This window comes from Azolla caroliniana, unplaced genomic scaffold, assembly GCF_043228905.1.
Source record: "Azolla caroliniana isolate FFs.n. ecotype wild unplaced genomic scaffold, voAzoCaro1.0.p SCAF_2, whole genome shotgun sequence".
NCBI classification, from domain to species: Eukaryota; Viridiplantae; Streptophyta; class Polypodiopsida; order Salviniales; family Salviniaceae; genus Azolla; species Azolla caroliniana.
Genome location: NW_028230437.1, coordinates 18,790,919 through 18,863,007, shown reverse-complemented (window position 1 = coordinate 18,863,007; position 72,089 = coordinate 18,790,919). Strand labels below are relative to the sequence as shown.

Genomic DNA, 72,089 nt, shown 5'->3' with positions numbered 1-72,089 from the left:
TGGGAATGTAAGAAACGTCTCATAATAGAATTCTATCTTCTCTGATTCTCTGTGTATAGCTACAACTAATCCACTGTGTGTGTCTTGAAAACCTAAGCGTGTAAGAACAAAAGTGTAACCTTTGCTAAGGATTCGGTTGTAGCTGTCTCCCTTATACGCTGATAGGTTACAGGGAAGATTCCCCTACGCATTACGCTTAGACGCCTATTCGTTGTTCCACACCCACTTGGAGGTTTAGGCCGAAGGACTGACCGCGGACCGTGTTCCTAATCGGCAACACCAGCACCAGGAATGAGTTCAATTTGATGGTCCACATTACGTTTTGGTGGTAAAGTAAGTGGCAATTCGTTAGGAAACACGTCTTGAAAATCGTCTAAAATAGATTCAAGTAATCGTTGTTCATAATGTGGTAATTGTGTTGTGTTAATATTAAAATAATAAAATTGAAGCGCAAGATCAATTACACACGAATAAATTAATGAACTTGAATACTCACTTAAAGATTTAGAAGACACAAGTGAACGAGAAGGAAGTTTGGAACATTGAATAAAATGTTTACAATTATTAAGTTCAAATGTGATTGAGTGATTAATCCAATCAATGGACAAAGAAGGGTTTTTATTAAAAAACCAAGGGTATCCTAAAATGACATCTATGGATTGTAGTTTCATTAACCTGAAAGTCAAGCTTCTCCAAATAGGTATCTATTTGAATTGGCAGTTGACAAACAATGCCACTAATGTATTGAGCTTGATAGATATGATCACTTGCGTTTATGTGGAGTTCCATTTGCTGCACAAAGTGATCATTAAGAAAATTGTGAGAACCACCGGAATCAAACAAGAAATGTGTTTGTGTTCCATTGATATACCCGACTACTTGGAGTATATCAATAGGTCCAAGTAAATGTGAAGGAAAAGTGCATTCACATGAACTTAAGTGGTTGGTATGAACTTTAACAACATCAAAAGACTCACCTGTGTGACTCGTAGATTTGTCTTGAGGAGGGGTGTTCATTGACTTCCTCTCAAGACAACGGCAGGTATCCTTTGTGTGGCCCCATTTCTTGCAATATGCATAGAAGAGGTTAGGTTTCTTGGAGTCGTGGTCAAGAGTGTCATTGGATTGCTTACATTTCCCAATGAACTTGACAATCGGAGTTTTGGTGAACTCGGGTTTATTGTGGTCTTTCTTGGATATCTTATGGTACCGAAGTACAATGTTGACGGCTTCCTCAAAAGTTGTGGGGTCCTTGTCATGGACAATCCAATGATAATACCCATTAGGAATATCATTCAAAAAGCATGCAAATAAACCATTTCTCACCCGTAAGTTCCGATTTTTGGATCTAGGTCCGAGCATGATGCACATAATCCTCAAGAGAGGTAAATGGTTTACTCGACAACGTGAGCAAGTGTTGCGCTTGTTCAGTTTGAGAAGGTGGCTGCAAAAACTATTTCTTAAAAACATCCATGAAACCTTCCCAAGTTGTGGGTAAGTTCTTTGTAGTCCTTAGGCCGCGCCACCAAGCAGCAGCTCGGCCACCTAACTCACGACTGACGTAACCAATTTTTACAGCATCAGGCTTGGGGTGGAGCTCAAAGTGAGACTCCCAACGACCAAGCCAAGTGCTAATGGCCTCCTCGGTTCTTTCTTTCTTATCTCCCTTGAATGGCGTTACTATGAAAGAAGGCTCACCTTCTTTCTTAGACTCAATTGTCAATTCTTGGAATTTCTTTTCCAATGCCATATTGGCCTACCTCATTTCGGCCAATTGATTCAAGGTAGTAGTGAGTAATTGCTCAATAGTGATCTCAGCTTGTGTGCGAGATGCGGATTGGAGTTGAGAGGTCTCGGTCGAAGAGATTGCTCCAACAACGTTCAAAACTTGTTCCATGATGCAAGCTGTAAGTATGCAATATAAATAAGGAGGTTCAGAAAATACACAAGCAAAATGAATGCTTGAAATTTTGATTGTAAGAACTTTACCAAGAAAGCATCTCACGTCTTTACCCCTCTAGACATATGAGATGTGATTCGAGATCCGATAACTATGGTAACACTATGGTGTTTTAAAAACCATTGGGGGAAAACATAGCTAAGATGTCTTTCTCGGATCTCTATCTTGAATAATCATGGCGGCTCCCCGAGGCTCAACCATGGTTCTAACATCAACGTAGTTTCCTAGTTATCCTTATATTAGAGTGCCAACCCAACATGTATTGATATGGTCGAGAAAGTGTATTACGTGAAAAAACAAGTGCACTCGCAAGTAATATTCTAGTCTTGTGAGTAGCAAGCAAATGTTATGACAAAAACGATAAAATAAGGCACTACCCATAAGAATCAAGCAGTGACAAAAACAAGGGTCAAAAAACCCATGTGCTACCTACTAAAAAAAATGTTACAAATAAATGGATGGTGCGAGGTATGCACATATACATCCCAATATGGTGGTTGTAATTTGCACAATTGTGACATATTAAGCCACAAATTGATACAAGTGGCGGTGGTGTTGTGTGCAAAGATGTAGAATTCAAATCTATGAGTAAAACATCAATAGGGGAACTCATGTGATTTTACTCGAGTTCTAAGGCTCAATAATATGAGTTCAACCTAGATGAGCCGTTTAAAAAAATCGTTCAAAAAACGACATGATGCCCACTCAATATTAAAAAATGGTCTACATGAATCGTTACACCATTAAACATACATAAATAGTATAGATGAACTTAAAATAAGGGCAAGAAAGAGAGGTAATTGTGGGTGGGTAAATGACAATTACTAGAAAATCATACAAAAGTGAAACGAAAATTTGTGTAATTAGAAATTAATTCGAATAATAATCAATTAGGTGTATGAATCATTAAGCATGCCTTAAGGTATGAAACCCTAAGGTAGTCGACATGGACCTCCTCAAGACCACCACATCTCCTTAGAATCGACCAATTGATGGCTCAATAAAGAGTAAAGTGGCATAGGTAAGCGACATATACCTCGTTAAGGCCACAACATCCCATAGAATCGGCCAAGTGATGGCTCAATAGAGAGTAGAGTGGCATAGGTAGGCGACATACACCTCTTCAAGACCACAACATCCCATAGAATCAGCCCAGTGATGGCTCAATAAAGGGAAGAGTGGCATACTCAACATCATATGCAAAAGGGCCATGAGGTGAGCATGTGCGATTAGGACAAACACGCTCGACCCGATGCACAAGAATAATTATTATCGTAAGAGATGGCTCAAGAGAGGGGAGAGTGGGAGATACATCACAATATGCGAAAGGGCCATGAGTTGAGCATGTGCGATTAGTGCAAACATGCTCGACCCGATGCATAAGTAGATTAACATCGTATGATGGTAGAAAGAAGAAAGAAACGAAAAGAAAACGTAATACCCTTTTAATATGACCAAGAAGAAAGCATCATAGAAAAGAAAAGAGAGATCGAGAAAGAAGAATATCAGGTTAAGAATGTTGTTTTGATCCTGTGAAGATCACGACGAGCCTTGTTAGATCCCCATCGTTCACACGCAAAAAATATCAAAACAAAAAAAAAGATTGTTAGTAAATGCTCTGATACCACTGTTAAGAGTCTATTACTAATCAATAGACCAAAGTAAAGTAAAAGAAGGAAAATAGAATGGATAGAAGAACCCGACCACCCCCGAGCTATGATCTAAACATAGCCAACCTACCACCGACGTCCCATACCGCCAGATATTAGGATGACTAATACTTTGGAAGAGATAAACACGATTGTCGAGACGAAAGCCTAGCCCGCACCACCGGTGTCTAAGACAGTAGCCTTCTGACGTAATGTGATTATGAGGGTAGCTAAGCCTCATATTTATACCTTTTCCTAGGCCCCTTGAATAGATGTGCCTTTCTAAAAGGCTCTCCATTCATTGGTTATCCAAATCATGATAGTTCATGCACTTATCATTCCTTCTATCCAATCATTGGTCCCCTTTTTAACATTAGTGAACATACCCTTCACTAATGTAAATATTGGTGACCTACCCTCACCAACATTATGTGTACATAACGGTCTTTGCATTTGTTTCATTCACAATATGATTCAAGACATTGTCTCCTACCCATCGACGAATGAAACCACATACCTGTTTGTTCTCAAAAGATCACTCATCATCACTTTTCTTTTCACGTTTATTCGATGCAAACACACGTAAATGCAATTATTTTTACAAAAGTAAATTTCTCATTTTACCTCTCTATTTTTTATAGTTTGTGCCATTTAAAACGACCATTGTTGATGTGTTTGCCTCTATTTATAATTGAGCAAGAAACACAACCTTCGCTCTGATACCACTTGATATGAATGGAAGTGAGAGTGTAAAAAGCATCGTGTTTAAGCTCAAATATTAAGAAGCAATGATCAAATACAAACACAAAATACACAAAGTGATACAAGATTGATGACACAAGATTTTAAGGTGGAAAACCCTCAATGAGGGAAACAACCACAGGACAAACTGTCCAAAACAATGTCGTTCTCAGCTCTACACACATGCCCCTCTCTTCTTCTCGTTTTCTTCTCCTCCTCAAAAAAATGGTCATCTCTATGTTTTGAGTTTTTCTTTTTCTTTTTCTTTTTCTTTTTCTTTTCACACACAAAAAAAAGCGTTTACATAGACCCTTTTTAAAAATAACTAAAAGGGTAACTAAAGAAGGGTGTTCCTTGCCCTTTCACGCACACTAATAATAAAAGTAATAATAATAATAGTAATATAAGTGATCGGACATGTCAACAAATACAATGAAGAGAGGCCCTAGGGAAGAAACATGATATACTTTATAGAAGTTTTGGAATATAAACCTTTCAGCACTGTGATGTACAAAATCGTAGATAAGTTTCCATTCAAATTGTGATTTTGCTACAAAAAAATTTAACGATATTAGAATGCAAACCATATGTTTTCATGCATCGAGATAGGCAACATTCCTTTATCGGGTAGATCCGCCTCCCCAATGTGGACATGTTGAAACCCCTTCCTATGGCACTTAATACTCACAAAAGATAAGATAGAGATAAGATGTTTGGAATAACAAAACACCAATTTTTATCCACCTCTTTAAAAACATGCACAACGATAGAAAAGGCACATTTGTTATTCTAGACATCTTATCTCTATCTTATCTTTTCTGAGTATTGAGTGCCATAGGAAGGGGTTTCAACATGTCCACATTGGGCAAGCCGCTCTACCTTATAAAGGAATGTTGTCTCTCTCGATGCATGAAAACTTATCTACGATTTTGTACATCACAATGCCAAAATATATATATATACATACATATACATATATATATCTTCTTCTTCTTCTCTCCCAACGGTAATAAAGCATGTTGTTTTGGAGGACGTGGGCTGATTGGCCGAACCTCAGTAACAAATAAGATGTTGTTTTGGAATTCTGGTGTTGGTTTATCTTTTCTTCTTACTCTATATAATAAATTTACTTCTTGTTATATATATTATTATCCTCGGTAATTTTGGTGTTGTTTTATCTTTTCTTTCTTACTCTATATAATAGCTTTACTTCTGGTTATATGTTGTTATTTTCACACTTCCACAACGAACATATACATATGTATATATAGATATATCTTCTTCTTCTTCTTCTTCTTCTTCTTCTTCTTCTTCCTCTTGTATTGTGAATTGTGTTATGGACACTGTTTCTCCTCTTCTTCCACCTTCTTCTTCTGATCCTTCTAACTCTCATTCTGCTCAGTCGTCCTTCTTGCATGCCCTCTTCAATTGCTTTAGTCTCCTTCTGGGTATACATCAATTCAACATTACCTTCCTCCCTCTCTGCTTATGGTTATGTTCAAATTAATCTAAGTTAATTAATTGATTTGACACTATATAATATATATTGTGCAGGCCTTGGAATGCTGGCATCCCCTTATGCTGTCCAAACTGCTGGCTGGTGCATAATCTTCCTGTCCCTCCTCCCCGTGCCTCTTGTCTACTTCTACACTGCAATCCTACTCAAGCGCTGCCTAGACAAGTTCTCCGATCTCCAGTCCTATGATGACATTGCCGAAAAAGCATTCGGGAAGAAGGGATTGATCATTTTCTTCGTTCTCTTCTACCTCGAAATCTATTCGTGCCTAGTAAGCTACGCAGTGTCTATAGCGGACAATCTAGTTCAAATTGTATCGTACCAAATCAGAGAGACTGGCATGATTCTCAGCAATCGCTGGTTTCTCACATCCTTGGCAATGCTTGTGGTTCTTCCGATGACATGGCTACGGGATCTTCGAGCACTGTCATTTACATCGATGGGCTCTACCATTACCATAGTGGCAGTAATTCTGTGTGTCATTTGGGTTGCGATTGTGGGGGGCGAAGATATCGCCATCTCAAGCTCAAATCTCGATTTCATTCACCTTGCTCAGGTTCCTGTCTCCACCTCCATCTTCTTGTTTTGCTACAGTGGCCACATCGTCCTTCCCAGCATTTACCTCTCCATGAAAGATCGAACCAAGTTCACCAAGGTTATATATAGCTTTCCAGATTCTTTACATCACGAACATTATTTTGAAAGTTAGTTACATATGAATGAATAGTGACAAACTACATAATAGTTGTTAATGTCAACTGAATAGGAAATGATATTTACCAATCAATCATGTATATACACATCTCAAGTCAAAATATGAATGATATTTATGAACCTTCCTTCCATCATAAGTTACTGGGAATCCCTCATTATTTTTCACAAACCAAACATGATCACGGCCCCAACTTTATGAGGGAGGCATGAAAACGCTAGCATATGGGGTCACAAAGCCTCCTAAACTTTGACCACTACACTATCACACCCAACTATCAAATTTTTTTATATATTATTTTACTTCTTGATATCATGATTTTTAATGGATGTATAAACACATTGTATAGTATCATTATGTACGTCTTGTAAATGTTGTCTTGACGTTGTTGTGATTTGAAGGATTTGTTGCATTTGCAGGCCATCACAACTAGCTTTAGCATGGCAACAATATGCTATGGTGGGTTAGGTTTACTAGGGGCATTTATGTTTGGTGATGATGTGAATTCTCAAGTCACCCTCAACCTACCATCTAAATATATAGCTTCAATGGTGGCATCATGGCTAATATTAATAGTACCAATCACAAAGTTTGCTCTGTTGCTTTCACCGGTGTCGTCTGCAGTGGATAGACTGATCCCATTGTCACCGTCAAGTAGGACCTTCCTCGCTACATCCATTATGGCTCGCACAACCATTACATTTTCTGTCTTTTTAGTTGCTTTGTTATTCCCATTCTTTAGCTACATTCTTGCACTCATTGGATCAACCTTTAGTGTTAGCATATGCATCATATTTCCTTGCTTGCTCTACCTTCGACTCATGAGAGGGTGTCTACCACGCCTCGAGGTATTTTTTTGTATCAGTTTGATTCTCGTATCTTTTGTTGTTGGGGTCATATGTACGGCATTCTCCATTAGAAGTTTTGTTGAAGAAAGGATAAATGCACAATTGTAAACGTTTTTTTTCACTAACTAATGCAATCCAAAGTTCAAAGACCTCTCAAGTAGGGGTACTCCAATGTATCCATTTGCTTCTAATGGAAACACAATTCAAATTATGTTGCGAGTATTAATATATATAGATATAAATACATATATTGATGTTGGCTCAATGAAAGAATCGTACAAAGTCATCCTTTACTATGATATCATTTTTAGCAACACCTTTCATTTGATAGCATATACAAGTTGAAGGACAAGATAAAAGATAATGTACACATTATTCATCAACCATTTATCAAGTTGAATGGCCAATGGCAGCCATTTTTCCCCTCAAATGCGTTATGTTCCTCTTCGATCTACAATGCATTCTTCCCACGAAGATTCAACCCTACCAACAAGATATTTGAATGCAACAATTCACTTCAAAGGAATAATTCGTAAGGCCACATAGAACCTAGTTACTATAAGCCGTATAAAATTACCATGGCAATCTTTCGATAACATCCAACTGCAATTTGAGAGTTTAACCTTCATTACTTATGCTTTAAGGTAGCAACCGGCAACCACCACAGCCACCACCACGCGACCGTTATCGGCCACTGTCCAGCCAATTGCCACCACTCAGCTGCTATTCGGCCAATCACTGTTCTTCGGTCACTACTTGGCCACTGTTCGTCCGTTGTCTGGTCGCTGTTCGGCCGATCGCCGTTGTTCAGCCACCACTTGGCCACTGTTTAGCCGTTGTCCGTCCGCTGTCTGGCCACCACTCAGCCAATGTTGGCTACAGTCCGGCCAATCACCACCGCCACTCGGCCGCTGTCTGGTCAATTGCTGCTGTCCGGCCATTAGCCGCTGCTATCCGGGCTCCACCTGGCTGCTGTTCGGCTGTTCCTATCCGGCCTTTGCTTGGCTGCCGTTCAGTCAATCGCCGCCGCCACTTGGCCGCTCAGTTAGTGTTTAGATTTGCAGAGAAGAAGATGACGATGATAAATAAAAAGGTGGGGATGAAGTAGAGGTCAGCAGCTTCAGGATTTTGGGACTGAAGAAGCCATGAAAGCTTGAAATGGGGAGCTTCCTGGAGTCAGTGGAAAGTGGGTAGATGATCTGGAAAGAAGAAAGCATACGGGCATGGTTGGAGTGGAAGGATTGGGGAAAGAAGAGTATTTCTGACAGGGGGAAAGAAGAAGAAACGGTCACCTATGGTGAAGCATAGCAGAAGAAGATGTTGGATGGTTGAGGGTAAGTAGGTACAACCATGAATCTAAGGATTCTTCTCTCTTCTTATGTAGAAAACTGACAAACGTCTTTCTTCCTTCTTTCTCATAGATTTTACTCGGATGTAAACCACAAATATATTGAGACACAAACCAAACGAAAAACAAGGAGCACACGATTTACGTGGAGAACCCTGATTTCATGGAAAAACCACGGGGAACAGAAATTCCCACTATGAGACAAGAAGAAATATAAAGCATGGAATGATAGAACCTGATTTGGTATCGATGTACTCTGAAACCACAGTTTCAGTTGAGTGCACCAAACCCTAACTCGTAGGTATCTATTTGTTTCGACACCTTCACGGCTTCTTGATTTGTCTTTTCTTTTCTTTGTGTTACACTCTTCTTCCTTTGTTTCCTCTCACGCTCAGCTTCTGAGCTATGGCACTCGCACAGCCACTACTGTGTTCGCGCTCTGTCGTTCTCTATGTGACTCTTCTCTTGCAACACCTTCTATATATCTCACACACGCTCACTTACTCACTTCTGTATACTTTAGTGCTGCTCTCACTCTTTTTACTCTCAGTGAGTTATCCCACATGCACACGCAACCAATACAACTCTTCCTATATATACTAACTCATCTCCTACACATATATATGAATACATTCGTTCGGAGTTCCATTTGATCGAATCCTATTTCGGCCAACCAACTTCCCACAAGGAGGGACAATCTGACATAACACTTTCGTCTTCCTTATTCCTTTTGTCTGTGAGCCTTCTCTTATGTTTCTGTTGTTTATGCTAGTGTTGTCTTCCTTGTCCTTCCTTACTCATCATATCATTGGGAGTAAAAGATAACCCAATACCTCGTCGACCAAGGGTATTGGAGCTACATCAACGGCACCCAAGAAAATCGACCCGACTCGAAAAATGCCGACTATGCAACATGGGAGCAAGCGGAGAGTCGAATCATGTATTGTTTGGCAACATGTGTCCACGACCACATGCTTAGCCACATTCGAGACGCCAATACGCCCAAAGAGGCGTGGGAGAACTTAAAGAAAATGTTCGCCACCAACACAACCGCTCGAAAGCTTCAACTCCGACAAGAGTTGAACAACATTCGGCAAAAAGACATGTCCGTGTCGAACTACACCGCCAAGATCAAGAGCATTTGCGACTCGCTTGGTTCCATCAAAATAAACGTCGACGAAGACGAAATGGTTCAAGTATGCTTGGGTGGCCTCTCACAACGATTCGACTCGTTGATGACGGCAATCTTGGCGAGGGAAAACCCTCCCTCATTCTTCGAACTTCAATCAATGCTAATGGTTGAAGAGAACCACGTCCAAACCAAAACCAAGACATCGGAATGACAAATGTTCTTCTCGAATTCGGATGGTGGCCGAGGAAGAGGTTACAGTGGTAAAAGAGGTCAATTCAACCCATCACACAAAGGGAAATCAAACCTTCACGGAAGCCATCGAGGAACCTTCAAAAGAGGGGGGAGCTTCCACGCCAAGCATGGTCGGCAAATGAGGCCCACAACTTGCAACTATTGCGGCAATATCGGCCACCGCGAGGAGGAATGTCGAAAAAGAATAAGTGAGTCGGCTTCCACAAGTCGACAACACACGAATTACACTATCAACTCCGAATACGATGATTACGGCAAACTATTCGTGTAAAGAATCGATGGTGATTCTTGTGAAGCGGAAGAGATGTGAGTTATGTGTGTATGTGTGAGAGAAGAGAGGAGATGAGAGAAACACAAGATAGATAAGAGACAATATGAAGTACTCAAGAAGAAGAAGGAGATGTATATTAACAAGTAGAATATGAGATACAAAATAGCGTTACAAGGAGTCACAACCGACTTAATATGGAGTAGGAGGGTGCTTTATATAGAGTCACCCTCTCTCTTCATTTACTCACTACAACATTCACTCTCTTACTAGAGCCTTGAGGAATGTGAAGTCTTACGGTCATGGGGAATATGGAACCATTAGTTATGTGTCATAGAATATGAATCTATGACACATAGTTTAATGTGTAGAGAGTGGTGGTGTGACTCTTGACCTTTGAGTAATCATAGATTCTCAAAAGGTGTGTTCACACGTTGCTCTATGTTGAGCTTGATTCTCAACACTCCCCCTCAAGCTCAACTCGGGTCGGTTCCTTTCGGTTGATGTCCGTTTCGGCTGGTATCCAGTTCAGATGATCTCTGTTGTCCGTTTCGGCTCATATCCAATTCGGTCAGTATCCGATTCTCGCTTGTACTCCACCTCAAGCTTGGCAAGTCAGGGATCATCAGTCCAAGGTGTGACATGAATTGCCGAAGCTTTTTGAAGATTTGTGTTGATGTATAAAAGGTCGACATCTCCGGCCTGAACACGTTCTCGAATGAAGTGATAGTGCACTTCGATATGGAACACCGGGTTCCGAGCCAAACAAATACTCCTCATGTTGTCACAGTAAAGGGGAGTCGGATCCTTGATGGGAATGCCTAGATCCTTCAAAATCCTCTTAAGCTATACGGCTTCACATGCAGCTACGGTTGTGCCCCTATATTCCACCTCCGTACTCGAAAGAGCAACGGTAGGTTGCTTCTTGCTACTCCACGAAATCGATCCATTACCGAGGGAGAAGAAAAATCCGGAGGCCGATCGTCGATCAACTTTGTAGCCAACCCAATCCGTGTCCGTGTATCCTTCGAGTCGTATTGGTGTGGCCGATTTGTAGAGAATGTCATAATCCATTGCTCCGCTCACATATCGTAATACTTGCTTAGCGCAATCGAAATGGATATCTCGCTGAGTTTGCATGAATTGGCTAAGGAGTCCGATCGGATAGCTAAGGTCGGGTCGTGTGATCGTAAGATAGATGAGACTCCCAATCAGTTGTCGATATTGAGTTGGATCGCACTCGTTCGTGTCGGAGTTGGCATCTAGTTTGAGGTTTCTATCGAGAGGCGTAGCAATCGATTTGCACTCCATCATCCCGAACTTGTATAACAAGTTGAGAATGTAGTGCCATTGAGAGATCATAATGCCGGCCGAATTCCGAATCACCTCGATGCCTAGGAAGTAGTGTAGCTCCTTCATGTCCGTCATCTCGAATTTGTTGGAGACGAGGGACTTCACCTTGTTGATGTCAACTAAATGCTCACCTCCAATAACGAGATCATCCACGTATAGAATGATGAAAATTGGGCTTTTAGACTCGTTTCGTACATAGAGGGAGTTGTCGAATTTCGACATTTGATTTAGCCGATTTGATGAAGATATTGCGTAATCTAAAAATGCCAAGCACGGTGGTGCTTGCTTAAGGCCGTAGAGAGGCTTCTTGAGTCGACATACAGCTTTCAGATGGATGTTGGATTCGAAGCCGGGTGGTTGGACCATGTACACCTCCTCTTCCAATTCACCTTGAAGAAAGGCGTTCTTTACATCCATTTGGGGAAGTGTCACCCTTTTGCCGCTACAAGTGCGATCATGGTCCGCACAGTCATCATCTTTGCCACCGGGGCAAAGGTCTCTTTGTAGTCAACTCCATGTGTTTGCGTGTATCCTTTCACTACGAGTCGAGCTTTGTAGCGATTGACGGAGCCATCAGCATTATACTTCACCTTGTAGATCCATCTGTAGCCTATTGCCTTCTTGTGTGGTGAGTGGGGAACGATATCCCATGTGTTGTTCTTGCATAGTGCACGCATCTCCTCGTTCATTGCTTTGATCCATCGCCGGTCCTTCACGGCTTCGGAAAAGGTTTCCGGCTCCCGTACTGTTGCAACCTTCATCATAAAGGCGTAATGGTATGCCATATACTCATCATAGCCGAAGCGGCTTACGGGGTTCTTTTCACGAGTGGATCGGCATAGCTTCTCGTTTGCGGATTCTAAGGCTTTCTTCACTCCATTTGTCCGGATGTCAAGGTCTTCGAACTCACTATGGAGGGAGTCAGTCGATTCGTTGCCATTGAAATGAGCGTCTTCATACTCCGGCATTTTGGCCTTCCCTTTGTCCAACTTCAGACTTGGTCGAGATGTGCTTTGATCGCTCAAAGGCTCTTGTGGTCCACTCAGTCGGGTCATGATCGGACTTTCTTCGAACATGCGCGTAAGGCAATCGTCATCCTCTATCTCTTGCTCGGCGGATTCCCTGTCGAGCGGAATCGAAGTCAAAGTTGTCTGTGGTGCGTACCAGGATGCGAACTCGTCGAAAACGACATCTCGACTTACTCGAGATTTTCGAGTTAAGGGGTTGTAGCACTTGTACCCCTTTTGCTCCAGTGAGTATCCTACGAGGATACATTTCTCTGACTTCGGGTTGAGCTTTTGACGCTTCTCGTCGGGGATGTGCACGTACGCAATGGAGCCGAATATCCAAACATGTGATAGGTTCGGCTTCTTTCCGAAGAACTTCTCGTGAGGAGTAAGTTCGTGCACACCCGATGTCGTACACTGATTCATGAGATAGACGGCCGTGTTAGCTACTTCCACCCAATACGATTTTGGCATGTGCTTTTCGTTAAGCATAGCCCGTGCCACTTCGAGGATGTGCCGATTCTTGCGTCCGGCCACTCCATTTTGTTGCGGCGTATGTCGACACGAAAACTCTCGCCGTATTCCCTCTTTCCGTAGAAATGCCAAAAATTCATCAGAGAAGTACTCGTTGCCTCCATCCGACCAAAGACATCGTACATGTCGGCCCGTGGCTTCATTCTTAAATTTTTGGAAGTGTCCGAGCACTTCGCTCTTTTGTCGCATCGGGTAGATCCAAGTGTGCCTAGAGAAGTCGTCGATGAAGGTCATGTAGTATCGGCATCCACCGAATGTCACCGTTTGAGCCGGACCCCATACATCGGAATGAATTACGTCAAGTAAAAGGCTCACGTTCCGCTCCTTCGGAAATGGGTGCCAATGTTGCTTGCCGAATTCGCAAGCAGCACACACGCCTTCAATCTCTTTCTCCATGAATGTCGGGAGCCTGATGACGACTCCTTTCGATTGCAGTGCCTTGAGCTTTTGGAGGTTGATATGGCCGATCCGCTTGTGCTATAACTCTATGTCGAAATCGGCTTTCATGCCCTTTGCGAACATGGCCGATTTCATCTCTGTGTGAGTCACGAGTGAACATTCGGCCCTCTTTTTCGATGAAGCAACTGCCTTGATTAAATCGTACTTGCATTCCTTGCTCTACAATTTGGCCGACGGAGCCCAAATTCTTCGTGATAGTTGGTACATGCAAGACATTTTTAAGATAATTTTGCCTACCTTCTTCTCCGAATGGAACATTGCCGATGTGCTGAATCGGGTGCGTAGTATCGTCTCCGGTTTCGACATAGTCGGGTCAATCCAGCTCTCAAAGTTCTCGGAACCATTCTTGATGCGACATCATATGGTTCAAGGCACCGGAATCGACAAACCATACGTCTTCCAGACCGGAGGCATTAGTAGAAGTAGAGGCCGACATAGAATTCGCTCTATGTCTCATCACGAACATTCCGCCACGATCGTCATAGTCAGAGTTGATGGCGTAGTTGGTGAGTTGTCAACTAGGGAAGTCGACTCGCGTATCTTCTTACGGCATTCTTCTTCGTGGTGACCGATTTTCCCGCAATATCCGCATTTGACCAAGCTTTGTCGGTTCAGACCGGAATAGAAGCTTCCCCTTCTTCCGAAGGTTCCTCGATGGCTTCCTTCTTGATGCCAAAATTGCGAGTTGTTTTCGTAATTCGAGCCTCGTCTGTCTCGTCCTTGGCCGAATCGGCCTCTTCTTGCACGGCCGCGTCCTCTTCCTCCATCCAAGTGCGTGTAGAGCATTTGGCCTTCTAGGGCGCTACTCCTTGTTCGAACATGGTTTTCTTCGACCAACAACATGGATTGAAGATCGAAGAACGAGGGCTCCCGTGCTAGTACGGCGGTCCGCATCGCACCGAATCGTGGTGCAAGGCCGTCGAGGCATATTTGCACCATCTCGTCATCCTCCACGTTTACGCTTATCGAGCCGAGCGAGTTGCAAAGCTCCTCGATCTTCAAAACATATCCCTTTGTTGGATATTATTCAACTCTTGGCGTAGTTGAAGCTTCCTCGCAGTCGTGTTGGCGGCAAAAATCTTTCGTAGACTCTCCCACGCTTCCTTCGGCATCTTGGCTTCTCGAATGTACCCGAGCATGTGGTCGTGAACACATGTCGCCAAGCAATACATCACTCAGCTTGCCACTTGCTCCCATGTTGCATAGTCGGCGTCTTCCGGGTTGGGCCGATTTTCTTGTGCTCCTTTGATGTAGCTCAAATAGCCTTGGCCGACAAGGTATTGGTGCATCTTGTACTCCCAAGATGCAAAGTTGTTGCGATCCAACTTCTCGCTAGGCAGAGCACTCCCCATTTGAGTATTCATTGTCGATGTAGATTTCTTCGTTCTTTTCTTTTCCTTCTCTCTCTCAAACACGAGCTATGTAGTTGCACTACGATAGCGATGAGCCAGTTCTTCTTGAACGTCGGCATAGAGCACAACACACGATCACGATAAGGCGAGTGGGCTAAATCGAGCTACCAAATCGCCCTAATACCATGTAAAGAATCAATGGTGATTCTTGTGAAGCAGAAGAGATGTGAGTTATGTGTGTATGTGTGAGAGAAGAGAGGAGAGGAGAGAAACACAAGATAGATAAGAGACAATATGAAGTACTCAAGAAGAAGAAGGAGATGTATATTAACAAGTAGAATATGAGATACAAAATAGCGTTACAAGGAGTCACAACCGACTTAATATGGAGTAGGAGGTGGGTGCTTTATATAGAGTCACCCTCTCTCTTCATTTACTCACTACAACGTTCACTCTCTCACTAGAGCTTTGAGGAATGTGAAGTCTTACGGTCATGGGGAATGTGGAACCATTAGTTATGTTAGAATATGAATCTATGACACATAGTTTAATGTGTAGAGAGTGGTGGTGTGACTCTTGACCTTTGAGTAATCATTGATTCTCAAAAGGTGTGTTCACACGTTGCTCTATGTTGAGCTTGATTCTCAACAATTGGTAATGAGGCATAGAGCGAACTCTATGTCGGCCTCCAACTCCACAAGCACCTCCAACTCGGAAGACATGTGGTTCGTTGACTCCAGCGCCTCACATCACATGTCATTTCACGAAGAGTGGTTTCGTGATTTACGAACGTCGGATCGACCCAGCTTCATAGAGATGGGAGACGACACCACGCACCCCATTCGTCACATCAGCAATGTCCCTCCCGGAGTAAAGAAGGCGCTCACATCGGCAAGCGAAAAACTTCGACGCTCATCTAGAGCTAAGAACCCCGTCACTCGGCATGGCTACAACGAGTACATGGCCCATTATTACGCCTTTGCGATGAAGGTAGTGGCTGAACAAGAGCTCAAGAGCTCCACCGAAGCGGCTCATAACCCACGATGGGTGGAAGTAGTCGACCTTCACCCACACACTACAAGCCTTCGTCATCGGCTTGAGGGGGAGGAACCGAGATTGCCACGGCGAAGAAAGTCGAAGGCCGGACGGAAGCACAAGAACCCGACGAAAGCCAAAGCAGATGTCAGACGCCTCACACTTGAGCTTGAGCGGGCGTGTTGAGAGATCAAGCTCAACTTAGTTTAGTTAGTTAGTCAACCATGTAACTTCGTAGTTACCTAGATAGAATCTAGTTAGAAGTGTTGACTATAATACCTTAAATAGGACCTTGTACTTAAGTGGGATATTCTAGATCCTCCACTCCTAAGTACATTTAATATAGGACTTACACATTAGTACCTATATTCTACTCACACATGTGCATCTTTGCACATGAGATGTATATATACCTCATTGTGGGTATTTTTGTATTTGATGATGATAATGCTAATTTAATATAGTTACTCATCCCCCATCTTGTGTTCTTCATAAGTGTATCTCTCTCTCTCTCTCTCTCTCACACACACACACACACACACACACATATCACTTAATCTTCCGCTTATCAACTAATCACATAATTAGGTACTAATTAACCCACCCTTAATTACTTACCAAATTCTTAACATCACTCAAACCAAGGAAGACCAAGAACTAGAGAGTGCTCTGGACTACTAATGATGTTGAATGAGATGATACTAGCCAAATTACCTAGGACTACACGAATTGGTTCAAACTCTTCGACTATATCACCCGATGCTATAGGGCAACCATCGATGACTCCTACAGCTACTAGGTTTGGGAGCTTGTTCAAGATGATGTTTTGGGTCCATGAAAACTCACGATCCATGAAACAAGAATTGGTTCCAAAATCTAGGAGGGCAGAGGCTAGGACTCGATGACCTGTAGATGTGCTAAGCTCGACTTGTGCAGAAAAAACTCTACTAACTTGATTTGATGAAATGGAACCACAACTAGGTATTGACTCTACATATCTAGGATGATCCAACCAAATGGCTCCTATTTTGGTTGGACTTATTCGTTTAACACATCCTCTAATTGGCTCAAGACATCAAATCTATTCTCATGGCATGGTTATTAGGCTTAGTAATTAAGTTATTAGAAGTGATAGTAGAACTCAAGGTAGGGTTGTCATGTGCACTTACTTGGTAAACTTAACATCTGGGTTTATGTGGACAATTCACAGCAATATGTCCTGGACCACCACAACAGAGGCATAGGCGATGCGCTTGACGTTGTTTCTCAGCATCTGATAAAGTCCATCGACGTTGTGTTGACTCTATTTCCATCAAAGTGGGACCATCCCTCATAACAGGTCTGGGAACTTGTGTCGGTGTTGCAACTATTGAAGCATATGTCTGTGGCGGTTGGCGGCGTAGCATTTGTTGACGTTCAGAACGTTGCTCAAATAAGCGATTATCACATCGCACAGCTTGACTAATGGCCTCTATAAGAGACTTTGGATCTTCGTGGAAAGTAAGAAGAAGATCTTTGACATCGTTACGCAAACCCTGACGGAATTTATCCATTAAGGCTGCCTCATCCCAAGGGATGTTACTTGCCAAGAGACGGAAATCTGCTGTGTAGGCTGAAGCGGGACGATCTCCTTGTTAGAGTCTTCGAATCTTGTTTATTGCCGTTCTACTACTATCGGTGTCTCCAAAACTAGCTTGAAACTCTTTAACGAATGCCTCGAAATCCTCCAACAAAGGTGATTTCTTCTCTAGAAGTGGTGCAAACCATGCTAATGTTGTACCGCTTAGCAAGGTTCCTATTAATCCCACTCGAGCAACATCAGTTGGGTACCGATTGGGATGTAACTGAATCACCAAACGGACTTGATTCAGGAAACCTCGAAACAAAGATCGGGTACCATCAAACTTGGCAAGGACGCTAATCTTTGGTTCCCTTCGGGAGTTTTGAACCCGCGCCGCTTGTTCTCGTAATGTTAATATAGTAGCCTCAAGTTGATGAACCCGTTGTAATAACTCCTCATATTGATGAGTTTTCTCGGTACTCACTTGTTGTAAATCCCCGAGTAGCCTACGATTTTCTTGCTATAATGCCACAAACTTAGTTGTGAGCATGTCGAGCTCAGAAAGGACACGCATATACTCTTGCTTGCTGACGGATTCCATAATTGAGGGGGAAAAAGAAAGAAGGGAAAAGAAGAAAGCTTGCTAGGGTTATTGGAAAAGGAAACAAAAATATTTGGTTCAAACTATTGAGACTCGTGGGTAGGAGATAGAGTGAAAACGAGAGCGATAGCGAAAGAGAGAGGGTGTGTGTGTATGCGTGAGAGAGAGAGAGAGAGAGAGAGTGAGTGAGTGAGTGAGAGAGATAAGACTTGAAATAGAAATGAGATTATATTATGGTGAAACAAGATTACAATGAGTAGGCTAAGGGCTAAAGACTGGTGTTGAAGCGAATGAGCTGAAATGAATGTATGGACACTTATGTATAGATCCGTATGGAGTATTCTAGAATGTTCTAGAATATTTTAGATTTTTATGATAAGAAATATAATCATGAAATATTAAAGGATGTTCTAGAATAATCTAGAATGTTCTAGAATATTCTAATATCTCGTAACAACTAAAAATATAATTATTATAATCATATAACATATATGTTATTACAATGGTTAAGGGTTCAACACATAGACCAAGAAGTCGTGGGTTCGATTCTTGATAAGCCAAAATGTTGTCTTTTGCACTAAGTTTCAAATATTGAGGCAATGGAACTCCAATTGTTTTCCCCCCCTCCATATTGAAACGCTGCAAAACCTTAGAGTTATACTCCTGCTGAGATAGAAAGAGTACCCCTTTCAACCGGTTTCGGAGTATTCGCATGCCAAGGATGTGATTTGCATCACCAAGATTGTTCATATCAAAGTTTCCATGACGGCTTTGCTGCAATGAATTCAAGGCATGAACATCCTTGCCAACAATCAACATATCATACATACAAAACCAAGATAATCAGGTTCCATCTCCTGCCTTCTTGGTGTACAAGCAGTGGTCCACTTGACTTCTACGAAAACCTTGAGACTACATAAATGCATCAAATTTATGATACCATTCTCTTGGTGCTTGTTTCAACCCATACAAACTCCTTTTGAGCTTACAAACCATCTTCTCCTTGCCTTAGCACACAAAACCTTTAGGTTGCTGCATATATATGTCTTCATGCAGATTGCCATGTAAAAAGGTGGTCTTCACATCCATCTGTATGAGCTCCATATCTTCAACTACAACTAAGCCCAAAATGATTCTTAATGTAGTCATCATGACTACAGGCGAGAAGATCTCATCAAAATCAACTCCATATTCCTGCTTGTATCCTTTTGAACCCAATCTTACGTTGTACTTTGGCGAGGAATCAGACATTACCTTCATTTTATAAACCAATTTGCATGGAAGTGTTTTCTGCCCTTTAGGCAACTACACCAAATCCCAAGTGTCATTTTTCTCAAGAGATTCCATAAGATCTAACAACATGGCTTTATACCATTTCTTGTTGTCCTGTCTGTCCATTGTTTCCTTGAAGCAAGACGGTTCGCCACAATCAGTCACCATAACATAATTAGACACAAGAAGATCATGATAACCATGTTCGGTAAGTTCTACAACGATTACAGGAATTTGGTCTTTATGCCAAACAAAAGAAGTGTTGCTTTCACCAAAATCAAGTGGAATTTCTAGGATATGTGGTCTCTCCGCAAGGTATTTCTATGGATCCAAAGAAAGTACAAATGGTTCTAGATTGGAAGACACCAATCTCAGTTCGCGATCTCCAATGTTTCTTGGGATTTGCAAATTTCTACCGCAAATTCATCAGGAGTTACTCACAAGTTGTTTTGCCCCTCACAGAACTAACACAAAAGAAACGACCATTTGTATGGACGTCAAGCGCAAATGAGGCATTTGATAGCTTGAATTTACATCTGCTCCCATTTTGGTCCACTTTGACCTCGAAAAGTCGTTTATCATAGAAGTAAATGCATCTAATTTTGCACTAGGAAGTGTTTTATCGCAAATAGCACATGATGAGAAATTGCATCTAGTTGCATTTCATTTGAGAAAGTTTAACCCTGCAGAAATCAATTATGAAATCCATGATTGTTGTTGTTGTCAATTGTTGATTCTTTTGAACAATGGCGTCACTTCTTGGAAGGTTCTCCCCACCAAATTATTGTTTACAACGATCATAAAAAGCTCATATACTTTCAAAATGCTCAAGTCCTAAATCGACGACCAACTCGGTATGGTTATTACGTCATAATGTGAAAACTACTAGACCATGTGATAGATTGGATTTCCAATAGCTAGGTCCATTTGTAATCTCTGATCAAGTCAACGATGTTGCATTTCGTCTAGCCCTGCCTTCACATATGCATCTTCATCCAGTGTTTCATGTTTCATTGTTAGAACCATGGACATCAAGTTCTATCCCAAATCGGGTTATTCCACCACCACCTCCGGTTCAAATTGCTGAAGGACCATAATATGAAGTAGAAGTTATTTTGGACTCCAAGATCATCCGCAATAAGTTATATTATCTGGTAGATTGGCTTGAATACATGCCTGAGGATCGAACATGGGAACTCGCGGCGAATGTCAATAATGCCTCAAAACTTATACAAGAGTTTCATCTTTGCTATCCCCATAAACCAAAACCTAGTTCATGCATTACGACTCATGGAACTCATCATCAAATGAGGGGATGATGTCACAAAATGTCAATATCAAGAATAAATATATTTTCATATTATTATTATTCAAGAATTATGGGGTACTAGACATATAGATGACCGCCAAATGGCATGCATGCATGTATGCCCAGTGGCACACATCATGTATGCCAAATGGCGATCATGGACAATCCTATGTACAATATATAAGTGGAAGATCTGCTTAGTATACCAGTTCAACACTGGTCTTCAACAACCTTGTCATCTTGGTTTTTGGTAATACAAATTCTTGTCTTCTTATCTTGTTATTGTCTTCTTGTTTGTTATTATCTTCTTGTTTGTTATTATCTTCTTTTCTTCAAAATAGACATTGTCTTCGAAGCTTGGGTCGTGACACTAAGTATGATGTTGTTCCTTGCATCCTCCGTCACATTTCTTCATTTAGAATTCCACTCTTCACATATTCCATTGTTACACCTCCCTTAGGAGCTACATTAATTAGAGAAACCCCAAAAATTTCCCATGACTCGGGCGAAGTATTTAGCAACCATAAACCAAGAACTTCTTCAAATTTCATACCCATGTCAGACAACTGATCAAAACAACCTTGAAATTCATTCAAATGATAAAAAATGGAGTTATTGTCTTTGTAGGTCAAATGCATTGTTTGTTTAAGTAAAAACAAATTATTGTTACCCATTCTAGAAGCATATAACGTTTCTAATTTATTCCATAATGTCTTTGCATTTGTTTCATTCACAATATGATTCAAGACATTATATCCTACCCATCGACGAATGAAACCACACACCTTTTGGTTCTCAAAAGACCACTCATCATCACTTTTCTTTTCACATTTATTTGATGCAAACACACGTAAATGCAATTATTTTTACAAAAGAAAATTTCTCATTTTACCCCTCTATTTTTTATAGTTTGTGCCATTTAAAACGACCATTGTTGATTTGTTTGCCTCTGTTATAATCAAGCAAGAAACACAACCTTCGCTCTGATACCACTTGATAGGAACAGAAGTGAGAGAGTGTAACAAACATCGTGTTTAAGCTCAAACATTAAGGAGCAATGATCAAATACAAACACAAAATACACAAGGTGATACAAGATAGATGACACACGATTTTAAGGTGGAAAACCCTCAATGAGGGAAACAACCACAAGACAAACTATCCAAAACAATGTCGTTCTCAGCTCTGCACACATGCCCCTCTCTTCTTCTCATTTTCTTCTTCTCCTCAAAAAAAATGGTCATCTCTATGTTTTGATTTTCTTTTTCTTTTCACACACAAAAAAATGTTTACATAGAACCTTTTTAAAAATAACTAAAAGGGTATCTAAAGAAAGGGTGTTCCTTGCCCTTTCATGCACACTAATAATAATAGTAATATAGGTAAGTGATCGGCAATGTCAACAAAGACAGTGAAGAGAGGCCCTAGGGAAGAAACATGATATACTTTATAGAAGTTTCGGAATATAAACCTTTCGCCACTGTGATGTACAAAATCGTAGATAAGTTTACATTCAAATTGCGATTCTGCTACAAAAAAATTTACGATATTAGAATGCAAGCCATATGTTTTCATGCATCAAGATACAACATTCCTTTATTGGGTAGAGCTGCTTGCCTAATGTGAACATGTTGAAACTTCTTCCTATGGCACTCAATACTCACAAAAGATAAGATACAAATAAGATGTTTGGAATAACAAATGTGCCTTTTCTATCATCGTGCATGTTTTCAAAAGACCCCAATGTATTCAACTCGAATAAATTCAAAAGACCCCAATTTATTCAACTTGAATAAATTGGGATCTTTTGAAAACATGCACGATGATAGAAAAGGAACATTTGTTATTCCAAACATCTTATTTGTATCTTATCTTTTGTGAGTATTGAGTGCCATAGGAAGGAGTTTCAACATGTTCACATTGGGTAGGCGGCTCTACCTGATAAAGGAATGTTAGCTTTTTGACCCATTCTTTATCCCACATAGTTTGGGGATGTGGTAATACGCTTCTCTTCCTCATACGCTTCCCAATTATAGTAATACGTGTTGCTTCCTCTTACGCGTCCTAACAATTATAGAGCATGTTGTTTTGGAGGACGTAGGCTGATTGACCGAACCTCGGTAATTTTGGTGTTGGTTTATCTTTTTTCTTCTTACTCTATATAATAGCTTTACTTCTTGTTATATATTGTTTTGTTGTTTTCGAGGACGTAGGCTGATTGACCGAACCTCGGTAATTTTGGTGTTGGTTTATCTTTTTTCTTCTTACTCTATATAATAGCTTTACTTCTTGTTGTTATATATTGTTTTGTTGTTTTCGAGGACGTAGGCTGATTGACCGAACCTCGATAATTCTGGTGTTGGTTTATCTTTTATCTTCTTACTCTATATAATAGCTTTACTTCTTGTTATATATTGTTATCCTAAGGTAATTATAGTGGTGTTTTATCTTTTCTTCTTACTCTATATAATAGCTTTACCACAACAACATTTACATCTATATATATATATATATCTTCTTCTTCCTCTTCTATTGTGTATTGTGTTATGGACACTGTTTCTCCAACGCGTCGTTCTTCTTTTTCTCCTCCTCTTCCACCTTCTTCTTCAGATCCTTCTTGTGATCCTTCTAACTCTCATTCTGCTCAGTCGTCCTTCTGGCATGCCCTCTTCAATTGCTTTAGTCTCCTTCTGGGTATACATCAATTCAACATTACCTTCCTCCCTCTCTGCTTATGGTTATGTTCAAATTAATCTAAGTTAATTAATTGACTTGACACTATATAATATATATTGTGCAGGCCTTGGAATGCTGGCATCCCCTTATGCTGTCCAAACTGCTGGCTGGTGCATAATCTTCCTGTCCCTCCTCCCCGTGCCTTTTGTCTACTTCTACACTGCAATCCTACTCAAGCGCTGCCTAGACAAGTTCTCCGATCTCCGATCCTATGATGACATTGCCGAAAAAGCATTCGGGAAGAAGGGATTGATCATTTTCTTCGTTCTCTTCTACCTCGAAATCTATTCGTGCCTAGTAAGCTACGCAGTGTCTATAGCGGACAATCTAGTTCAGATTGTATCGTACCAAATCGGAGAGACCGGCGTGCTTCTCAGCAGTCGCTGGTTTCTCACATCCTTGGCAATGCTTGTGGTTCTTCCGATGACATGGCTACGGGATCTTCGAGCACTCTCATTTACATCGATGACCTCTACCATTACCATAGCGGCAGTAATTCTGTGTGTCATTTGGGTTGCGATTGTGGGGGGCCATGATATCGCAATCTCCAGCTCAAATCTCGATTTCATTCACCTTGCTCAGGTTCCTGTCTCCACCTCCATCTTCTTGTTTTGCTACAGTGGCCACATCGTCCTTCCCAGCATTTACCTCTCCATGAAAGATCGAACCAAGTTCACCAAGGTTATATATAGCTTTCCTGATTCTTTTCCATACGATCTCTCATTGCATTGCATCAAACTGAATCATGGTCATGCATCGGATTGTGTTTTGTTAGTTAATTGTGTCAAATGCAATGGTGTTACTATTTTCCACTCTCACGATTCAAAGCTTTTATTAGCTAGCGATGGTCGGTTAATGTTCAAAGTGTGTTAATTAACTTTGTGGCAGCAATCGGATGGACGATTCAATCGCTGTTCAAATTGTGATTTATTGAACCCATACCATTGTGTTTTACAAGACAACGTTTTTGTTTTTCCACATTCATTTTGGTTTGCCAGAGCACCCTTTTTTTGGGTTAAAATGGGAAACATCACGAACATTATTTTGAAAGTCAGTTACATATGAATGAATAGTGACAAACTACATAATAGTTATTAATGTCAGCTGAATAGGAAATGATATATACCAATCAATTATGTACATATATACACATCTCCAAGTCCAAATCTGAATGATATTTATTTATGAACCTTGCTTCCATCATAAGCTACTGGGAATCCCTCATTATTTTTCAAAAACCTGGAAACATAATCATGGCCCCAAGTTCCAACTTTATGAGGGAGGCATGAAAAACGCTAGCCTATGGGGTCACCGCCATATTCTTGATATACATCGGATATTGGTTCGTTATCTTAATGATCCTTCGCCAACTAACCGCAGACTTCATGTAATTTGTCATCATTGCTTTCGTCGCAAGTGGACCTTGTGGACATTGATCACATGGTATTCACAAACCTTATGGAAATCAAATTTAAATTTCCTTAGGACAAAACTGTTGGTTGATAGTTGATAATGCCAACTGAACTTAAAAGTCAAAATGTAAATGCTCTTTATAATAGTTAATGTAACAAATGGAATTTTAAGATCAAAATTTAAATGCTCTTTATAATAGTTAATATAACAAATGGAACCCTTGATTTCAAACCCCCCTAAACTTTGCCACTACACTATCACACCCAACTATCAAATTTTTATATATTATTTTACTTCTTGATATCATGATTTTTAATGGATGTATAAACACATTGTATAGTATCATTATGTACGTCTTGTGAATGTTGTCTTCATGTTGTTGTGATTTGAATGATGTGTTGCATTTGCAGGTCATCACAACTAGCTTTAGCATGGCAACAATATGCTATGGTGGGTTAGGTTTACTAGGGGCATTTATGTTTGGTGATGATGTGAATTCTCAAGTCACCCTCAACCTACCATCTAAATATATAGCTTCAATGGTGGCATCATGGCTAATATTAATAGTACCAATCACAAAGTTTGCTCTATTGCTTTCACCGGTGTCGTCTGCAGTGGATAGACTGATCCCATTGTCACCGTCAAGTAGGTCCTTCCTCGCTACATCCATTATGGCTCGCACAACCATTACATTTTCTGTCTTTTTAGTTGCTTTGTTATTCCCATTCTTTAGCTACATTCTTGCACTCATTGGATCAACCTTTAGTATTAGCATATGCATCATATTTCCTTGCTTGCTCTACCTTCGACTCATGAGAGGGTGTCTACCACGCCTTGAAGTATTTTTTTGTATCAGTTTGATTCTCATATCTTGTGTTGTTGGGGTCATATGTACGGCGTTCTCCATCAGAAGTTTTGTTGAAGAGAGGATACATGCACAATTGTAAACATTTTTTTTCACTAACTAATGCAATCCAAAGTTCAAAGACCTCTCAAGTAGGGGTTCTCCAATGTATGCATTTCCTTCTAATTGAAACACAATTCAAATTATGTTGCGAGTATTAATATATATAGATATAAATACATATATTGATGTTGGCTCAATGAAAGAATCATACAAAGTCATCCTTTACTATGATATCATTTTTAGCAACACCTTTCATTTGATGGCATATCCAAGTTGAAGGACAAGATAAAAGATAATGTACACATTATTCATCAACCATTTATCAAGTTGAATGCATAAACTATTAGGCCAATGGCGGCCATTTTTCCCCTCAAATGAGTTATGTCCCTCTACAATCTACAATGCATTCTTCCCACGAAGATTCAACCCTACCAACAAGATATTTGAATGCAACAATTCACTTCAAAGGAATAATTTGTAAGCCCACATAGAACCTAGTTACTATAAGGCGTATAAAATTACCATGCCAATCTTTCAATAACATCTAACTGCAATTTGAGAGTTTAACCTTAGTTGATTATGCTTTAAGGTAACAACCAGCGACTAAAACTTAACAACTTAACAGTTTAAACGGTTTGGTTAAAATTCAAGTTTTTTTTAATGGTTCGATTCGGTTCGGTTTTGGGGATGAATGGTTCGGTCCGGTTCGATTAAAACAAATTGATGGTTTAGGGTTGTCACAATTTTTTTTTTAAATTAAACAACCTTTATCACTTTTAAGCCTAATTCTCACATTTTAGGAAAAAATTTTAAATTTTTTAAATAAAAATTTGAAATAATTAAAAAAATAAAAATTTTACATTTTGAATTTTGACCTAACTTGAAAACCAAAACCGAACCATGAAAATGCAATTTTCATGGATTAATGGTTGCAGTTTAGATTTTTTGTAACGGTTCAATTTAAATGGTTTTGGTTTAAACGGTTTCAATTTAAATGTTTTCGTGGTTCAGTTTGATTCGATTCAAATTTGTTTTCGGTTTTAACACAATTTGGTTTTGACACTCTTGAACCGAACCATTGCCAATTGTTACTTTAAGGGGCTGAAACAATATTGTTACCACCACGTATCCCCATTTACATTATGACTAAAAGAAACAGACTAGCCTCATCAATTTTGCTAATATTAAGCATTCAGAAAAAAATACAAATTTAACAAGCTATAATTGTTATGTAAGTTATTTGGAGTTATTTGGAGCTCTTCACATGTCTGACTAACAATAATCCTATCGTACATTTGTCATGGCTATACACCATAACCATGTACTTTTGTAGATCATTGAAATATCACCTTTATTACGAAGGATAATTCAATACTTAAAATAATATGCTTACCAAAGAAAATCAGAGGTTCATACTAAAATTATGATCATTGCTCATTAGCAAGAAGCGAATCTGTGTTTTTAGTGAAGTTGGCACCTGATAGTAATAGGTGTTATAACTCGAACCCTTTCAACACAAGTAAAGACAAATTTCACAAGCTCAACACTAAAAAACTGCAACCAAAAACATAAATCATACCTTCACAACATATGAACCATGTATTTCCCTTGAAATTTCATAGGCAATCCCTAATAGAGTTTTGGAAACATGCTTTTTTATTATATAAGACCATATATTTGTTTATTGCCTCGTAATCCAATGACAACACTTACTGTCAAAAATCTGGGAGATAATAATCCAGTGACGACACTTTAACAAAAATCTGAGAGAACAGGTCTCTGCTCAGTTTTCACTCTCAAAAAACAAGACCAATAAAATAGTGTACTTCATTTTTGACACAAAAACTTTACCCTTTGGGGGCAAGCAAGTACCTACTCTGCCTCATACAAAATTTTCCAAAGTAATCTCTTCTGCTCAAAACGGAAAATCTGCAAAATGGAAATCTGCAAATCCACACCAGCTTATTTACGACCAACTTTATTCTTCAATGTACAAGTAGTGATGAACGTACCCGTTTGTCTTCTCCACACACCATTCTATTTTTGCTTCTCATATCATCCGACAGTGAAGCTTTCCATTAGTCTTCGACAAGCAGAACCAGTGGCGACCAATCTTTGTGAGATGTGGTTTCTTCTTATTTGGAAACCCAGATGGAGCCATAGAAACTATATTTTCACTATCCTTATCTGAGGGCACAGTGTAAGTCTCTACACTTTCTTTATTGTGTCTTTTCTGTCGCTTTGAAGGTCTGGTCACATTCATATTAGCACCATTCCTCTTTCTGGAGATTACATTCCTAGCTGCTTCAATTTGTAAGACATCCACATCATTTGTATGCAGTTGCTCCACATCATAGGCTGAACCATTGCGCCCATCTTTCATGGAAGGCAAACTTTCTTCCAATAGGCTGCCCCCTGTGCATTAAAGAGATTCAGTTGCTGTAAGAAAGGATTCATAATCAGCCATACCTAGAAACATAAAACACCATAACAGAAACATAAACACAATAAAAGAACACGGTCAATGGTGGCAGCTGTTGAGAAGACATTGACCTTCACTAATGGATGTATTTCAATCATCTTTCTCCATAGGATCCATTTTTAACAATACATCAAAAGGTTTTAGGGTTTCGGGTTTAGAAGCCCAATGAAATTGGTAAAACAATGAGAAGAAGATACCCAGTTTAGGAGGAGATTGATAAGCAAGTTTGTCTGTAAGCCAATTAAATGCCTTTGTCAACTCCAAAATTTGATCTGATTTTGCAGCACTAGCTTCAATAAGACCCTCTTTCAATGCCTCTTTTAGCTGATTTACTGCATTGGTTACCGTCAAGACTTGATCCGATAAGTGATGAATCTCATTCTGGAGATTCTGAGAAAACAGTAGAAATAAATTTAACCAGAAACATTATAACAATAGTTATAATTAAAGATACGATGCCAAACCGTGTACAATTTAACTCACTGGAATTTGTGAGAGTTTCTGATCAATGGAATGGTATTTTGCATCCAGAACTGATAGCTTATCCTCAATATCGCTGTGTTTTGAAGAAAACAAATTTTCTAATTTGAGTCTCCCTATATTCTGTTTCCTGCAGAGCTTGAAGATTAGTCTAAATACTGACATAATTATTATTCTGTCGTAGCTATATATTATAGGTCAATTAAACACAATTCACAGGGATATATATATATACAAACTTTTTAAATTTAAATCCAAACTACATGCAAAAAAGAGGAGAAGAATCAGAGCAAACATCATGTGAATGTCAATAATACTAACATCAAACATAACATTTAACTTCAAAAAAATTCTAATAGATCCAATGAAGTTTATAACACACACCTGACACTCTTCTGCAAGTCAACTAAAAGCTCTACATCTTGTTTCCTAGCAGCTAAGGTATTGTTAACCTTGTCTAATGTCTCCTCCAATTTTTGGAGAGATTTGTCTTGCAGGGCAGCAAAGAGTTTTGATTCTGTAAAAGACCTTGCATTCTCCTGACTTGACACTCCAGAAGGCTTGGAGCATACTAGACTTTGTGTTTCAAAATCCTTATTCACATCATCTTGGACGGAAGTCTGCATATCAACACCATTGGAAGTATCATTTACCCCTTCTCGTGCAGAAATTTTGGCAGGGATAGGGAAGGCGCTAAGTGTCCCCTTCAATGGATGAGTATCCACATTCTTTTCATATTTTGTAATGGGGTATTCAACAGTGACGTGGGCTCCTTGTGCAATGGGCTGTACTGCATGTCCTCTCTGAAGAACTTCACTATGTTCAACTCTGTCAGGAGACTTAACATGAAATTGAGATGCTTCGGCCATGGGATCAAGCACTCTTGAATATAGATGAGAATTAGCAATAACTTCATTAAGAACACCAGATGGGCCATTATCCTTTGATACATTATCTTGTCTAGAATGTTCCAAAACGTTAGAATCAACATGTGCCACTTCAGCTTCGGAAACCTTTATGGACGATGGTGATTCATTGGTATCTGTGGTCTCAGATTCAGCAAGAGTCCTATCTGCAGAAACATGTTCAACTCCTCTGATCCCTACTGTTGCAATGGGATCCTTAATCTGGGATACTAATTCCTCAATGATTTTGGGACATTTATCTTCGCAAGCAGACATACTATCAGTAGTTTGAAATCCAGTTGTTTCAACGTCCATGATCTCTTTTACATCTGCAGTATCATCGACCATTAAACCTGGTGTCTCTCTCTCGGCAATCTCTTCATCTCCATCATGCCTGGGGGAGTGATCATCTTCAACACGATATTCAGTTTCTTTAACAATGGGATCTACACCAGTTGTTACTTCAGCTAACAGCAGTTTCTCTTTGTCAGACTGCATGTTCCCTGGATTCAACATTTCTTGTGATTGTATAACAAGCTTTTCTCCATCAATATCTGAAGAAACAGCATGTTTCATTGTTGTATCATCATCATCCGCTGCCCTCATTGACGTAGTAAATTCCAAACTCGTAGGGATACAAATCAAATCCTTGCATAGTATATGGGACTCTTCATTTTCCTTGTTCTGTATTTCAGACAGAAGCAAATTCGAACTAGTTTGCCCAGACCTCTCTATCTCCATATCGTTTTCATGATCATCAGTTTTACCAGGAGATGGAGATCGTGATTTAGGAACCTTATTTCCATTGTTTCGAGACATAGAGAACTCATGCAAACGTTCATAATTGTGGTCAGCTTGTGTCTTTGGGATAGTAGATAAATGTAATTGCTCAGATTCTTTACCATAATGATCCTCTGTAGGTTTCATATCCACATCCCCTACAGTTTTATTAATAGCCGAAACTAAACCGGGTGCAGAGTTCCTTTCAACCAACTTATCTGCCAAGTCATTAAATGTCATTATTTTCCCGAAAGAATAGTATATTTGCTAAAGACCATAAATTCATATAAAACTACTTTTCCATACATGCTTGGAATACAATATGCTCACCTTCAATTAATAGCGGATGTGAGAAAGAACTCGGAGAAACCATTGACTTCGCTCTTCTTTTATCTGTGGAATTCTTTTGAAATGCACTTGGAGTTTTTCTTAGTTTCTCGATAGATACAGACTCCTTATTTGCCAAAGAACGAGAATCATTTGAAGATGCAGCCAAATCCTTTAGCGACAACCATCCTTTCCTCTTGAGTTTCTTTCCGATACTTCCAGGGGTTACTGGTGAAGAAGGAAATGCCTCAATACCTCCAACTTTCTTTGCTTGTGACAGAGCAGCCGGAGTGGGAACATTAACAACTTGAATCTCCTCAGTAAGTTTATTTTTACAAGCAACTAATTCAGACAGCTTCTCTTTTACATACGCTTTTTGGGTGCCTGGATTCAGATTTTCAAAAGAGCAATAATGACAGGAGTACACAATGCTGTTGAGATGTTGCCTGGCTCGTCGTCTGGAAGAAGATGGAGTTTTACGAGGTTTAACACGTACTGAGCAGTTGGATCCTACAAGAAGGATAGACTCACATCTGTCACAACGAGAAAACAAAGAAATCAAGACGTTTTACAAATAACAATAGCAAGAAATGGTGTAAAGAGTAAACAAGTTAAATGCATGGAAAAGGATTCACAATCTCATGATGAATTGAAACGAAAAAGGAAGCATGAGATGTGAAGGAATGCAAATCACAAAGGGCATTGCTAAAAAGCAAAGGATCCAACGGGAAAAGAAAAGACGCGTGAACAATAATAAATAAAAATAACAAGAAAAGGATGCAGAACAAGCATAATGAAAGAAACAAGGATTCTTCTACTATATATACCGATTCAGGAGTGAGGTAAAAACGATTAAACAGATGGCATGCGATCACAAGGCATTAAAAAGCTAGCAGAATGGCTTAACTAGTACGTGCAATAAATGCTGTAGGTGAAACGAGCTAAAAGTACATGGATCAATGTCTGACATCGTGAAAAAAAAAACCACATTTTACGATCTGATGCCCTGTTGAAAGAAAGAGGATAGATGCATCACAGCCGACGTGATGATCCGAGAAAAGGCACATCTTGCTCAGATGAAAGAAGCAGGGTGAAGAAGAAGAAGAAAGTAAGCAAAAAGAAAAGGATCTATCGCAGATACACTGGATAAAGGACAGATTTCACGAGATTTCAACGATGTACAGAAACCAAACAAAGAAATCAATGCAGAAGCGATGAAAACACAATGAAAGGCACGACTGAAAGGGAAAAAAAAAAAAGACGAGCAGGGCAGGCCTACCTTTCGCAGACGGTGTAAGGAGAAGGTGGGGGAGGGCAACCGAGAGACTGGCAGGAGGAAGCAAGGCGGGTGCCGAGGAAAGCGGCGAGGGGGGGCAGGAAGGAGGAGGCCCAGGCAGCGACGTCTTGGAGGTGATGGATATGCAGAGGAGCAGAAGCGGCTGCGCCTGAGCTCGTCTGGGATCGAAGGGGAGAGGGGCCAGGTCTGGTGCTTGCCCAACAAGGAGGGAAGGGAGCTGCAGGAGCTGAAGACGAAGACGAAGACGAAGACGAAGGGAGAGATGGCGATGGCGATGGCGATGGCGATGGCAATGGCACCATTGGCGGTTTCCTCAGCGGCGGGGGATTTATATATAGGTATGTATACTCTCTCTGAGTTGGGGGGGCAGGCAGAGTGAGAGGCGGTGATGAGAGAGAGAGAGAGAGAGACAGAGAAGGGTGCGCTCAATCGATCGCTGGGGTTTAGCGACGATTGCTTTCTGCTTTCTGCTTTCTGCTTTTCTGCTTTTCTGCTTTCGTCTTTCTGCTTTCTGCTTTTCCGCTCATTGCTGCCCGCTTTTGTTGGGGGTCCTTCTGTGTTGTTGTTGTTGTTGTTGTTGTTTTGTTTTTTTTTTGCCCTGAGCTAAGTATGTAGTCGGATACGGACTCCTTTTCACATGCACACATGCAAGCGGGTCTCGTGAAAAGAGTCGCTGGCAAGAGCTGAGAACCCTCCACGCGTGAAGTGTACCTTCATTTGCATTACATATGTAAATTTGTAATTAACACAATGCCCCCCTAAGCTCTCCAACTCTTACGAGAACACCCTCTTCCCTTTGTCACCACTAGGAAAGGGATTTTCTTGATCGCTACCTAACCCGACCAAGATGCTTAGACCTATGATGTAATGGCAAACTCCTTTCTTTATACCTAGTAAGAGGAAAGTGCCTAAAGAAGGCATTTCAAGACAAAAGTAGATTGGTTGTGAGTGCATAAACTACCTGATGGGATTCATCAAATAAATAGGGGTCGCAAGCTAGTCGAATGAAACCGGCCAATAGGTAGGCAATAGCCAAAGATTGGCAATATTGCCCTTGCTTGCTTGCTTTGATGAAGCTGCACAATTACATCGTGTGAATGAATTTATGAAATTGAAAGTGCCTCAAAGAAAGAGCTCCACTTCTAAGTGATCAAAAAACAAAAACCCCAAAATTTAGCCTATTGAACATTGCCCAATTATTTTAAGGATAGAACCAAGGCAAGAATTAGAACTTGACATAAAAAAGCTTATCGGTAAGTGGAAACTCTTCCTTTCTTTGTCTCTGAAGTTCAAAGTCTAATCAACATGAAGGCCACTTGGGCATCAAGATCATCATCTTGCAAATCTCCTCCTTCGAACCACAACTAGACATTCTACTATCAATTTTCATGCCATCCATCATTTACACAACGGAGGAATAGCATAAAATGCCAACAATGTGAGTCTAGTTATTGAATTAATTGTATTTTATATTTTGGGAATGTGGTGTAAGAAACCAACATAAGTGAAAATTCAAGCATTAGGGGATGCTCAATTTCATATGAAATGTGATAAATAGCGACTAATGGATTAGTGTTCTAAAATGATTGTCTTTATTGAAAGCTACATTATTTGTGTGTGCATGCACGGCTCTCTAGCCATTGGGTTGTGGAAGTCAAGTTTGTGAGACCACTTTGTAATGCGAAAGATTTCAAAGTTAAAAAAAGAATGTTTTTCATAAGGAACATAATGATAGACCCATTGCTTTCATTATAGATGCATGTTCAATAATATGATCCACAAAACCTATCACAATGGATTATCGATGTGCGAAATTTGTAACTATTTGATTTTGCACTGTTGACACGACTCTAGTACAAATATAGTAGTAAAGTAGTTGCCACCTTTTGGTTGAGTGCCATGCTACACTATTGTTTTCCAGTTTTTGAGTTCTATGATTTACCCAAAGTAATCAATAATGATTTCTTGGTGGTACTAGGTTCCCCTACCGCGTAATCATAGGTGTTAAGGATCACAGATTAGACTTAAATTTTAAAAAGTCACGAAGCGTCTTTCATTCTAGAATCTGCTGAAGGGTGCTATCAGTGCAAATTCATGTGATTTATACTAGAATTTATCTTTACGCAATTGAAGGCAACTTAAAACAATACAATTTATCATAAGTTTTTGGATTAAAATGCCCATCTTGACGACTTTCATTCTAGAATCTTCTGAAGGGTGCTATCAGTGCAAATTCATATGATTTATACTAGAATTTAGCTCTACGCAATTGAAGACAACCTAAAGCAATACAATTTATCATAAGTTTTTGGATTATAATGCCCATTATTACAGTGTATGTACTAAAACATCCACTATAGGCATAGTTTTGCTTCATATCACCTGACACTGACCTTTTCAGTTAACATTAATAAGATACCAGCATCTATGTTAACCCCTCACATCATAAAGAGGTTATGTTGTCGTACACCTCTCATCCTTGGAAAAATGGAAGTCTGAATGAACCTCGGAGCCCATCATATCTCCTATTATTAACCTCTTTTGGGGTCTATACCAAGATGCCTCTCCATGTGTTTCTGTAAAGATGAAACACTCAAACCAGTACCTTTCCCACAAATGTTGCAGATTTGCATCATAGGTTTTTTTCTCCGCCATTCCATTGATGTTTTACCGTGAATCTGCTTATCAAGCTCCATCAAAGCATGCATAAATGCATCATTTGGTTGAGTTCGACGATGCACGGCTTTGAGTTTCTCCCATGCCTGTGAAAGCTTCAGATTTCTACCACACAAAAGATACATGATACATGTATATCAGCATATGAATTCTCTTTTATATGATGAAGAATCTAAACATATAGAGTAGAACTTCATGTAGTTGTCCTTACTCATGTAGCATTAAGTAAGCGAGCACAATCGTAGCACTTCGGCTTCTCCCTTCAAAGCAATGTACAAGACATTTTCCACCCATCTTTTTAGAAACATCTATGAAGTCATTTGATTCGTTAAAGAAGCAGCTTATATCTGATGTTTCTTGGTCCAGTACCTGCAATCAATTTGGTTGTCTTTGTGACTTTTGTTAATGAATATATGAGCTCACATTCTTCACAAGGACAACCTTTATCTGATGTTATATAAAAGGATGAAGAAAATGTGGGTCATACATGAATTTCTTTGTAACAGAAGGTGAGGTTGAATTCCTCTCTGAAGCCTCGCAGTTCTGTTGGGCATAGAGACAGGACATGAGTGATTCCAATGTACTGTAACGTATGGAACGATTTTGCGGCAAGCGCCCCCCCTATGTACAAATGTTCTGTAACTTTTGACGGTCTCTGTGTATCGGCAGCTTGTGAGATGAGCGTTATTCTTTCAAGTACATGCTCTAACCGCACCTGATAAAATAATAAACATTGAGGAATGATATAAGGTAATTGTGAAGCATACAAAGCATTTGTCCCACTATGCAACATCTTGTCATTAATGTGATCAGACAAAAAATTGAGTGATTTGTGTTCCTGGCAGTATTGCTACTTACATCTACTAAAGTATCAATAAGGAGCTGCTTGTGATATTTTTGTATCATAGTTTGCATAGTAATTAATTATTTTCTATATTGGGAATTCATATTAATGAAATCTATGATATCAGACATGGAATCCTCATGATCATCACTCCAGCCCACGACCCCTATCCCTTGTTGCATCCTTGCAAAGCATCTCCTGCTTGATGAAGGATGTGACTCTTCAACAGAAAAGGAATTGGCGCCATTATAAATCATTAACAATTTTTCATGACGAGACCAAGATCATTTGGCCTTTCTACATCCACAGTCTCTATTGTAATATGAATGGCTTCAAGGCTCATCCATCTTATCAAATTCCTATGCACGTTGAATTGCATCGATATGACGCGACAAGTGCATATCAGGGTCACCATGCATCAATGTGCTTCAGATTACTGAAAAACATTTATCTTTTCATAATCTACATGTAGATAGAGCATGCAATAATGTTTCTTCAGTGTAACACTGCCTCCCTAAATAGCCACGCATTAAGAAGTTATTGGTAAATAAGTACTTGACAGTAAGTTTAGGGTTTAGGGTTTAATTTTGGATCAAGGCAATTGATGGTTCAAGACAATATTTCCATAATTGCTGGTAGTTGGACCTTTTAAAACTGCAGGTGGATTTTGTGTGATTGTTAAACGAGCAATTGTAGCTATGGATTCAGAATGTTCCCAAAACATCTCATGATATACACATTCATTGTTTGCATGGTAATCATGTTAATAGCCAAGACAAATAGGACCCCTTATCTATATTATGACCACTGAACAGTGTAGCACCTTATGGATAGACCTGAATTTCAATTTTAGCAATACTATCAAAATGAAAGTTCAGAATTCCTTTAGACCACTGTTAGTCCTTTAGAATCTGTATATCTAATGCAGTTTCGCCTATGGATCTTGGACTTCAACCTAGTATTCCCCCTCAAGAAAGTAAAGGATATGAGTGAAACAAATTGAAACAATCAGCTGGAAGAAATTCAAGAACAGTCAGACCCCTTTGCTAAGCTTGCTTGTTATACTTGCTTGTCATCATACAAATAATTATCATGGTTAGCAACCTCAGCACCATGAGATATTCGACCAGAAAGACAAGTCTTATTGGTAGTTAAAGTAGCCAAAAATAATTTGTATGAGTAAAAAAATTCAACTTTTCAAATAAACTAGTGGCCAAGATTTCATTGTTAAATACTGTAAATACGGAATAGGAGGGAGAAGTACCTGAAATTCATAGTTGCGGAAAATGCTGTGGCTGGTTCCACCTTCAAGAAATCCAGTAACAAAACCATGATCTTGACAAAATTGGCGTCCTTCCGAGTCCAATAGCTCATTCCAATGCTTTAACTCTTCATTGAGCTTGGGATCAAACTGTGATTTGCTTCCACAAGTTAATCATGCAATGAGTTAAAATAGAGGATATATGTCCATGATGTGTAGGGGGAAGGTGTTTGATACACATCCATGTATGTATATCTGTTAAAATACTAACCCATGCATGATATTGCTTAAAATACTAACCTTGGCAGTTTTACTCACATTCTTCAACCTTTTGGTCAGCTGTTTTCTTAACTGAGGACTTTCATGTGGGCCACCTTTATGACACTGATGTTCAGTAAACAATCCATTTCCTATTACATTTTCATAGGAATGATCTTGCATTTTAACTTCTTCACAACTACCTTTCTCTGTAGGAAGGAGACGAGTATGAGACATGGGAGATCCATCATTCTGTGGGATGCCCTCTGGTACAGGTGAATTGTTTTTATTCTCACTTTCTGATGGGAATATCATGGCAATTGACTGGAAGAATTTCTGCAATACAATTTGTAACATTTTCGACAATTTCAGGAGAAATACATAGAGATTCTGCATGTCTCTGATACCTCTTCTAAGCCCCTTTTGGAAAGTCTTGACAACCTCCATCTGACTGATAGTAAAGGGTGCTATACCTTCAAGGCCAATATTTCCACCAGAGATGTCATGAAGTATTCTTGCAGCATAATCCGTGTCATTAAGAATCAACTCAATAACTTTTGGATAGCATATTCTGTCATTTGCACGTTTTCCTGCTGGAGGTCGGCGCGGAACTCCTGAATCAATTGTAACAAGGAAAGCTCTCTCATTTTCTGATGTTTGCACATCCTTCACTGGACCCATGAGCAAACTTGGCTGCCATTGCATACCATCTAGACTATCTACAGATGGGAATTTTCTGTCGCCTAGCTTAATGCTTTCTCTTTTATCATTTGACACATGCGTAAGCTCATTCGGAGACCACCCAAAATGTTTATGCCGAAGTGGTGATTCTTCTGTGAATAATAGATTATCAGGGTTTCCACGCCATCCAAGCACTGAGCATGAAAGGCGGTCTTCATTCCGAAGAACTAAATCAAGGAGGAATACTCTACCTAGTGCTGCGGCTGTGTTTTCAGCTGCAACTTGTGTACTGAAAGCATGCTGACAATCAATAAGGGGTGATCCTTTTACATACCTGTTATTCCCACAAAGAGTTGATCATTTGTTTATATGCTTAACACCATGAGACAAGTATACATACCCCATTAGTAGTGTGCATTGGCTCAGACGTAATGTTTCAAGTAATTCCATACATGTTTCCTGGTTATTATCTCCATTGGATTTTGCCATATCCAGACATCTCTCGACTGCTTTCTGGATCTGCTCCCACTCTTTACTACCTTTGTGAATCACCCTAGACTGATCAAAACCAAACTTGTATGTTAGAATAAACGCATTATATAATCGCCCTTGTACATGTTTATAGATGAACTAGATCCTTCATAAAATAGAAGCACATTACATGGAATGCATATGAAAAACCAAACTTTGCATAATGCAAAGATCTCATACTTTTCAATAAATTGAATTTGGACCATATGTATATGTCTAAAGACTTACTGCCGTCTGTCAGTGGAAGAGATCCTACTCCAATTAATACAAGGAAGTCATAGTAGTTCATTGAAGAAATCTATACCTGTGGGCAAAGAACTCCCAAATGTTTTGCTAGCTCATTGCCAAATCGCTCTGATTGTGTGACGAGACTCGATGGAGTGAACTTCAAAACTGCTGTGGCCTCTGTCTCTCTTGTATCATGGATGACATTGTGTCTGAATATTGCAAAATAGACTACTCCACCAGAGTTAACATTGACCTGGCTATAAAAACCAGGTATCACATAATGCTGTTTACTGACCATTATGTGTAAAGAGTAGAACTTAGCACAAACTAGTAAGCATCTATGTCTTTTCATAGCTCATCCTGCATCGAATATGGAAACAAGTGTTGTTGAACAAGAACACTATGATCTAGGATGTGCCAAATGTTAAGGCAATAGTATATGTAAATAATGCAAGTTGTGTGGGCGTTCACATCCAAATTTCAACAATGCAAGTCATGGCTGGGACAACTTCCATGAGATCAATCCATTAAATTAAGGATTACAAAATCTTGCCTCCATCGATTTCATATCATCTTCTAAAGTCTTGTTGCTTGTTGCATGTTCACTATGGTACAAGGATATAAGATTTTCCTAGGTAAACTCGGTTGAGTTTATATCAATCTTCACAGCATTTCTTAGTCTCTCCTTAAGGCTCAATGTATGAAATTCCTGGCACTTTGTGCTACGATCGTCGCTCATGCTGAAGAAGTAGAAAACAAACTTATAAAAACATATTTTTTCACTAAAAATGGCACGTTTTTCAGTGAAAATCAGATTCAATCTAGGGGTTATGACCTTATAGAAGCTACATCAGATTTAGATTCATTTGCAGTGCTGTTTTGAACATGCACTGAATCAAGATTTGATGTTTTCATATAGCGGCGCCTGATTGAAACCAGCCACGTTTTTAGCTTGATTGAAAGGAGAGCATCTGAAATCCCTGACCAATGCAGTGCCTGTCATATAATCTTAGATTAGTCTACGCTTAAGATTCTAGACTGCTAACAATATAGCTGAAATGGTATGAATGATGCATTTATAAAGTTGTTAGCAAGAAGTTTCTTCGAATATGAGAGTAAAAATATCACAACCTGATACGAACAACTGTCGGATTGGTGGATATTACCATCTTTGTGTGGAATAAAAACAGAGATTACATTAGAATATAGAAATTGTCTAAGTTTCCATAACAATATGGAAACCTGTATAAAAGTTGATCATATTTCTAGTGATCATGAATTATACAGGGATGGTACCATGCTTTTTCCATATAATTTCTTTGAAAAGGTCCTCAAAAAATTCAATAGCATGTGAATAAAACACTCCACAAAAGACCATGTCGTTTCCCTCACAATTACAATGGAAGAGGCTCAACTCTAGAGAGATTATTTATTGTTGTTTTGTGGATTTCAAAAAAAACTTTCAATACGAAACAGCTTTGTGTGCAAATTCTAGGGTAAAGCAAGGGTGATCTCTCTCTCTCTCTCTCTCTCTGGACCGACCTTTGCTAGAGATCTTTCGAAGACAAAAGATACAATATATCTAACTTGAGAATCTGACATTCGCCGAAAACCAGATTCCCTCATCTCTTTTAATCTTATATGCTTTTATTTTTACGGAGCATTACTTACCCTTTTTTTTGTTGTTGTTGTTCCCAAAGACGAGACAACACTTAAGATGCAATCTCTTGTTTGGTCTCATAGGCCATTTTGGCCTCTTAAGAGACGTTAATATATCTTTCTTTCTCTCTCTCTCTCTCATGATGCATCACTCCTCTGTAAATAAGCCCTTTTTGCAACGCCAATGTATCATGACATGCTTCACATGTTGCACCTAACTACAAAACCATATTCTTCGTAGAACTAGGAAACTATACACATTGATACATGTTAGAACCCATCCCGTTGTTTGCCATTCGAACCATTGCTTCCATGCCACATAGCTCACATGCATTGTGATGTGAGACAGGGTGTTGGGGCACAAGTGATGAGAGTGGTCGACTGTGCACACTTTGCCCTAAACAAGTTCAAGAGTCTGAGTATCACACTTTAATACAATGCTTTGCCTATGATCATATTCGACAATGCTTTCCACACAACTTTGACCAAGCCCAATCCTTGCACGAATTTCTCTCACAACCACAATGTCCACTCTCGATTGCAACATCCATTGGTAATGTTCTTGAACATCAAGAGTTGCTACTCACTTTCACATGATCACATGAAATGTAATATTTTTGGTCTCGTAGGTCATTTTGACCTCCGAAGACGATAATAAAATCTCTCTCTCTACTTTGTCAATGCTAGAGCACTTCCAAGATCTATTAGGCAAGCAGCTATTGGCCATCCAGTGGAAATGTGTATTATCCAGCCAATGGTATTTTGATACCGAGTGTGTGAGTAACATCCTTCACGTATCAATAATAAGTGTGTGTTAAGTGATAGCCTCCTACAGATACTTTAGCCATCTGGTTGGATGATGACCTCTTTTGATCACTGAACCCATGACAGATAAAAGTGGCACAAAGATAGAAACCTTTGTGACCAACCTTAGGCATGTATTTGATTATGTGATTTCAGTATGCACTAGCATGGTGCTCTTCTCACAGGTTGTCAACAGTCTGCAATGCTTCTTTTGCATTGTTCAGGATTTTAACCATGCCTAACTTATAAGGATGATTCTATCAAATCTATGATCTCTTTCAAATACTCAGGCAATGGTGGTCCTGCCTATAATGATTGGGGCACATGCACAAAACATTGCCTGAAAGCTGATTAGGCGAGTTACCACATCTTTGGATGCAAATGCAATCTTGATAACCTTAAGAGAGGGCAAACAAAGATTACATGTTTCAATTCATCAGTAATCCAACTGCTGCTATATGGAGTGGAGCTTCCTATATCCCCTTCCTGATGGAAGATCGAGAAGGTAAAAAAGATGATTCTATGATGCCACATTAGAACCAAGAAGACAATGCCATACCCAGTGATGCTCTCAAAACAGGGGTGAGACTCCAACAATTAGTAAGTCTAATGAGTGCCCACAAATATCCAGATGATATAGAATATCTACATAGCCTACCAATCCAAGTTTGGGATGCTAGCAGGAAAGCACATACAATAAAATAAAATAAAAGGTCCCTCTTCTAGTTGGGCACATGGGACACATGGTTGAAGAGATTGAGTGTGGCAACACTAAAGCTACACACCAATGATATACTCACAACAGTCATTGAATCATGCCTTATTCAAATGGAGTGAGGATGCCAAGATGTTGACACATAAGCGCAAACGTTGGGAAATTACAATCCTACTATAAACCCAACATGTTGAGCTTCTACTGGGAAACCACAAGATCCACCCATTCACATCTTCTCACCCCCATGCCATTTATTGTGAGAGGGAAACCACTCTCCTCCATGCTCCTCATGGTCTTGAAATAAAGAATGGAGCTTGGAGAGAACTATCTCCACACTCTTCCCAAATTATGAGTTTGACAATACGGAGGTTATCACACTATAATGTGATGTATTCACATCAGTCTGACAACATGTCCCACAATCAAGTGTTGCAGGCACCATCCTCACATATCTTCTCCAAGTTGGACCCACTAAGTCATGCATCTTACGCAGATGTATATTCTCTACTTATGTATAGGAGTAATCATAAAATATACACGAGCCATGTGTCACACCTTGGCACGGCAGAGGAGACTGTCTTGCAATTCTTTTTTGGGTCCCATAGATCATGTTTCTGGCCTTCCAAGGAAATGACAAATATCACTACTTGATAAGGAAATTTATTTAGTGATATCCAATGCCCAAGCCCACATCCAGACACTCACGTCCAAGAGAGTGAGATGCGCCATCACATTGATGTGCATTCTCCCTCATCCTCACTAAACCCTAAATTTGTAAAGAACTCAAGAAGACATCAACCGAAAAGAGGGAAAATGGTAAATTCTCACGCAAGCCTAGCAATCACTCGAGAGTTCCGATTTCACAAACCTACTTGAATTATGATACCAGGAAAATGCTTTGGAAACTTGTTGTGCATCACAAACTTTTTATATTCTCTTTCGGTCCCAATGGATCAATTTGACCTCCAAGGAAAATGAATATTCATCCATCTATACAATTGTGGGCTCTATCTTAGAGATTGGAAAAAAATTTGGCACATTTCCTATGCATTGGATTTACTACCGGGAAAACTGAAATATGTTGTAGATAAACTAGTGCGTTGACAAATTTCCATACCAATTGGATGTGTTCAGAGAAAATATGTAAGATTAAGTACTATTGTGCACACTTAAATCAAGGATACTTTGATAAATACATACCAGCCGAGTTCCAGACTTATGTGAAATGGGCAAATGCAGGTAGAAGGGCCATATCTCTTATTCATTCGTAAAACAGGATCACAAACTATACATTGAGATAAGAACATGGACACATGTCGATAATATCAAACTATTACGACAGCTATGCAACATGAATATGATGGAGACAGAAGTGTGATATGAATATGATGGAGACAGAAGTGTGATATGAATATGATCGAGACAGAAGAACCTCTCCAACATACATTAATAGAGTCACATATTTTGTATATCTGATTGGTTCGATCATAGGCATGCATGGCCTCTCTCAAGTTGAAAATATTGGGATCTCTCCCTCTCTCTCTCTCTCTCGCTCTCTGATGATAAAGGGTCGGGAGCTTACGGATGGAAAGAGTGCAGAGGAAATATTGACTCCTGCCTCGTCCGATGCTTCTTCCAAGGCGCGCAGCAGCTCATCGTCCATCGCCTCGCTTTCCTGTTGCATTACTGGGTCGATCGAATCGACAGTACTCTCGTTAGCACTCATTCTCTCTGTTCTGTTCGATTCTGAAGGTTTTCCTTTTGTGGTTGGTCTCATTCATAACAATATGGACATACCTACCTTACTCAAAAGTGTAGGTACCAGCCCCATGGGGGCCCGGGGGGACACACACACACCGTAGTGCTCTGTTCTGAAATAAACCAACGATTTCGTTACCAAAAATATGTAGAGTCGTGCGAAGATGCAGATGCAGAGAGACAATTGTGGTGCACCCTCATGGCCGATTTACTTCAAACCTACCCAAACAAGAGAGACAATTGTGGTGCACCCTCGTGGCCGATTTACTTGAAACCTACCAAAACAATCAACTGATTAACTTGCTCCATTCCCGTCTTTTTCATCTCTTCGTCAAGTACCTTAATTGATAGAATGCTTTGATTGTTTAATAGACAGTACAACCATGTACATTATCAGGTCTGATTGTGGAGAAGGATTTTAGATTTGTTCATTGGAAAGTTTGATATCACACATAGCTACACCACAAAATGGTCGAATGGTGCATGTGGTGTATCATCACAAACTCCCATAGAATGATGTCATAAAATTTGTTCAATGAAGAGCATATTTTTTATTCGTTTGATGGGATCATAAGGAGTTCCTTGGCCAATTAGGTCTTGCTATGGTCTATGATCCAACAATTTCTTGTAAAATAAAGTTGATGGCATTTCACATTGTTCATAAGAACATTGTCCATTGACTATGCCTCTTGGCTTGATCTTAGGGCCTACTATGGGCCAAGCAACTAAGAAGAAGTGTAGAGAAAGAGAGTTGTTGAAGCTATCATATTGGAAGACCAAACAACTCAAATAACTTGACCAGCTACAATGTTGTAGTTTTACTCTTGACCAAACTTGTAACCCACATCAGCAAACTCATTCTCAATATTGTCGTTTTCTTGAGGCGAAAGTCCATTAAATTGATGAAGACAATACATATATTGCTTGAGAATTCCATTTATAGCTCTATGCAACGATATACTAGATGTGAGCACATTCTTGAACTTTACTATTAATTTTGGGATAGATCTATTATTTCGTTGATACTTCTTTTAAAGTTAAGAGTTGTGAACTCTTTTCAAAGGTACGTCACATTTAATTAGATTATCATGGTAAAAGCCTTGTGCACATTTTATTGGTTAGAAAAATGTCCAAATTTTTGTTATGGTTTACCATATTTGTTTTCTAGGTTCATTTCCAAAGTAAAGAATTCCTAACCTTTACAAAATTGAAGAATTCCGAATCTCTACAATATTCATTTTCATCTGCTAATTGATTGTGTATTTCCATGCCAAGGAAAAGACCCAACATACACATGTATTCTGTGTTGTGTTAACCAATCGTGTACCATAGGCTCCAATGTCAAAGAAGCAATTAAAGACAACCCCAAGCATGGAGGAGGCGACAAAATGCTTCCTTGTGAAACACCTCAAGTGACATTATAAATAAGTCACCTAATGACAAACACGATAATGGCACTAATCACACATCCTTGGGAGAAAACCTAAGGCAGCCTCGTAAAAAGTCGGGTAATGACAACCATGGTCATGAAACTGTTAGTACTATCTTGTCCACGCCCGCCCATTCCCTAACATTAGATCCAAACGACTTGCTTACACATCATGTCTTAAAAATCATGGTGAATAAGCGTAACAATATTTTGCTAACGAATTTGATCAAACAAGCTTTTCTATAAAATCAACTTGTATCCAGCATATAACACAATCCAGTACATGTTTATTGATATTTCTGTTGATGTTACAAATGGTAAGCATATATGAACAATTTTTATGTGAATGTGACAAGAAAGAGCCCCCGGGGGGAGCATTTATGCGGTGCCTTCTGTTGCCTTTCATCCAAGAAAGAAGGAGACGATACATACATAAGAGGGGCCAATTTGCATCACAACAAACTTAATAATGGAGCTCCAAAACTGAGAAATACACGTATATTCTTGTTTCCTTTGTTAGGTGGATTTCCAATCTAAGCACCTGGTTCAAATTCAAGATACCACATGGGACTTAGCTTTTAGGATCACAAAGGGGCATTGGTGGGGATTAATGACAATCAAAGAACATGAAACAAATAAACAAATTATGGGGAGGGGGGCTCTGCCAGCGAGGTGTCGGGGGGTGGCAAGGGGATGTAGACCATAGAAGGCGAGAGATGTTGCACCGTGAGCCCAAAAGAGAGTGCCAAGCTAAGCAATGGGGCAATGCCACTGCCTTCTTCGTTCATCCGATCGGCCACCTGGCCACCGCCCACATCTCCGAACTCGTCCCAACATGTGTCTTGATCGGTATATGCGGCACTCAGCCACACGCGGACATTCATCACTTGGGCCCTCGATGTCACATCCAGATGTGTTAGAATATCTCTAGAATCCTTGAGACCATCCATGGCTGCATCCAAAACCTCCACGCAATCTTGAAGAACCGCAATCTCCCCGCTTGACCCATTCCTCGCCTGGAAAAGATCATTGGCTAACACATAGGTTCTATTCACGACGTCCATTGCCTCTGTCACAACATAGGCCGACAGATCTGGCAGGGACACCGTCTCAGCGTTGGATCTAGGGTAAGAATCTAGGGTTTTAATGCAGAAAGCCGAGTCTTGGGTGGTGTTACATAGAGCTGTTAACGAAAGAACAACATTCGCTGACGACGAAGGCGGTGGTGAAAGTGGGACAGAGGAGTACGGCGACGGCGGCGGCGATGCTTCTATAGGAGATGGATTGGGGCTGAGTTGAGGGTTAGGGTTAGGGTTAGGGTTAGTGCTAGCGTTTTGCACAGAGGTTGTGGAGTTTGTTAACACATGGATTGCAAAGAGGAGGAGCACACAAGTACCTGCGATGGTTCCTGCCACACAAGCGACCATAGAACCAGTACAGCGACCATTAAAGCAAGAGGAGGAGGAATTAACATAATGCTTCTGTTGTGGATTCTCGACCTCAAAGCTTCCATCTTCTATATCAGTGGATCGGACCTTAGAATACTCGACCGAAGAAGCAGGCAGACGAGAAGAAGACAGGGGAGATGGAGGAGAAGAAGGAAGAGGAGACATCTGTGCTATGTCTGTCTGCCTTTCTTCAGAAGAAGCTTTCTTTCTCCCTCAATTCATATATGTCTTTCTTTTTAACCCTTCGCCCTCTTTTTTCCTTTTTCTTTTTCTTTTCCGTAAATCAATGTTTATTATTAAAACAAGATGACAATACAACCCTTGCTATCTTCACTAGATCATGAATACTGATAATGCAAGGGAAACCCTCTCAAGCGTTGCAAAACTATACTTCTAACTCCTCTTGGGACAACATCCCCAAACAACATAGTTGCAAAAATTGCCACGTTAACTTCATTTCCATCCTACGGAGTTGTTGTGTTACCCCATACGGAGTTGTTGTGTTACCCCATGAAGGCCATTAGACAATAACCCATTTCTCATGGTCCAATTAAACCACATCCCCCAATACCTATGGTAGTCAAACACGACCTTATACGATGGTGCTAGCATGCACGCCTTTATCGTCGTTAATAAAAACCCAGTTAAAAGGTGACAGAATATTGCCTGTTATCGATGCCCAAATTTGTGATATAACAACCTAAATGGCTTTCGCAACCAGACATGTAATGAACCTATGTCTGGCATCTTCCTCAACCACCGTGCGAAAAAAACATGTCCCATTTGAAATATTTCTACGTTTTAAGGCCATCGCCAAAGGCAACCCACCAACAATCACACGCCAAAGAAACACCTTAGCACGGAATGGAAGATGAGACTGTCATCCTGCATCCAAAACTCTACGCCACCACTTTACATGTCGAGTAATGTACCATGTGTCTAAAACCTTAGTTGCTAACAAGCTCTATCGTCAACCAACTTATGGTATACATCATTAGTGTTCACCACAAAAATTGATTGTCCAATACCAAATGACCAATCTTTCCATGGGTTCTCAACCGCCAACTTTGGAAGCGGGAAAACTAATCTAGACAATGCCAATATTGATTACCAAATATACCCATATCCACGTGGTATATGAAACTTATTTCTAGCTGTTCAAAAGGCCATCATTTTCCTACATGACTCTAATATACCATCTTCCACCGTTACCAAGCCCAGCATGGCCATTCGATTAAACTGTGTATTTAGGCCTTCTTTTCCATCCCAATGTATTATTCTTGAAGATGCCAACACATCAATTGCCAAGGAATTAATATTTTTCTACACTCAAGGGGGCTCCAATGAAATAATTTCAAGCATCGTTGTCAAGAAAGCACTAATTGTTGGACCATAATATATTCTGAACATTTAAATGCATGGGTACTATTAACAACATGCCACCACAATGTTGTAATTCTAGTTTTCCCATGGTATATACCAACCTTTTCCACAAAATAACGAATTATTTCTACCCAAGGTTGGGTACCTATGCACATACCTTTCAACAGATTGAATCTTTGAGCTGCCATATGATCCTCCAAATTTAGTAATGTAACTCCCCCTAACCGTTTTGGAGTACAAATATTGTTCCATGATACCCAACTCATACCCAGTTTTGATTCTTTCTTCCACAATGTATATTTAAGTGAACGAGCTAATTGATCAAGTGATTTCTTTGTCCAAGGTAATAATGACAAAAAATAAGAAATCATTGGAATCTTTATAGCTTGTACCACTTTGAGACGAGTACTAAACGACCATGCTTGAGACTTCCAATACATAAATTTGTCTAAAATGGTCCCCAATATCCAATTCAAACTTTAAGACGTTGAGATATCAACACCAATAGGGTAACCTAAGTGCCAATACACATTGCCTTGATCCAATATTTGGCCACACCATCCAAGATCAACCAAATCACTCTTAGTGCATCTAATGAGCATCGACTTTCGCATATTTATATGTAATCCTAACGCCAATGCAAACACATTCCACACCTCCATGGCTTTTGCTATATTATCAGGTACCACTTTAAGAGATAAGAACGAATCATCGGCCAATGCCTAAGCTATCAATTGTTTCCCTGATGGTAGAGCTAGTTCAACTATTTCCCCACATGTTGCTAACTCATGCATCTTCACCAAAATCGGGTGTGTAGCAATTGCAAATAATAATGGACTCAATGGGCATCCTTGTTTAAGTGATATTGCCAATGGTATTGCCTTAGTTACTCCACCATTTAACATATTGTGTGACACTGCACCTAATCCCACCAACAACGGGATGCGAGACATCCTTTCTCCAAAACCCAAAGGTTGAATGATCCAACCTCCTAGTCCAAAACCACAATGGTTCCCACCTGACTCACACAACGATCTGGCGTCGAAAGGCATGACACATTTGGTGAACCTGACGTGAAAGCGGGTGGCAAGGAAATGGAAAATCGACAAGAGGCTAACAATATGATGACAATGTTTGAGCAGATGCTACAAGAACAACGCCCGATGTCGGAGATTGCGGTGGCGGCAGAGCGGCTCGTGCAACAGAACGGGCAATTCAACGGGAAGGATGTGTCACGTTATTTGTGGGACTACAAGGCAGAGATGCTACGGTGCGGAATATCGAAAGGATTGCAAGTGACATCCTTCAATCGAGTGGCTACGGATGGGATTCAAGGGTGTATCCATGGGATACAACAACAAAATCCGACGTGGGAAGCGTTTGAAGAAGCGTTGAAGACCATGTTCGCTATCGAGGACTCTTCCAAGGCAACGTGGAGGGGATTCGAAGATTGGGTGGAAACGCCGGACAAGGGGCTGAAGGTCCTTGTGAATGGAAACGTGCGGAGATAGAACTAGCTCAACTGGATAGCAATAGAGAATAAGATGAAGGTTTAATGGAGAAGCTTAATACACAGAGAGTATACGCGAAAGAGAGAGAGAGAGAGAGAGAGAGAAAGAAAGAGCAGAACATAAACTCAATTCAAAATATTACTCTAAAAACTCTGTGTACATACAACGTGCTAAACAACTTTATTTATACAAGTCCATAAAGGACTGACAGGTACTTCAATATTCCTACGTGCGACTAACACTAACTATGAGACAATGATTACCTAATAGTCTAGGCTACTACTAGGCTTTCGATTACCACTCTGATCCGTCTCGCTCACCGGCTCACAGATCTGTCTCAGGCTTATTCAGCCGATCCGGATCCGGTTGAGCTTGCCGCTCAACACTCCCCCTCAAGCTCAACTTGAGGTCGGATCGTGGTGTTAGTGTCCATGGCAGTCGGTTCTTCTACGCAGCTCCTTTTGGCGTTGCTCCACCTAGCTTGCGCTCCTCGTTCGGTCTGGTCCTGTTTGCCACGACCCTTCTGGTTCTACGCACCTCGACATCCTTGGTCGGCTTGTCTGCTCAACAGGCCCATTTCAGCTCCCTCGTAGCTACGACTCCGGTGCTTGTGGACCCATTGGTTCCTTCGTGTTGGCGTCGACTTCCGCTGCGTCCGTGTCCGTTTGGCCTTTAGTTGATTCGGCTTCTCCGAATCTTGAACCGAATCGGTTTCCTTCGATTCATTCCAACTCTTGTCCGAATTGGTCGCTCTTGATTCGTTCCGGCTCTTGTTCGAATTGGTGTTCTCCAACTTGTCTTTCAGTTTCAGGCCCTTCACCATATCAAACCATGTCCAAGTCTTGGCCTTCTCCTTCCGTTCAACTCTTTCCTTCTTGACTCTGTCGCCGCCGCCGCTTGTTCCGACTTGTTCGGATGTGCTGACTTCCTTCGTCGACTTAGTTTCCTTTTTCCCTTTGTCTCCCCCTTTGTTGGTTCTTTCTTCCTCTCCGGCTCCTTGTCCGATGCCATCTGTTCCCTTTCCTTTTCTCCCCCCTCAAGTGCGGCATGTCGAGATGTTGAACACTAAGCATTTCGGTGAAGTGCTGCAACTTGTCCAATCCGAGTGGTTTGGTGAAGATATCGGCAACTTGCCGATCCGTCTGAACATACTGAAGTTCAACTTCACCGCTCAAAACCCGCTCACGCACAAAGTGATAGTAGACTTCTATGTGCTTCGTTTGAGCATGGATCATGGGGTTCTTGGCGAGTTGAATACTGCTCATGTTGTCTCAGTAGATCAAGATCAGGGTCGGTACCTCAATCCACAGGTCTTGTAGCAGTCGTCGAAGATGGCTTCATAGGTGGCATTGGTAGTGCCCCAGTACTCAGCCTCAGTGCTCGACAAATCCACTATTGGTTGCTTTTTGCTGCTCCACACAACAATCACGCTACCTAGAGAGAACATGTAATCGGAGGTGGATCGGCGATCCGATGCATCACCAGCCCAATCGGCATCGGTATATCCGACTAGCTTCCCAGCTATACCGTGTCGGTATAACAATCCCCGATCCTTTGTGCCGCTAACATACCAGAGTATCCGGTGTGCGCACTGAAGGTGCTCGACGGTCGGCTTCTACATGAACTAGCTGATGACTCCGACCGGATAACTGATGTTGGGTCGAGTGATTGTGAAGTATATCAGGCTTCCGACAATTTGTCGGAACCGTTTCTCATTGCAGGCCGGTCTAGAGTTAGGATGGAACCCCTGGTTCCGATCCAAGGGCGTGGAGACAGGTCGGCATTCCGTCATGTTGAACTTGTACAACATATTCAACACATAGTGTCGTTGTGAGAGCAATATGTTATCCATAGGTCAGAAATATAAATTAGTTAAATGTAATACACCGGTAGCTAAGGCGGATAGGTAAGGAAGGTAGAGTTAGGAAAACACCAGGTTTCGAGCCTCACAGTCAGCTGACTGCTCGGCTCTATATGAAGAAAAAGTATATAAACCGAGGTCTGCGTACCTCGGCAAAGGGGAGAGATACCTAGATCATATTGAGCGAGAGTAATATCATAGGATCAAGCTCTGTAAATACTGTTTCCGGCTAAGGCCGAGTACTGTAATCACTGTAAACTTTATCATGGAATATAAGTTTTGTCTTTTCTAAACTCCTATCTGTGTATTCTCCTCGTACTCATAATTCGGGCTACGTTCATACTTAACGGGTTGTAGCTTGTGTACGATCCTTGTTCTCGTTTTCCCCGTGTAGAAGAAGCTTCCACGTAACATGATCCCTTGACACTGATAGCCCATGGGCTCATCGAAAGCGTTTTCCAAAGGAACGAATAACACAATTTGGCACGCCCGGTTACAGTTGTGAAATCACAACGAACTACGTTGAAGGCAACCTTTAGCTGCCATTACAGTGCCCAATCGCACCAAGCGGTCTTGGCCATCTGGCCGACGCCCTGAGCCAGCCGAAGGAACTTCCGACTCGGCGGTCACGGACCAGTCTTTCCAAGAAATACTGAAGGCTCACCGGTTGCAATCCTCGCCACCTGCTACTCGGTCGCGAGTTGATTCCACACCAACCTCTCCACCAAGCCCTCCAGAGGTCACCCACCCTGACCCTAACCCTTTTCCGGTTTTACCGGAAGATCCCGAATTCGATACCATGCCGTATCCTTACCCACGATACACTGACAACTCGACGCCGAGTCGCACATCCGTGCCTTCGTGTCCACCTGGCAGGCCAACCACTCAAGACAGCGACTCTCGCCTGCCGAAATCGAGGCCTCAAAAATTGCCGAGTTTACGCTATCCCTCGATGGACCAGCTGCGCGATGGTATTCTCGCCTCAACACATGGGAGTTTGTCACCTTCCACGACGTTCGCACGCAGTTCCTAGAACTATTCCATCGCAGGCGCCCAAACGAGAATTGCTCTGACAATTCTTTTCCATTCGACAAGAACCGCACGAGATGGTCGCACAGTTCACGATCCGGTTCCGGGATCTCTACAGACAAGTGGCCGACGATGTCTCTGCACAGCACATTCCGAACACATTCCTGTCCATCTTACAGGAGCCTCTAAGGATGGCTCTTGCACTTACTAATTTTGCCAACCAAACGATCGAGCAAGTCATAGCGCGCGTCCTCGCCCTCAATCGGACTCAACAAAACATGACTTTCTCTATGAGTTCACTGCAAAGCTCCCTTCCCTAGGAGGACAATCGCTTCCGCCAAGCCCTCCAATGCACAGTTTGTTCAGGATCGGGCCATCTGGCCCTCGAATGTCCTCACCGGCCACAGTGTCTGATCTACTAGTCCCGATCTCACACTGTCGAGCAATGTGAATACAATATGCTCAACTGCACAATGACGACCCCGGTTCGCCAGATCGAGCCCAGTGATACATACTCTTGTCAGGATGAGTGACAATCCTACCGGAACTAGGATAACCAATGACCCTGATCGCCGGATAGACGGCGCCGTGACGACGATTACCGTCGGGACGACGACCATTATCGAAACGATAACCAACGGAGATCAGACGACCGCCGTGATCGCGATCACGATGAACAGTATCGGGCAAACGACGATTATGATCGGAATGAAGATGATCAGGATGACCGATACGATCAGAGAAATTCCCGTAATGATTGGCGCAACTCTCACTGAGGATCGCACAACAACAGAAGGAATAACGACAACCGTCGTTGGGACCCCTTGCAAAATGAACCACGCAACTCGAACGCGCCCTGGACCAACCCACCAACACACGAGGCCGGGAATCAACCGCACCCCCCCCCCCCCTTGCCTGGGAATCAACGAGAATTATGATTAAAGGAAGGGACCTGCACGGGTGCATAATTGACAGTGGCTCTGGCGTGAATGTCATTAGTGAGGCTACCTGTCATAAACTCGGCCTGAATCAATGGGAACCTTGCCCCTTTTGGCTTCGGATGGCCGACACACGATTGGTTCGCCCCATCGGATTAATCCGCCACCTCGACTTTACTCTAGGAGGCCACATGTTCACTATCTCGGCCGTTGTATTACGACTCGAAGCACAGGGGGCTTACCCAATGTTACTGGGTAGACCATGGTTGTGCACAACAAATATCAAACAACATTGGCAGCTCAACATGATCTCGTTTCTCCGAGGAAAGACCAAGGTCCGGATCATAACCGAAGAACGCGTAACCACACCCCACAACACCTCACTGTTATACGCAGAAGGGGTGCACATGCTTGACGGGTTAGCTGATGAGGAGGTGGATGACTTCCTTGAAGACCATCCCACTATCATACCTCTCTTCGAAATCGACGCCATGTCGGCCGTTGGCACACCTCTAGACGAGGAGGTCACGGAGAAAACACCTCCCCAGGATGAGCCCGATCCCACCACCATCGCAGAATTACGACATGCTCGGGACGCTTTTGAACGTGAACTCGCCATCTCCCAACGAGTGAAGGCATCAATGCTTGAAACACTGAACCTCGGTTCGGACGAGAACCCTCGCACCCTACATATTGCTAATAACTTACCAACCGGCGAACGAGCAGCCCTCATACACTTACTCACCGATTACCAAGATGTATTCGCATGGTCTTACATGGATATGAAGGGTTTGGACCCTCAATACTACCAACACTAGATCCATCTTCTCCCTGACGCTCGGCCGGTTCAGCAAAGACGATACTGGATGAACCCCAATTATGTGGCTAAGGTCAAGGAAGAAATAGACAAGCTCCTCCGAGTCGAGTTCATACGACCTGTAAAACGCGCCACATGGTTAAGCCCAATCGTAGTCGTCCCCAAGAAAAATGGGAAAATCCGAGTCTGCGTCGACTACCGCAAGCTTAATGCTGCAACGGTCATGGATGGATTCCCTCTCCTGTTCACGGATAACGTTCTTAACATGGTGGCAGGTCACGAATGCTACAACTTTCTAGACGGGTTCAGTGATTACAACCAAATCAGAATGCACTTGGATGATCAGGAGAAAACAACATTTGTCACGGAATGGGGTGTTTTCGTGGCAGAAGTAATGATGTTCGGTTTAAAAACGGCACCGGCCACATTCCAGCGCATCATCACCGAAATTTTTCATGAGTATATCCCGGCATTCATGCAAGTCTTTCTCGATGACTTCACCGTATATGGTCAGCGACTGGAACACATGACCCAATTACGTCTCTATCTTGATCGATGTCGCCAGGCTCGGTTAAGTTTAAACCCATCAAAATGCGTGTTCTTGGTCACAAGTAGCAACCTACTCGGGCACATTGTTAGTCAAGAAGGTATCGCCATGGACCCGGATAAAGTACAAGCCATCCTAAACGCCCCCGCACCCTCGAACGCAAAAGGCCTCAGCCGATTTTTGGGACAAATCAGATGGCATAGCCGGATGATACGCCACCTGGCCGATTTCGCGACAACACTACACGCGGTGGTGCATTGACTCCCCTTTCAATGGACTTCAATCGAGGACGAGGCTTACCAAGGTTTGAAATTAATGCTCTCGTATGCCCCAGTTGTACAACCCCTGATATGGTCGGAACCTTTTCACGTCTTCGTGGACGCATTAGATATCGCCATCGGGAGCGCACTTATGCAATGCACGCCCCCAAATTGGTATCGGCCAATGTATTATGCTAGCCGACGTCTCTCGGCCACGAAAAAAAACTATTCAACCACTGAACGAGAGGCCCTCAGTATGATCTACAACATCAGTAAATTTCGGCATTACCTCTTAGGCCGAAAATTCACATTTCACGTCGATCACTCGGCCTTCCTTTACCTGTTCAATAAACAAGCCCTGACAGGTCAACTAGCTCGATGGATGCTCTTGTTACAAGAGTTTGATTTTCATATACAGCATCGACCCGAAGTCCAACACGTCGTCGCTGACTACCTAAGCCGCCTCGAGTTAGGAGACCCTGCCGAGTCCACGTATGACGATTTACCCGATGCCGGCCTATTTCATCTCACAAAACTGCCAGATGACAAAGAAGATGAATGGATCACGGAGATGACCAGAAGTTAGAAGATGTGCACTTAACACTCTCCAGAGAAAAATCGGCATTCAAACAAGAAAATATATTGGTAGTCGGACATCTATGTGGGCCTTACGACTGAAGATCGTCACCAATCAAGATCGATGTGATTCAAGCTATGAAAGAAATATGCGAGTCACAATCCAAAGTCCGTAGATTTCTTGGAGCATGTGCATTTTATCACATATGGATTCCACACTATGCACACATTGCAAATCCACGCTATCACTTGTTGCGGAAGGGTAAGAAGTTCGAATGGAGGCTGGAACATACCAAAGCCAGGAAGAAGCTCAAGAAAACACTACGAAGGGCAGAAGAACTTAAGAAACCGAACTATGACCGGCCGATCATAGTGACTGTTGATACAAGTCCAACCGGGATCGGATGGGTCATCAATCAAGATGACTCAGATGGTTCGCGATATCCGATCCGTTTCGGAGCAAAAGTTCTCAACGAAAGGCAACATGGATATGCACAAGTTAAAAGAGAATTATGAGGAGTCGTGTCGGCGATAAAATCATATCGAGATTATTTGATCAGAGCCGAAGTAGTGATTGAAACGGATTGTCTTCCGATACTCGGGATGATGCGGTGTTGTATGATACCAGATATGGCTATGCTAAGATGGATTGCATATGAAAAGTCGCTTAATTCAGGGGTACGACAGATCTCCAGAAAAGACAACGTGGTAGCGGATATGTTGTTAAGGGCATGGTTCGGAGATGACATAGCCGAATCCGATAATGAAGAAGTTTCTGAAAACTACTTTACTTCGGAGCACATATGCCAAGTGAACGTAATCCGAGAATTCCGGGAAGAAGAATACGAGGGAGAAAGTTTGTTGATCAGGAAAGTGCTACAAGAAATCGAGGAATCATCGGACAATATGGAAAAGAGAGTCGAGATCCGAAGTAAGAAGCGGCAAGTCTGGAAGTTCTTCTTGAACAATGGATTAATCTAGAGGGAGCCGAAAAGACTAGATGGCATACCACTACAGGTAGTCGGAACAAAAGAGCAACAAAATCAAATAATATCTGAATTTCACGAATCCGATTCGATTGGACATCGGGGAACATGGGAAACATTTGCGAAAATCAAGAAAAAATATTGCTGGAAGAATATGTATAAAGATGTAGCGGAGTTCACGGGAAGCTGCGAGAAATGCCAAATCTACTTCGGAGTTCGACACTGAGATGAATTACATTCGACATTCTCACCGACAATCAACTTCAAATGGACGGTCGACATTGTGGCCATGCCAATCGGGATTGGACAAAAGAAGTACTTGGTATTAGCTCGGGAAGATCTGACGAACGAAGTAGAAGGTCGGGCGCTACGGAGGAAGATATGTTCCGCAATATGCCAATTTCTCTTGGAAGAAGTGTTCTGCAGGTAAGGGTGCATAGGACAAGTGATTGTGGATCGGGGAGAACTTGACTCTGATAAAGCTAGGGAATTCTTCGCCAAACATGGAGTACGGTTAATACTAACCACGACATACAATCCGGAAGCCTACGGGAAGATCGAACGAGGAGATAGTCCAATCGTTAAAGCACTTGCAAAAGCATGCGACGGAACGGTGAAGAATTGGCCGTAGATGCTTCCATATGCACTATGGGCAGATCGCACAACGCATAGTTCCGTGACCGGTTATATGCCAACGGAACTTATGATTGGCCAAGCATCGGTAATGCCGACGGAAACCGCAATTGTGACATTGATAGTGTTGTCGTGGAAGGAAGAGATGAGCCGGGAAGAACTACTAGTGGTTCGGATACGAGAACTAGAGAGAAGACCAGGAGACATAGCGGAAGCAATACACTGACAACAAGAAGCGCGGTTCCATAACAAAAGGCAATTTGACACAAAGCATCTTCTATGACCACGGAAGATTGAAGAAGGAGATTGGGTGATAGTCCATGACAGTAGTTTGGATCATCAACACACAACGATCCGAAAATTCGCTAGAAGGTGGTTCGAACCATACGAAGTTCGTGAAGTTTTCGACAAGGGAACCAACCAACTAAGTGAGTTCTATGGAACGGTACTAGGGGTGCCTATAGCGGGGAAATGGGTGAAGATTTTCAAGAAGCGAACTGCACGCCTTTTCGAGGTGTCCGTTCGCTCCCCGGCTCCCTTGTCTGTTTTTCTTCATGGTTCCCGGCCAACTGCTTGCCACTGCATATTTCCGCATTGTTCTCTGATTGATGAAACGGGTTATGCGGCATGGGTCCATAATATGGTTTAAGTCAGAACCTATTTACCCACTTGTCAAGCACCTCGCCGGCTAGCGTTCCCAGCTGATATGAGCCCTTGAACTCTTGCATTATCCAATATGGTTCGGTCCACCGGAACCGTAGCTTCCCCGACATCTTGCCCATCCGGGTCTGGAACACTAGTACTGGCTTGCCGATTCCAAACATCTTATCGTTACCCTTCCGGTGGCAGTCGATGAATGCTTTCCTTCGTCGTTGCTCGAGTTCCATCTGCATTAGGCTCGCTATTTGGTGCTCCTCCAGCTCGCATAGTGTTGCTACCCGGATTTTTTCCGACTCCTTCTCGCTCAGCCGCTCCCGGACCTTTATTCGTAAGCTTGGAATCTGGAATTCTATTGGCATCACCGCTTCAAGACCAAACGCTAACCGGAATGGTGTTTTCTAGATACTTGTTTTGTTTGTCGTCTGGTAATCCCATAATGCGTTGTGCAGTTTTGTATCCCAATCGGTTCGGTTCTCATTGACAATCTTTCGGAGAATGTTCTCCAGAATTTTATTGTGGATTCGGCCAATCCATTGGCCTGCAGGTAATAAGGGGTGCTTCGCTTGTGTACGACCGCATAAAATGTTGTTAGGCTTTCCACCACTTGGCCGAGGAAGTGTCCCACATCCATACTGGCACCAGATGTACTCGTACAAGAACTTTGCCGTCGATGCCGCGGTATTGTCACATTGTCGTGCCTTTCGGCGCTGGATCGTTTGCGTGAGTCGGATGGGAACCGATGGGGTTTTGGTCTAGGAGAAAGAAGAATATGAGATAACATTAGTTAGGAAAAGATTGCAAGAAGAAGATATGAAAATCGTGAATCCCACGAATATTTTATATTCATCAACTCTTATAAAAAATCAACAACCATATACATCTTTCTCTCTTCCTTATATAGTGATGGAAGAGTCTAAGTTTATCACATGCAAGCATCATGCTTTTTCTAACTTTAGTTTTCATGTACACTACATGTGCATGATTAGCGCTATCTATCGTATCTTTTCTTTTAACTCGAATGTGTATGCATGAATAACTTTTTCTATCATGCTTATCTAGAATATTTACATGGGATAAAGTTTAGTATAACATTAAAACTCATAATATGCTAGTACAGTGGTAAGGTTTTAAAATCGTTAAGATGGAGGTACAGGGTTCGAATCCTGCCCTATGCATGTAACAATATTCTTAATATTTTCTTTTATTTATTTATGCATACTACAATTGGATATATTTTTTTACATATTTCACGTAATGTGCGAATTACACTATGACACTCGCCCCCTCCGAATCTGCACATCCTCCGGTATGTGCCAAAGTTCCCGATGCTTGTTATTTGCCTTCATCCGTAGCACTCTCCGATTCTCCCCTTATGTCGATTATCAATTGTAGTCCACTTTCTTCGCTTTCCGCATCACCGCGATCTTTGTTTGATTGCTCCTTGTTGTTGGTCTTGTCTAAGCTTACATAAGGTTCGTCGTCAGTTCGCTTCTTGAAAATATTCACCCCTTTCCCTGCTATAGGCACCCGTAGTACTGTTCCATTCAACTCGCATAGTCGGTAAGTTCCGTTGTCGAAAACTTTCCGAACCTCGTATGGCCTGAACCACCGTTTAGCAAACTTCCGTATCGTTGTATGTTGATGATCCAAACTACTTTCATAGACGATCGCCCAATCTCCTTCTTCAATCTTCCGTGGTCATAGTCGATGCTTTGTGTTGAATCGACCTTTGTTCCGGAATCGCGCTTCCTGTTGTCGGCGTGTTGCTTCCGCTATGTCTTCCAGTCTTCCCTCTAGTTATCGTATCTGGACTGCTAGTAGTTCTTCCCGGCTCATCTCTTCCTTCCACGACAGCACTATCAATGTCACAATTGCGGTTTCCGCCGGCATTACCGGTGCTTGGCCAATCATAAGTTCCGTTGGCATATAACCGGTCACGGAACTATGCGTCGTGCAATCCGCCCATAGTGCACACGGAAGCATTTGCGGCCAATCCTTCACCCTTCCGTCGCATGCTTTTGCAAGTGCTTTGACGATTGGACTATGTCCTTGTTCGATCTTCCCGTTGGCTTCCGGATTGTATGCCGTGGTTAGTGTTAACTATACTCCATGTCTGAAGAAGAATTCCCTAGCTTTATCAGTGCCAAGTTCTCCCCGATCCGCAATCACTTGTCCGACACACCCGTACCTGCAGAACACTTCTTCCAAGAGAAATTGGCATATTGCGGAACATGTTTTCCTCCGTAGTGCCCGTCCTTCTACTTGGTTTTTTAGATCTTCCTGGGCTAACACCAAGTACTTCTTTTGTCCGATCCCCGTTGGCATGGCCATAATGTCAACCATCCATTTAAAATTGATTGTCGGTGAGAATGTCAGATGTAATTCATCTCGGTGTCGAACTCCGGAGTAGATTTAACATTTCTCACAGCTTTCTGTGAACTCCTCTACATCTTTGTACATATTCTTCGACCAATATTTTTGTTTGATGTTCGCAAATGTTGCCCATGTTCCCCAATGTCCAGCCCAATCGGATTCGTGAAATTAGGACATTATCCGGTTTTGTTGCTCTTTTGTTCCGACTACCCGTAGTGGTATACCATTCGGTCTTTTCGGCTCCCTTCAGATTAATCCATTGTTCAAGAAAAACTTTTGGATTTGCCGTTTCTTTCTTTGGATCTCGGCTCTGTTTTCTTTATTGTCCGATGACTTCTCGATTTCCTATAGCACTTTTCCGATAAGCAAACTTTCTCCCTCGTATTCTTCTTCCCGGAATTCTCGGATTATGTTCACTCGGCATATGTGCTTTGAAGTAAAGTAGTTTTTGCAAACTTCTTCATTATCGGATTTGGCTATGTCGTCTCCAAACCATGCCCTTGATAGCATATCTGCTACCACGTTGTCTTTTCCAGATATGTGTCGTATCTCCGGATTAAGCGACTTTACATATGCAATCCATCTTAGCATAGCCAGATCCGGTATTGTGCAACACCGCATCATCCCGAGTATCGGAAGACAACCCGTTTCGATCACCACTTCGGCTCCAATCAAGTAATCTCGATCTGATTTTATCGCCGACACGACTCCCCATAATTCTCTTTTAACTTGTGCATATCTGCGTTTCCTTTCGTCGAGAACCTTTGTTCCGAATCAGATCGGATATCGTAAACCATCTGAATCGGCTTGATTGATGATCGATCCGATCCCGGTTGGAGTTTTATCAACCGTTCCTATAATCGGCCGGTCATAGTTCGACTTCTTAAGTGCTTCTGTCCTCTGTGGTGATTTCTTGAGCTTCTTCATGGCTTTGGGGTTTTCCGGTTTCCATTAGAACTTCTTCCCCTTCTGCAACAACTGATAGAGTGGGTTCTCAATGTGTGCATAGTGTGGAATCCATATGTGATAGAATGAACATGCCCCAAGAAATCTACGGACTTCGGATTGTGACTCGCATATTTCTTTCATATCTTGAATTGCATCGATCTTGACTAGCAACGGTCTTCAGCCGTAGGGCCCACATAGATGTCCGACTACCAATATTTCTTCTTGTCCGAATGCCGACTTCTCTCCGGAGAGCGTTAGGTGCACATCTTCTAACTTACGTAACACTTTCTCGCAATCGCGAATATGGTTGACTACGAACTTTCAGCATCCCCGATCATCCATAGTCTCATCTTTTTCTTCCACCGCACATCCTTTTATCGGAATGTCATCTAGGAACGACATCGTTATCTCCAGAATGCAGTCCCAGAGCACCTTGTTCATCTCATTCATCATATGTGCGACCGAGTTCGTCGCGCCTTGTGATAGCATGCACCTCCGGACTAATCCTATCGGTGTTCACATGGTAGTGATGTCTTGGATCTCCAGGGCTAGTTGGAATTGGTCATACCCGGAGTATAGGTTTCCGATGGAGTATATTGCGCGATCGGCAAACGCTTCCGCAAATTTGTCCACTATCGGACCGACTCCGTAGTTCAGGATCGTGACCTTGTTCACCGGTTGCAAATCTTGAATAAATCGGAGTGACCCATTCTTTTTCGGAACCGTAAACCATCAATTTGAGTACGCAGCGTTTGATTGCTCTAGAATCCCCATCCCCACCTTCTCCTTGAGCAAGTCAATGATTTTCGGAATATTTGCCCGTAGCACCATAATCGGCTTCAGGTTCCACGACACATGATCAATCGTGAAGATCTCCATCGGCTCCACTATTTTCGGGTCAGCACACCCTATCTCTTTCGATGTGAATGCAAATGCTCTTCCATGCTGCTCCAGCATATCACGAAACTGTTCTTCTTCATTTTGTGAGAGGAACCTACCTCCACCGATCGGAAAGTCTTATTTGTAAAGGCATGTCTGATATCCATAGACTTCTGAAGTATCGGATCTCCCGAGACTTCTTTCATCTTTTGTTCACTATCGGCAGACAACGGTTCTGCAGCCGGTTTCACCTTCTTTTCCACAGTCATCAATTTCGTACATACCATTGCTTCTTCTTTGCGGAGCGCATCCGACCCCATTTTCGCAATGATCTCATACATCTCGACTGATTCCAACGGATCTAACCGGTCTCCCTAGCTATTTTCTTTTGCTAGCTCTTCAAGTCGTTGTTGCATGCTCCCCTAGAACACTTCTTCGACTACTCCCACGATTTCTTCGTCTTCTTTTATTATCGATGCAAGCCGTAACTCATCTTGCACCTTTCGGAATTCTCTTTTATTACTCCGGTTACGGCCGTGTACGTAGATGCTCCATCCGAACCAATTCATACTTGTTTTGCTCCGAGAATTTTCTTCCTCTGTGGGGTATCAGGGCTTCTCGGACTATCACTTCCCCACTCTACAACAGTCTGCTTTAAAAATCCATTTTTGTTTGGGACAAGAGCTCTCTCTTGTTCCTTTCGTGATTTGAAGGCAAAGTTAGGAATTGGACGGTTTTTCCTCCGCTTTGGCTCCGAATTCGTGCAAAAGCCGCTCCGCTATCGAGCACCTTTGTCTCCATCTGTGAAGCTGTGATAAAGGGTTGCCCGAGGATCACGAAGTGTGAGACCTCATCTTGCACGAAGAAATTTTGGTCAATCTCCACATCTCCGATCTTCACCGTCACATCCGGACAAGCCGCAAATAAATCTTCCGTTGTTTTAGTGGCTACCCAGATCTTCCATCTATGATTAATGTTAATAGGCCACTTCCCCTTTCGGTAGAACTCCTTGGACATCAAACTGATCTCCGATCTGTGATCAATCAATGCTAGTACGGGCTCCTTGATGTTTCCGATTCGGACCGGAGTCTCTGTAGTTGCGCGTGCCCAATGTGGCCTTGTGTAGTGGGAGTTTGGAATTTCATCCTCCACTTTGGTGTCAATCATTAGAACAGTATTTGCATTCACCCTTGGAGCATTTTCCTCCGTATTTTGTTTTTTCTTTTTATGAGATCCACAAGAAGATCGTGGAACTCCTTCTTTGCTATTCCGAGTAATTCCCGAAGCGAAAAATCTACCCGGCTATCAAGGATTCTCTCCTCGAACACTTGTTTTAATTAAGTCCGTTCGTTGCTCGATGTCCGAAGTGAGTTTTAATGCTGGAATTGTTTTTCCTTTCTCCTTCCCTTCGGAGTTCCAGCTCTCTAGTGTCTTTGATGGTCCGAATGCATCGTCCATGCATAGTCGTTTCTCATCTACATACACCTCATGTAATTGGCATATGGCATACACGCTATTCTTATCGACGGGGCACTCCCATCCCGTAGCTTCTCAGATGCCTTCCGCGGTGCTTTGGATCTCATTAAAGTTAGTTTTCTCGGGGTTTTCTAGTACTTCCGGCCAAAAAGATGCCTTTGCTCCAAATGACTCACCCACACATATCCCCGCGGTTGTCGCATAATTGCTTTTTGCTGCTATTTCCTCCTCTAGGACCTTTTTCATGCCGCCTTTTTGGAAGTTCGGTCGGAGTGGCTTCCAAGAGTCCATCGAATGAATCCGATTTCCCTCATAGTAGATAAGGTCCTCTTTTCTTCACAACCAAGCCATTACCCCCTCTTTGTGTATCACGTGATGATATCCCCACGTTTTCCCATGTATTGGTGAGGCCACTCTCAGTAGTGGTGTCCTCTAGAAGCAATCCAAGATCTTTCCGGTCCCGGACATCCACGGCTCGTAAGAACATGTTCACTTTGTCCGATGCGAGGATAGCTTGATCTCTCGCGGACAACCTCCCGAACCGACTTTCGAATGCCGAAAACACATCGAGGACCTTCAGCCCCTTGTTTGGCGTTTCCACCCAATCTTTGAATCCTCTCTGCGTTGCCTTGGAGGAGTCCTCGATGACGAATGTGGTCTTTAGCGCTTCTTCAAATGCTTCCCACGTCGGATTTTGTTGTCATATCCCGTGGATACTCCCTTGAAGCTTGTTCGTAGACACCTGATTGAAGGATGTCACCTATAATCCCTTTGATATTCCGCACCATAGCATTTCCGCCATGTAATCCCGCAAATATTGCGACAAATCCTTCTGGTTGAATTGCCCGTTCTATTGCATGAGCCACTCTACTGTCGCCGCAATCTCTGACATCGCACGTTGTTCTTGTAGCATCCGCTCGAACATCGCCATCATGTTGTTAGTTTCCGGTTGATTTTCCATCTCCTTGCCACCCGGGTTTCACGTCGGGTTCACCACTTGTGTCGTGCCTTTTGGCGCCGGATTGTTTGCGTGAGTCGGGTGGGAACCGCTGGGGTTTTGGACTAGGAGGAAGAAGAATATGAGATAATGTTAGTTAGGAAAAGATTGCAAGAAGAAGATATGAAAATCGTGAATCCCACAAGTATAGTGTATTAATTGATACTTAGATTGTAAGAGAGAAATAGATGGCAAAATCGTGAATCCCACGACTATTTTATATTCATCAACCCTTATAAAAAATCAGCAACCATATACATCTTTCTCTCTTCCTTATATAGTGATGGAAGAGTCTAAGTTTACATGTGCATGATTAGCTATCTATCACGTCTTTTCTTTTAACTCGAGTGTGTATGCATGAATAACTTTTTCTATCATGCTTATCTAGAATATTTACATGGGATAAAGTTTAGTACAACATTAAAACTCATAATATGCTAGTACAATGGTAAGGCTTTAAAATGGTTAACATGGAGGTACAGGGTTCGAATCCTACCTTATGCATGTAACAATATTTTTAATATTTTCTTTTATTTATTTATGCATACTACAATTGGATATATTTTTTACATATTTCATGTAGTGTGCGAATTACACTACGACAACATAGTGCCTTGGCTTCCACCCATTTTGTACAGTAATCTGTGGCGACAATTATGTACCTGTTGCCGGTTCGCATTGCTGGTGGCTTGAATGGTCCAACAAAGTCCAACACCCATTTCTGGAATGGCTTTAGAGGTAGTACCAACTGGTGCGGCATGCGCGCTTGTTCCGTTGTGTTGAGAATCAAGCTCAACTTGGTCTAGTGTGTGAACTCACCTTGAGAGTGAATAGACACTCCAACGGTCAAGAGTCACCATTAAGTCACCACTTTGTATTCTAGCATTTAGTATGAGTTATAGAATCATATTCTATGACACATAACTTATGAGCTTTCACATTCCCCATGCTCCATGAGTTGTGTAGTTAATGAAGAGAGAGGGTGACTATATAAAGCACCTTCCTCCCTCTTTGTATAATGTCAAGTCTTTCTCCTTTGTTAATATACTTTAACCTTACGTATTCTCTGTGCCTTACTCCTTGTCTCTCTCACTCTCTCTCTCTCATACACACACATAACTCACATCTCTTCCGCTTCACAAGAATCATACACGATTCTTTACATGGTATGAGAGCGATTTGGTAGCTCGATCTAGCCCATTCGCCTCATTGTGATTGTGTTGTGCTCCATGCCGACGACCAAGAACTGGCTCATCGCTATCATAGCTTCGCTGCATAGCTCGCATTCGAAGAGAGAAGAAGAAGAAGAAGAAGAATCGAAATAATGAATACTCAAATGGGGAGCGCTCTCCCTACCGAGAAGTTGGATAGAAACAACTTCGCATCTTGGGAGTACAAGATACACCAATACCTTGTCGGACAAGGCTATTGGAGCTACATCAAAGGAGCGCATGAAGACCGACCCGCCGAAGCGGCTTCGGGATACGCGACATGGGAGCAAGCTGCAAGCCGCATGATGTATTGCTTGGTGACATGTGTTCATGATCACATGCTCAGCTACATTCGAGAAGCCAAGACGCCGAAGGAAGCGTGGGAAAATCTACGAAAGATTTTCGCCGCCAACATGACCACGAGGAAGCTTCAACTCCGCCAAGAGTTGAACAACATTCAACAAAGGGACATGGCCATCATGACATACACCTCGAAGATCAAGGAGCTTTGTGACTCGCTCGGCTCAATAAATGTAAATATCAATGATGATGAGATGGTTCAAATATGCCTCTGCGGCCTCGCACCACGGTTTGGTGCGATGCGATTCACCGTTCTAGCACGAGAGAAATCTCCCTCCTTCTTCGAGCTCCAATCAATGCTATTGGTCGATGAAAACCACGTACGTACAAGGAGCAATGAGTCGGAAGGCCACATGCTCTACATGTACTCGAACGGAGGAAGAGGACGTGGACAGTCGAGAGGCCGATTCGGCCAAGGACAAGGTGGATGAGGTCCGACCTACGATAACAACTCCCAATTTCGGCCACAAAACGGAAGCCAACGAGGAACCTTCGCAAGAAGGGGGAGCTTCCACTCCGGCCCGAGCCGTCAAAATGCAACCGAATGCGGATATTGCAGAAAGCTCGGCCACCACGAAGAAGAGTGCCGAAAGAAGATGCGTGAATCGGCTTCCACAAGCCGACAACTCACGAATTACGCACACAATTCCGACTACGAAGAGTATAGCGGAATGTACGGGCACGACTCCGACTATGAGGATCGTGGCGGAATGTACGCATACAACTCTGACCGTGGCGGAATGTTCATGATGAAACATAGAGCAAACTCTATGTCGGCATCTACCTCAACTAGTGCCCTCAATCCGGAGGACGTATGGTTTGTTGACTCTGGAGCCTCAAACCATATGATATCTCATAAAGAATGGTTTCTTGAACTTCGAGAGCCAGAGCGACCCAGTTATGTCGAAACCGGAGATGACACTACGCACCCGATTTGGCACATCGGCAATGTTCCATTCGGAAAAGAAGGTAAGCAAAATTACATTAAAAATGTCTTGCATGTACCGACCATTACGAAGAATTTGGTCTCCATCCGCCAAATTGTAGAGCAAGGGATGCAAGTTCGATTTAATCAAGGCGGTTGCTTCATCGAAAAACAGGGCCGACTCATCGCACGCGGACGAAGAGAGGGCCGAATGTTCATTCTCGACCCACACGAGATGAAATCGGCCATGTTCGCAAAGGGCATGAAAGCCGACTCCGACATAGAGTTGTGGCACAAGAGAATTGGCTACATCAATCTCAACAAACTTAAAGCAAGGAAATCAAAAGGAGTCGTCATCGGACTCCCGACATTCAAAGAAAAGGAGATTGAAGGTGTATGCGAAGTGTGCCAATTCGGCAAGCAACACTAACACCCATTCCCGAAAGAGCGGAATGTGAGCAAAGGTCTACTCAACGTAGTCCATTCGGACGTATGGGAACCAGCACAGACGGCTACATTCGGTGGATGCCGATATTACGTGCTCTTCATCGACGACTTCTCTAGGAACACTTGGATCTACCCGATGCGGCAAAAGAGCGAAGTGTTCGGACACTTCCAAAAATTCAAGAATGAAGTCGAGAAAGCCACGGGCCAACATATACGATGTCTTCGATCGGATGGCGGCAAGGAATACTTCTCGGACGATTTCACGGTGTATCTCCAAAAGGAAGGAATTTGGCGAGAATTCATTTGCCGACACACTCCGCAACAAAACGGAGTAGCCGAGTGCAAAAAACGGCACATCCTCGAAGTAGCGCGGGCCATGATGAACGAGAAGCATATGCCCAAGTCATATTGGGTCAAAACTGTAAATACGGCCATCTACCTAATGAACCAGTGCACAACATCTGGTGTGCACGAGGTCACTCCGCACGAAAAATACTTCGGAAAGAAGCCGGACTTATCGCACATGCGGATATTCGGCGTGATAGCGTACGTGCACATCCTCGACGAGAAGCATGAAAAGCTTGACCCGAAGTCGGAGAAATGTATCCTCATAGATACTCACTCAAACAAAAGGGGTACAAGTGCTACAACCCCTCAACTCGAAAATCTCGAGTAAGTCGAGACGTCGCTTTTGACGAGTCCGCATCCTGGTATGCACCAGAGACAACTTCGCCTCCGACTCCGCTCGACCCAAAATGTGCCGAACAAGAGATCAAGGATGAAGATCGCCCTATGCTCCGATCACGACCCGACTGAGCGGACCACAAGAGCCTTTGAGCGATCAAAGCACATCACAGCCTAGCCCGAAGATGGACAAAGGCAAGGCGAAAAAGGCTTCGACGACGATGAATCGACTCACTCACTCGACAGTGAGTTCGACACCTTCGATGTACCAATCAGAGCTAAGAAATCCCTCATCTCTGCAAATGAAAAGCTCTGCAGATCCACTCGTGAAAAGAACCCCGTAAGCCGTTTCGGCTACAACGATTATATGGCGTACCATTACGCCTTTATGATGAAGGTAGCAACAGTGCGGGAGTCAGAAACCTTTTCCGAAGTTGCGAAGGATCCGTGATGGATCGAAGCAATGAACGAGGAGATGCAGGCACTATGCAAGAACGAGACATGGGATCTCGTTCCCACCTCACCAAACAAAAAGGCGATCGGATGTAGATGGATTTACAAAGTGAAGTACAACGCCGACGGTTCCGTCAACCGCTACAAAGCGCAACTCGTAGCAAAAGGCTACGCCCAAACGCATGGAGTTGACTATGAGGAGACCTTTGCCCCGGTGGCAAAGATGACGACGGTATGGACCATAATTGCACTTGCCGCGGCGAAAGGGTGGCACCTCCATCAAATGGACGTCAAGAACGCCTTTCTACAAGGAAAATTAGAAGAGGAGGTGTACATGATACAACCACCCGGCTTGAACTCGAGCACCCATCCGAAAGCTGTATGCCGACTCAAGAAGCCACTCTACGACTTCAAGCAAGCACCGCGTGCTTGGCATTCGAAGATAACGCAATATCTTCATCAAATCGGCTTCCGTATGTCAAAATCAGACAACTCCCTCTACATACGAAGCGATTCCGCAAGTCCTATCATCATCATCTTATATGTGGATGACCTAGTCATTGGAGGTCAGCATCTCGTCGAAATCAATAAAGTCAAATCCCTCCTTTTCGACAAGTTCGAGATGACGGACATGAAGGAGCTACACTACTTCCTCGGCATCGAGGTAATTCGGACTCCGGCCGGAATCATGATCTCTCAATGGCACTACATCCTCAACTTGTTATACAAGTTTGGGATGGCTAAGTGCAAATCCGCGGCAACCCCGCTCAATCGTAATCTCAAACTAGATGCGAACTTCGGCACCAAAGCGTGTGAGCCGACTCAATATCGGCAACTCATCGGGAATCTCATCTCCCTCACGATCACTCGACCCGATCTCAGTTATCCGGTCGGTCTCCTTACTCAATTCATGCAAACACTGCGTGATACTCACTTGGATTGCGCTAAGTGAGTTCTTTGGTACGTGAGCGGCACAATGGATTACGGCATACTCTACAAGACCATGATGCCAATACGACTCGAGGGGTACACAGACACCGATTGGGCCGGCTACAAAGCCGATAGAAGATCAACCTCCGGATTTGTTTTCTCCCTTGGCAGCGGAGCAATATCCTGGAGTAGCAAGAAGCAGCCTACCGTTGCGCTTTCGAGTAGGAGGCAGAATACAGGGGTGCAGCCGTAGCTGCATGTGAAGTCGTATGGCTCAAGAGGATTTTGAAGGATCTGGCCGTACCCATCAAGGATCCGACTTCCCTTTATTGTGACAACATGAGCAGTATCTATCTGGCTCGGAACCCGGTGTTCCATGCACGGACGAAGCACATCGAAGTGCACTATCACTTCATCCGAGAGCACGTTATAGCGGGCGATGTCGACCTTCAACACATTAGCACCAATCTTCAAACAGCCGACATCTTCACTAAAGCCTTAGGATCCGACAAGCTATGGAAATTTATGACCGAGCTTGTATTGACGATCCCTGACCTGCCAAGCTTGAGGGGGAGTACTGAAGACATATGAAATAACGCGTGGATTCCGCAAACCACGCACACTACGCAAGAACGTGTGGATTACGCAACCACGCAACGAAGCCGTGAAGAGCCGATCTACCGCGCAAAGCTGCGAAGAAAGACGCAAGTCGAAGCACAGACTTCGCAACTATGCACAATGCAAGCTGGAGCATGGATTCCGCAACTCCACATAAAAGCGAGTCGACGCGAGTCGACACAGACTCTGGAATGCGAGTCGAAGCGGATTTTGGATACCGTCTGAAACCGACCCAACTTGAGCTTGAGGGGGCGTGTGGAGAATCAAGCTCAACTTGGTCTAGTGTGTGAACTCACCTTGAGAGTTGTAAAAGATTGCTTGCGGAAGCGTTAGAAAGAAGAATACACATAGAGAGAGAGAGAGAGAGAGTACGCGGGAGAGACAGAGAGTGAGAGAGCAAAACACACTATGTTTCAAGATTATATTAATACTCTGTGCTTTGTATCTACAACGCGCTCATCAGCGCTATTTATACAAGTCCACACAGGATTGTTAGAAGTACGGTGTACTTCAATGCTCACACGAGCATCTGACACTAACTACGAGACTATAACTGCCTAGTAGTCTAACCTATACTAGGCTTCCGGTTACGGATTGGATCCGGCATATCAGCTCCTCTTGCTTACCGGTCCTTATTGCTTACCGGCTTGGTTGCTCACCGGCATACCGATTCCTCTCGCTTACCGGCTCAGGCTTATTCAGCCGATCCGACTCCAGTTGAGCTTGCCGCTCAACACTTCCCCTCAAGCTCAACCTGAGGTAGGGTCGTAGTGTCAACCTCTATGGCAGCCGGTTCTTCCAACCGACTTCTCCTAGCGTCGCTTCGCCTTGCTCGCGCTCCTTGTCCGGTCCAGTTCCGTTTGCCGCGACCCCTTTGGTTCTGCGCGCCTTGACCTTCGACATGTCTGCTCAATAGTCCCATCTCAGCTCCTTCGCTGCTATGACTCCGGCGCTTGCCGATCCGTCTGTTCCACCGCGATGGCATCGACTTCCGCTGCGTCCGTGTCTCCTTGGCCTTTCATTGATCCAACTCATCCGGATCCGTCGATTGATCCGAATCGGCTGTCTCTGACTCATTCCACCTCTTGTCCGAATCAGTATCCTCCAACTCGATTTTCGGCTTCAGGCCTCTCACCACATCGGACCATGTCCGGGTCTTGACCTTCTCCGTGCTTCCCTTGGCTTCTTCAGCCGGTTCACCGACTTGTTCGGATGTGCCAAGTTCCTTCATCGACTCGGCTTCATTTTTCTTCTTGTCTCCACCTCTACCGGTTCTTCTCTTACCTACGGGTTCAACAGTTTTGCCTTTGCCCGTTTCGGTAGTGTCTTTGCCCTGGCGTCTACCCCTCAAGTGTGGCACGTCGAGATGCTGAACACCAAGCATTTCGGTAAACTGCTGCAACTTGTCCGACCTGAGCGGCTTGGTGAAGATGTCGGCAACTTGCCGATCCGTGTGAACATACCGTAGTTCAACTTCACCGCTCAGGACCCGCTCACGCATGAAGTGATAATGCACTTCTATGTGCTTTGTGCGAGCATGGAACACAGGGTTCTTGGCCAGCTGCATGTTGCTGAGGTTATCGCAGTAGATCAGGATCAGGGTCGGTACCTCGATCCGCAAGTCTTGTAGTAGTTGCCGAAGCCAAATGGCTTCGCAGGTGGCAACGGTCGTGCCCCGGTATTCAGCCTCAGTGCTGGATAGAGCCACTGTTGGCTGCTTTTTGCTGCTCCACGCAACAGCCGCGCTCCCAAGAGAAAACATAAAGCCGGAGGTTGAGCGATGATCCGTTGCATCGCCAGCCCAGTTGGCATCCGTGTAGCCGACAAGCTCTTCGGCTATACCTTGCCGGTATAAGAGCCCACGGTCCTTAGTGCCGCTTACATACCTCAGTATCCGTTGCGCGCACTGAAGGTGCTCCACGATCTGCTTCTGATGAATTGGCTTACCACTTCGACCGGATAGCTAATGTCGGGTCGGGTGATGGTCAAGTAGATCAGATTCTGACTATTTGTCGGAACCGTTTCTCATCGCAGGCTGGTCCGGAGTTGGGACGAATCT

At 42.3% G+C, this 72,089-nt stretch overlaps 4 protein-coding genes and 1 pseudogene across 8 annotated transcripts; 2 read left to right on the top strand and 3 right to left on the bottom strand.

The window, feature by feature from the left end:
• Positions 1 to 5,686: 5,686 nt before the first annotated feature.
• On the top strand, positions 5,687 to 7,643 carry LOC147867480 (amino acid transporter AVT1F pseudogene; annotated as a pseudogene). The gene is made up of 3 exons (XR_015529380.1): positions 5,687 to 5,798; positions 5,905 to 6,521; positions 6,998 to 7,643. The product of XR_015529380.1 is annotated as an amino acid transporter AVT1F pseudogene (transcript).
• Positions 7,644 to 23,448: 15,805 nt separating this feature from the next.
• LOC147867479 (amino acid transporter AVT1F-like) lies at positions 23,449 to 26,049 on the top strand. Its single transcript, XM_087339610.1, has 3 exons — positions 23,449 to 23,603; positions 23,710 to 24,326; positions 25,469 to 26,049. Exons 1-3 carry the CDS (start codon positions 23,456 to 23,458, stop codon positions 26,003 to 26,005), a joined length of 1,302 nt encoding a protein of 433 aa, XP_087195736.1. The 5' UTR covers positions 23,449 to 23,455; the 3' UTR covers positions 26,006 to 26,049.
• A 1,629-nt stretch (positions 26,050 to 27,678) lies between these two features.
• On the bottom strand, positions 27,679 to 32,567 carry LOC147867478 (RNase P Rpr2/Rpp21 subunit domain protein). Its single transcript, XM_087315268.1, has 6 exons — positions 32,219 to 32,567; positions 30,943 to 31,472; positions 29,312 to 30,830; positions 28,931 to 29,057; positions 28,645 to 28,837; positions 27,679 to 28,380 (listed from the first exon to the last, which is right to left on the bottom strand). The coding sequence occupies exons 1-6, from the start codon at positions 32,536 to 32,538 to the stop codon at positions 28,016 to 28,018; spliced, it is 3,054 nt and encodes a 1,017-aa protein (XP_087171394.1). The 5' UTR covers positions 32,539 to 32,567; the 3' UTR covers positions 27,679 to 28,015.
• Positions 32,568 to 34,517: 1,950 nt separating this feature from the next.
• Positions 34,518 to 43,663, bottom strand: LOC147867477 (dual specificity protein phosphatase family protein). 4 transcript variants are annotated; one of them, XM_087315267.1, is made up of 9 exons: positions 43,476 to 43,647; positions 38,792 to 38,968; positions 38,357 to 38,514; positions 37,479 to 38,290; positions 37,318 to 37,391; positions 37,021 to 37,167; positions 35,400 to 35,627; positions 35,124 to 35,281; positions 34,518 to 35,017 (listed from the first exon to the last, which is right to left on the bottom strand). In XM_087315267.1, the coding sequence occupies exons 1-9, from the start codon at positions 43,617 to 43,619 to the stop codon at positions 34,768 to 34,770; spliced, it is 2,148 nt and encodes a 715-aa protein (XP_087171393.1). In that variant the 5' UTR covers positions 43,620 to 43,647; the 3' UTR covers positions 34,518 to 34,767. The 4 variants fall into 4 exon arrangements, with proteins under 4 accessions (XP_087171393.1, XP_087171392.1, XP_087171390.1 ...); XM_087315266.1 differs by having other exon boundaries at positions 37,318 to 38,290; positions 38,792 to 38,972; positions 43,476 to 43,663; XM_087315264.1 differs by having other exon boundaries at positions 37,318 to 38,290.
• A 1,684-nt stretch (positions 43,664 to 45,347) lies between these two features.
• On the bottom strand, positions 45,348 to 46,757 carry LOC147867476 (uncharacterized). The gene has a single exon (XM_087315262.1). It carries the CDS (start codon positions 46,691 to 46,693, stop codon positions 45,725 to 45,727), a length of 969 nt encoding a protein of 322 aa, XP_087171388.1. The 5' UTR covers positions 46,694 to 46,757; the 3' UTR covers positions 45,348 to 45,724.
• Between the last annotated feature and the right edge of the window lie 25,332 nt (positions 46,758 to 72,089).

Excerpts from the sequence above, each read along its gene's own strand:
- LOC147867476 (XM_087315262.1), bottom strand. The coding sequence starts at position 46,693 with ATGTCTCCTCTTCCTTCTTCTCCTCCATCTCCCCTGTCTTCTTCTCGT.
- LOC147867477 (XM_087315264.1), bottom strand. The coding sequence starts at position 43,619 with ATGAGTGCTAACGAGAGTACTGTCGATTCGATCGACCCAGTAATGCAA. Across the intron at positions 38,969-43,475 it reads CCTCTGCACTCTTTCCATCC|GTCAATGTTAACTCTGGTGG; the intron begins GTAAGCTCCCGA and ends TTTTATAGCCAG. Across the intron at positions 38,291-38,356 it reads CAATGCACACTACTAATGGG|GTATGTAAAAGGATCACCCC; the intron begins GTATGTATACTT and ends TGGGAATAACAG.
- LOC147867479 (XM_087339610.1), top strand. The coding sequence starts at position 23,456 with ATGGACACTGTTTCTCCAACGCGTCGTTCTTCTTTTTCTCCTCCTCTT. Across the intron at positions 23,604-23,709 it reads TTGCTTTAGTCTCCTTCTGG|GCCTTGGAATGCTGGCATCC; the intron begins GTATACATCAAT and ends TATATTGTGCAG. Across the intron at positions 24,327-25,468 it reads ATCGAACCAAGTTCACCAAG|GTCATCACAACTAGCTTTAG; the intron begins GTTATATATAGC and ends TTGCATTTGCAG.
- LOC147867478 (XM_087315268.1), bottom strand. The coding sequence starts at position 32,538 with ATGGTGCCATTGCCATCGCCATCGCCATCGCCATCGCCATCTCTCCCT. Across the intron at positions 30,831-30,942 it reads ACATCCGCTATTAATTGAAG|ATAAGTTGGTTGAAAGGAAC; the intron begins GTGAGCATATTG and ends ATGACTTGGCAG. Across the intron at positions 28,838-28,930 it reads AGAAACTCTCACAAATTCCA|AATCTCCAGAATGAGATTCA; the intron begins GTGAGTTAAATT and ends CTGTTTTCTCAG.